Source organism: Arachis hypogaea, chromosome 17, assembly GCF_003086295.3.
Source record: "Arachis hypogaea cultivar Tifrunner chromosome 17, arahy.Tifrunner.gnm2.J5K5, whole genome shotgun sequence".
NCBI classification, from domain to species: Eukaryota; Viridiplantae; Streptophyta; class Magnoliopsida; order Fabales; family Fabaceae; genus Arachis; species Arachis hypogaea.
In genome coordinates this window covers 128,647,009-128,719,097 of record NC_092052.1, presented here as the reverse complement: position 1 = coordinate 128,719,097, position 72,089 = coordinate 128,647,009, and the positions used below count along the sequence as shown (strand labels likewise).

The 72,089-nt window shown below is 30.9% G+C and overlaps 2 protein-coding genes across 3 annotated transcripts; one reads left to right on the top strand and one right to left on the bottom strand.

Moving 5' to 3' along the window:
• Positions 1 to 30,494: 30,494 nt before the first annotated feature.
• Positions 30,495 to 32,820, top strand: LOC112766883 (probable trehalose-phosphate phosphatase J). 2 transcript variants are annotated; one of them, XM_025812787.3, is made up of 10 exons: positions 30,496 to 30,784; positions 30,879 to 31,019; positions 31,105 to 31,176; positions 31,380 to 31,472; positions 31,572 to 31,631; positions 31,716 to 31,817; positions 31,913 to 32,060; positions 32,145 to 32,215; positions 32,311 to 32,403; positions 32,500 to 32,820. In XM_025812787.3, exons 1-10 carry the CDS (start codon positions 30,563 to 30,565, stop codon positions 32,551 to 32,553), a joined length of 1,056 nt encoding a protein of 351 aa, XP_025668572.1. In that variant the 5' UTR covers positions 30,496 to 30,562; the 3' UTR covers positions 32,554 to 32,820. The 2 variants fall into 2 exon arrangements, with proteins under 2 accessions (XP_025668571.1, XP_025668572.1); XM_025812786.3 differs by having other exon boundaries at positions 30,495 to 30,784; positions 31,380 to 31,631; positions 32,500 to 32,737.
• Positions 32,821 to 48,187: 15,367 nt separating this feature from the next.
• LOC112763942 (uncharacterized) lies at positions 48,188 to 52,797 on the bottom strand. The gene is made up of 7 exons (XM_025809480.1): positions 52,577 to 52,797; positions 52,408 to 52,500; positions 51,568 to 52,301; positions 51,374 to 51,520; positions 49,953 to 51,257; positions 49,427 to 49,866; positions 48,188 to 49,276 (listed from the first exon to the last, which is right to left on the bottom strand). Exons 1-7 carry the CDS (start codon positions 52,795 to 52,797, stop codon positions 48,188 to 48,190), a joined length of 4,029 nt encoding a protein of 1,342 aa, XP_025665265.1.
• Positions 52,798 to 72,089: the final 19,292 nt, after the last annotated feature.

The window sequence follows — 72,089 nt, the reverse complement described above, 5'->3', positions numbered from 1 at the left end:
GCTTAACCATACGGTTAGAGATATAATCATCTATATTGTTTATTTTCATCGATTTAAATTTTTAGAATGAGTGATATTGTGATATAGTTATATCCGAAAAATTTAGAATTTAATACATAATAAATCTCAAAAATAAAAGAAATAGTATATATAGTAAATAAATAAAAAATATGTAAAATTAAACAAATCTAAAAAAAAATTTACTTAAAAAAATATTAAAAATATAATTAAATAAGAACAAATAAAATAATTAAACCCAAAAAATAAGAGATGTGTATCATAAAGCATTATTCCACATGGTGGGGTTTGCTTAAGTTTTTGCATGTATTAAGATATTTTTCCGTTTAATTATTAATTACTGTAGCATTATTATTGATAATTGATTACTGAATGGACAGTAGCAAAGTGGAAATTCGGGACGTCTAGGTAGCTAGTTAGGTTAGTTGAAGATTCTCTGGCCCCTGTTTAGTCTTTTCCATATTCCACATTCGGAGATAGATGCTGTAGCAGAGAACTAAAGTTATATATGAAGGTGTGAAATTAAAGGGGGGCTAATAATTAATTAGAGTGGGCATGTCATAATAATGGAGAGGGTAATAATGGAAAAATAAAAGGTCCCCTATCTTAGCCATCATGTATAACAGCCCCCATAGGATCATAGTTTTATGCTTTCTCAAGAAGTATATCTATATATATGTATCATCATATATATAATACTCTTCATCTTTATTATCATTTTTAGTTGTCATCTTGATATGCAGATCTTTTATATTTCTATGTATGTATCAATGCCTTTCAAGTTTCAATCATATGAATTTTGAAAATAAAGTTGGCTAGCTAGCATTGCATGCCTTTAACGTGAAACTTTGCAATATTTCAAATTAGACACATGACATTATCCGCCAGCTTCAAATTTCGGACAAGGCTGATGCCAGAGTTTTCAAAAATTTTGGACCAGAAAAAAAGTTACTATAATTCTGGGATACACGCACTTTATTGCAAACATGTCGTTACTTTTTTGAAGTTTTTGAGTTTTGACCATTTGGTATTGCGACCCAAAAAAATTATACAACGGAACAAAAGCGCTACTAGTTTTAGGGGTGTGCATGGTCCGGCCCGGCCCAAAGGTCCGGCCCGGTCCCGAACACTTTAGGGACTAATTTGGTGTGATTTCATCGGGTCTAGGACCGGGTAAGGGTCTCAAAAATAGACCCGGTTATTATTTCGGGTCGGGTCCGGGCCATAGCTCGGGTCACCCGAAATCGGCCCGGTGGCCCGGTCACTATACACAATAAATATTTTGTATTATTAGTGATGGATGATGGCTATTATTATGTAGAATTTAAGTATTCTAAACCTTAATATTTTGTGTTATTAGTCATTATATATAAGACTATAAGTTAATGTTTTATATTTAAAATGCATAAGACTTTAGACTAATGCATAATATTGTGTTATTTGTATTTATTTAAATATTTGGTGTTATTAGGCAATATTAATATTATTGATTATGGTTATGCTTTAATTTTAGAGAAGAGTTGGTTCTTGTTATATTTTTCTAAGTGAATTTTACCATGTCAAATAATGGTTGGGGTCTTGCAAATTTGGATATTTTTACATGCTAACTTACAAGAAGGTATCAAGGTAATATAATGTTACCGGCCCGATTTTCACCCGGTTTTCACCCGGTATAGTTGTGGCCTGAAAGGATATAGGTTTCATCGGGTCTAGGGTCGGGTTCGGGTCTCATAAATGGGCCCGGTACATATTTCGGGCCGGGTCTGGGTCACATCAAACCCGGTTTCACCCGGCCCATGCACACCCCTAACTAGTTTTAAAAAAATGAAGTTAATGCCGCACCTTATAGCATATATCCCTTTTTCCGAATCCAGAGATTTCAGACCATTTTTTTTATGTTGCTTAATAGGTCAAGGATTAACCGGCCAAAAGGGTAAGGATTCTTATCTCTGGGGTAAGAAAATCATGATCGGGTTAGCGGATCTAAAGCTATAGAACTTGAGTGTGGATATTTTATCGAAATGGATTGGAATGATATGATTTGCTCAGAAGGATTTTTTCTTCCCTTTTTTTCAAAACTCTATACCATATATTTGAGGAGTTCATCATCACGATTTCTAAATTGTTCACTTCAATCGCCAATCTATAATTCCAAAAAAAGTAAGATCTTTCCGGGAGTGGTTGGTTTGCTAGAAAAGGCGTAGCTTGGGTTAAAACTTCAGTTTAGATTTAAACTCTATTTAAAAAATTATTATTCATCAATAGGTTACTGCATATATAAAATAAGATTTAAATTTCTGATACTTAAATTAATGAGCTAATCAATAGACCAAACTAAGTTGGTTATTTTAGTGAAAACATTCTTCTTCTTCTTTTCTGCCCCATGGACCATGGTGCATGTTTAGTAGTTTTTATTTTTTTATTTTTTTTTGGACAGTACTTAGTAGTTTTTATTGGATCAACATGAACTTAACATGGATCCTTTTGTTTTTGAAAGTATATAAAAGAAAGTAGGACCAACAATGAAACAAATATCTTGGGCTGAGGAAGATGAGGCCCAAATTCCTAAACCTAAAAATAGAGCAAAAATAAATAACATATGGGCTTCAAGGGCTTGAAAATGAAACCACCAAACAAAACTAGTGTTGTTCTTTTGGGGCTTAACCATGATTGGTTTTCTAAAGGAAATATTGACGAGAATCAATAGAGAACGGGGAGACAACATAGAAGAGTTCCGACCAAAAAAAAAAAAAAAAAAAACAGAAGAATTTGTAAGCAAGATCGGTTCTCTAAGTTGGGAAATGTGAAAATCCAGGAATCCACATAACACCATCATCAAAGTGAATTTTGCATAATCAGAATTCACCAAATAACCTTTTTTTTTCCTAAATATCTCCCAATTCGGTATGTCCAAGATTAATCCGTCGCAAATTTAAACTTCATTAAACAATTTGTTGTTAGCTAACCACTCGACAAATCTAACTCGTTTTTTCACAAAATAACACGATCGGTCATGGTGAATATATTGGTCATGTGTTTTATTCAAGCTCATTGTTGTGTTTAGGTTTAATAATAATAATAAAATTAAGTTGATACACAAAATTATATCTTCAAAATAGTTAATAGAAAATATGGTTTGACATGTACTTTATTTTCACGCCTACCAAACCACTAGTTTTTAATAGAAGCACCCCGGACAAAGCGGGAGAACTCTACTATTAAGCTTTTCACAAAAAGGATAAGTAGATGATGAATGTTAGCTTCAATGATGAATCTTTAGACTTCAAACTACCTTCTATCATGCTAAGATGATAAATTAAAGGATAAGAGACTCTCTTATAATTTATACCTTTAAAATTGTGTCTATAATTGCCTAGGATGAGCCTTTGTGAGATGAATATATAGTGTATCAACAATGTTATTATTTGAGCTCTCTTTTCGGATATTTATATTATTTATACTTGTTAGGAATGAAGATATATAAGAGAAAATCGTATGTGTATGTGTAACTATTATGTATATCATATAATAAAAGATACAACTTATAGGTGATGATTAAAAAAAAAAGATAACGGTCCAATTTAAGTTCAAATAGTAGAATTTGGGGTTCAAAATAAAAATAAAGGATGCTCCCATAAACACGCATAAAATGTCTTTTTGTAAAGACGCTTAGGTGTCGCAGTATTATTAGACGTATTAATGAATCGGTTATTTTTGAATTTCTTAACAAATTAGAATAAAAGCGATTTTTTTTATAATAATAACAATAAATTCAATTTTTTTTAGGAATTTAATTGTATTTTTTAATTTTTAGGTATTTAAATATTCGCAAAAGAAAAAGTTAGGGATATATTTGTCTTTTTATTAAAAAATTTAAAGATATTCGGTTTAGATTGTGTAATTCGATCGGATCAAATCGAGTTTAATAATTATAATGCAGACAATTGGGTTTATTATTGTTGCTATAATAAACCGATTTTATTCTGGTTTATTAAAAAATAAATTATTAACCAGTTTAATAAAAATGTCTAATAATAATATAACACATGTAAATATTTTTGAAAAAAAAAATATTTTTAGTGTCTTTATTAAAGTGGTCTCCCAAAATAAATTGCAAAAATTTTCAAGCAAACCAAACTTCTAAAACTCGAAATGATAAAAAGTAGAGAAATAACTCAATGAGGAGACCATAATTCTAATATTATATAAGAAATAAAAAAAAATATTAGAAAAAAGATCTGTATATTTACTATCTATGTGTGTGTACTATACATATCATAAAATAAAGCATACAAAATATTTTATAGGTATCAAACAAATAAAAAAATCATCATAAATATAAGCCTAATTTAAATTCATATATAAATTTAAATTCACATACAATGCAAATTTAACTAATATTTAAATACTATTCCAAGCATACTTTTACCCAACTTTTGTACCCTATTATTTTTCTGTATTCCTTTTTACTTTCTACACCTAATTAAATGAAATTCAAAAATAATAATTTGTTATATTCATGCATGTTAGCAGAGCAACATTATTTCACTTGGGGAACCAAACAAAAAATATATCTATATCACTTTCACTTTCACTTGAAGGGACCAGCTTATATAAGACTTTTAATTTTCTTTAAAAAGGATTCGCATTCATATGTGAGTCACAGTTATGTGGCTATTCGATATTAACTTTCATAATATATCATGCATGAGTAGTTCTCATATTTTCTTCCTCACTAAATTCCCAAAGTTATTTTCAACCTTTTTCTTTTTTCAACAACTTTTTTATGATTGTCATTTTCCCACTTTTTCGCCTTACACAACAACTAATAGACCAAGCTAAGAATTGTGTTATATATATCATTCTTTTTAGTTTGTTTTTATATACATTTTTTAATTTTTTATATAAAAAAATAATACTAAATTAAAGGACCAATATTTTTAATGCTAAAAGGAAAAAAGTTGGTTAGTGTTAGCTCAAAGATATAATAAAATAAAGAAGTATTTATCACCTAAAATTTATTTAAAAAAATCACACAACTAATAAATTAAAAATACCTAAATATAGAATACACATTAAAATATAAAATATATATTAAAAATAAATTAAATTATATATTTACATATAAATATATAATGATTGGTTTAGTGACTGAATTATAGTGTGCAGGTAGCAATTTTTTATATTCATACCCAATTTTAGTCTTTGAAGTTTGAACATATAGAAGTAGGCTCCACAAAATTTCACCTCATCTTTTGTTTTTTCTTTATTCTCTTTTTTTTTTTTTTTTTTTGATGTCTTCTATTTAAATTGGGTTCATATAGCATCACTTGGAGGGGGGAAAAGTCTTTCTTATACCTTGTAGCTTGGTTCTTCGACTTTTTACTTGCTTAGTTATTTTTATTTTTTCTTTTTCTATCTTTTCTTTCTTTCTTTTCTTTTTTTTTAGAGAAGTGTTTGATTCATGTTAAAGTTTAATTATTCTATTAGTTCTTATAGTTTTATAAAATTTTTAATTAGGTCCTTATACTTTTGCAAAATTTTCAATTAAATATTTATATTTTTTTCTTTTTAATTGAATTCTTACACTATTTTTTTTTTCAATTAGGTCCCTATACTTTCTTATACCTTGTAACTTGGTTCTTCGACTTTTTACTTGCTTAGTTGTTTCTACTTTTTCTCTTTCTATCTTTTCTTTCTTTTTTTTTTTTTAATTTTTTTAGGGAAGCGTTTGATTCATGTTAACTCCCTGAAAATGCTTTTTTGTGTTTAGGAGAATTATTTGGTTCACTTTGATATAGACATCTTGTTTGATTAACTTATTATATGAGGTTTCCTTTATCATATATCTTTAGAATAATTTATTAAACAGCTTATTTTAATTATTACAACAAAACAGAAAATGAAAAGGATAAAAGCTTATTTTCAAGGGTACCGATATCCAAATAAAGAAAACTATTAAAGAAATCATCTCAAAATTGCCGGCTTTAATTATTTTTTGTCCTAATTTGTGACCAATATTAGCTTCATCATTAGTAATGGAAATTTGTTGTCGTTGATTACTCTTATAGTAGTTTACTCTCATCATTATGAGCGTTATTATAAGAAATGATGAAATATATTATACACGTATATATCCAAAAATAATATTTCATTCAATATATATAACCTTTTTTGAAATAAAAAATTTCATACATAAATTACATTGTCATCAACCCCTATTAGAGTGATCATGATAATAATAACTCACAAATAAACTTGATATTTAGATATTGTGAGAATATCTTGTTGGATTTGAAAATTAAAAAATTAAATATTCCCCTAAGAGAGTTTGGGATAAGGGAAAAATTTAAAGAGTTGATCATTCATGATAATAATTCTAAAATAAATCTTATATTCAAATATTGTGAAAATGTACAGGGACAAATGTCTATTTGCAGATTGAATTTAACTGAGATATATTTTTAGATTACATGATAAAATTATTATTAATTTTTTTTAATAAATACAAAATAAATATATTAAAAATTTAAATTTTTTATATTTTTAATAAAAAAAATTAATTTATAATCTTAACGTATATACTTAAGATACAAAGAAGCTAAATCCTTTCAGATTAATTAATGGTACAATATAATCTAATCATATTATAAAATCAAACTAATATATCAAATTAAATAAACATAACTTCAATATGAAATATGCTTAAATATTAGACTAATATTTAAAAAAAAAAAAAAGTAGAGGACCAACAACAGTATAAACTAACTAAGTCAATCTTCTTTTATTTTTAATTTTAAAATTCGAAAATTTAGAATAATAAATTTTTTATATATATAACAGACTTATTTTTCAACTAATTGACTACCATTGGCTGCGTTCCTAGTTAACTCTTAGTAAAATTCTATATCTAATATCCTAAATATATTCTAACAAACCTATTAAAAATCAGCTATTTTACATAATCCAGCTTATGAAACCTCAACATTGAACAAAATAAATTCTGTAATGGAAAGAAATACCTAAAAATCTAAGTTCAAAACTACCAGTTTGCAATTATTAGAGCAGTGTATGTATGTCACTGTCATTGGGCTTCAAAACTGAAAAGCATTCTAGTTTGTGGCATACCATGTCACCTCTATTCATGCACCAACCAGAGCCTCTACATATTGTTGCCACTTGCCACTTCATTAATAAAAAAAAAATAAAAAAAAACTACTTTTTCATTTCACAATATTAATCTTTTAAAATTATGTTCTAAAACTAAAAAAGATTAAATATTCTAGCTTTTTTCTAAAATATTAAATATCCTTATCATATTATTTATCAATGAGTATTATAATAAATGTAAGGATAAAAATTGTATCAAAATATATATAATATTAGAATTCTTCAATATAATAACTATATAGGTGTGGTTTGGTGGCCCCTAACCAAAAGTTTTTAGTATAAATAATTAAGAGTTTATAAAAACTAACATCATATACAAGTTGTTATCCTCAATAGTGTGAAGACCATTTAATAAAAATAACGTTTTTAATTCATCAGACGCTCAAGTTAATTTCATTTTCTAATGCAATAATAATCTCAGGCAACTTGCCTATCTGCTTGATATATTGTTAAAGTGAATATGAATCATATCACCTAGAAACGTAACTTATATAGCTGCCTATTATCGTACAAATAAGACACAACCAAATGATAGCAACATCTTCCTTTCTCTTTTCCCAAAAAAAAAAAAAAAAAAAAAAAAAAAAAAAAAAAAGAGAAAAACTTCCTTTCTACATTTTCATTATTTAATCAATAATAATGATTCGAACACTACTAAGAAGTTTCTTTCCATCGAAGACATTCTTTTGTGTTCGATTTTGTTACTGTTCCTATCTTTAGAATAATTATATATTTAATGCGCCTCAAAAAATCTTTCTCATATTTAAAATGTGAATTTTGCATAAATTTATTTTTGTCTCTTATATTATTTTTTTTTTCAAAATATATATATATTGAAAATTAAATTCTATACGTTTTGATAATAAAAGTTTTAATATCTGTGTTATTGGTATTAATATTTATATTCATATGTCTCTTTCTATCAATTTAATTAACTTTTGAAAAAAATGATACATTATGATATGATATCAAAAATTTTAAGATAAAAATTTTAAAATTCAATCATTGTTATAAAAAAAAATAACATAAAACAAATAAAAAAAGAGTAACACATTTTATTTAGGATAAGTCTTTATGAGATGAATATATAGTGTATCAATAATATTATTATTCGAGCTTTATTCTTGTGTAAGAGACCGTGTTAAAAATATAACTATTTTGATTCACGTGTCTTCTTCTACCAATTTAAACATTTTAAAATAAGTATTACCATGATAAATGAAACTATTTACTCAAAAAATTTAAAAAATATATATTCTAATATGCTTACATTGATATGATAGCGCTAGCCTTTTGAAAATTCGCATGCAAGCGTGATGGGAAAAAAGTTGTGTTGCTATATATATGTTTCAAGTGTAAGTGGTTAACTAATATTAAAGTCGGTATAACATACAAAGAAAATACATGAAGTCTAGCGACCTTTTGGATCTAGAACTCTAATATCATGTCATGAAACCACTCATCCTAAAAGCGTAACCTGATAGAATAATGTAACACTAATTGTCATATCTATGATATTTTCTAAACCTCCATTGTACGCTTAGGCCATTAGGTCCCTATACTTTTATTTTATAAAATTACTTATTTCAAGTTTTTTGAGAATTTGGGAGTGTCGGCCATGCATAGGTAACAATAGAGGAGTGTTAGGGGTCATCAATTTTTGTATTTTGTAATCATCAATTGGCCATCAATAATGTTTTTAATGGTGTGAGATTATATCTAATAGTGGGAGATCACTCATTTTTCTTTTAATGATTAAATACTGGCCACAAAACACAAAAATTACTATCTCCATAGACTTTCTCGTCACGATATTGGAATATAAGGCACGTGGGGATTTGATTTGATAGTTGAAATGTTAAAGCATGATATAATCACGTGCGGAATGGGTGGGTATTGGAATCATAAGAACGTTAGGCTGTTAGCAAAAGAGAAAGAGATCCAGTGTGGTGGAACGTGTGGGTTTCATAGCCATAGCCTTAGCCTTAGAGTAAGTGTGATGTTTGGTTAAAATCAAATCAAATCACGTTGAAAAATGCAAAAAATGTGATTCAACATCATTGTGGCGTGTAGGGGATGGGTTTCAAATTCTGCAACAAGCACCATTCTTGATGATTGATATTGAGTTCGTGGAAAAAGAACTACTATGATCGTCGAATTTTTATTCTATTTTATTTTTCTTGAGGGTTCCATGGAACACTTGATTCTTGTTTCTTCATATGCAAACTGCAAAAGCAATACACCTCCTCCCCTTATTTTGTTTCTTTCTCTCTTTCTCTTCTTGCTTTTCCCATTTTTGCCTTTTTCCTTTGCCCAAAGTTTGTGTCTTCCTGATTTTAATACGACAAAAATTCACATGCACTTGTCTTTATATAAAGTTGATAGTTAAAAATTATTAAATGATTTAATAGATTTGACTAAATTATCATCTTACAATTTTTGACTATTAACTTTATATAAAACAACTGCACATAAATTTTCATCTTTTAATGCCGTTTTTACCATTCAATGTCTTTTTATTTTCAATCTTGCTGATTTTGTTGCACTTTGGATCCGTTTCAAAAAGAAAAACTAATGTAATCTAAAATATATAATTTATTGTGATTTGAAAGAATAACTTGATTTTATTTTTAAATTCAATTTAAGCTATTATGATTTGGATTGAATTGATTTATTTATTTTTAAAAATTAAAAAAATATTATTAAAAAATAAAAATAATTTTATGTTGGTGAAATAAATATATTTTATTTTATATTTAAAAATATTCATTAAATAATAATAATAATAATAATAATAATAATAATAATAATAATAATAATAATAATAATAATAATACGTGAACAAGATAAAAATATATAACAAATTAAATATATTATCTCGCACTTTGTAGTTTAAATTGAATTAATTCGATTTTAAAAAGTAGATTTGAAATTCGATTTACAGAAACTTATATTATATATTAATGTTAATAACCTTTAAAGATTTATATATCCTATTATTGAAGCTGCAGTTTAGAAGCTCCTAAAACGCTGTCGTTTCAGTGCCGTGTATCTTCCTCGTCCCTTTGACTAACATTATGTGAAGAAAAACCCACGAAAACAAACAAACTTAATTTTTCTCATATTATAAGTTTACTCCAAATAAAAATCCTCAGAAAATCAAATATTCTTTTTCTGATTTATTTTATTTTATTTTATGAAATACTTCCACTGAGGCCAGTGGGTTGAACCTAGTACGTACTTCTATTTAGTGACTGATGCACATAGGAAGGCATTGGATTCACGACTAGTCACATTGATTAATGGCTCAGAACCCCTCTAAAAAAAATGCACATGAACTACTTTTTTTTTTTATTAATTAAAGTTGGTGTATGTTACTATGAGATTGGGGTAGCACTGTGGGACAATCAATTATACTTTGGACCACTGTGGCTTAGTGCTATAGCCACTAACCTAATGATAAAAACAACCAACCCATCAAAACCCTTAGAGAGATATATTGACAAAGATTCAAACACCAATAATCGTTTTATTCATTATCTTAGCATATAGATAAACTCTATATTATAACAATGATTTTGTTCCAAGAACCTTCCTATTCTTTCACTTAGTACATTAATTAAACTCTGTTCTTTGGAATAAAAAATTTCTAACATATGGAATCAAGCTAAGATGATGATTTATCTAGTGGATTTATTTTATACAAAGTAGTAATTAACTAGAAGCATCACTACTATTAAGGCATAAAGTGCACCCTTATTATAATCCAAATCCAAATCTTCTGTGACAAACTTATTGGTGCCACTCGTTGAGGTGTTAAATCTCCTATCCGTGCCTAATAAGATTTTCTGGCACCTAATCTTTGGATATTCAATCACAAGATATGAGATGATAAAACATAAAAAAAAAAAAAAAATACTACTACTTTAAATTAGATTAAGGAGATATCGCTTGATCTATATATGGGTATTATATTAAATTGCATTCAAGTTGCTCTAAACGCACAATTTTAACATTCTAACTTTTTAGAAAAAGAATATAAAAAAAAATAAATAAATATTTACCAAGTGAATTCCATTCCAATGGCCCACAAAGCATGATAGGATATAATATAACAATAACTAATAAAGCCAAAAGAATTCCAAAAAAAAATAATAATAATAATATCTCGGTTAAAAATATAAAATAATTGTGAGTTGTAAGTGAAAAACTGCAATAAATAGTTTATTAGCATCTAATAATGGAGATTAGAAATGGAGGAGGATATAGTGGGAATTAGAGATGAGTGGGGGCGTGGTGGGCATAAGTGGGCTTAGCACTAACCCTTAAACCATGATTTGTGGGCCCAGGATGAATCATTGCCCAGGCAACGTGGGTGGCAAGTCACATCAAGAAAAGGCATCGTGGAGGCCCAAGCCCATCTGCAACTGGGTTTTGGTTACTATTTTATTATTATTTTATGTATATGCGATAAATAAAAACTGAAGGCTTTCTCTTTCAGTTTGTGAGGGAGGTGGCTGGCGGTTTTTTCGGTTAGCTGATTAGAGTGTGTTGGCTTTCTAAAATGGGAAAAATTATTATTTGTGTGTGTGAGAGAATTAATGAGTGAACCTTTTTTCAAGGCCTCAGGTACGGATTGCCCTAACTCCTAAGGGACCAACCTTGCTTCAGTTTTATGTGAATTAAATGCAATTACTACTTTTTATTAAAAATTGTATAGAATACATGGTGAAAATTCAGGTACAGTTAATTTTATATGAAATTGATAATTGAGAACTGTTAGATAAAAATTTAGTCAAATTATTTAAATTATTTAACGACTCTTAACTATCAACTTTATGTGAAGTTAACTGCACCCGAGTTTTCACCAAAAATACATTATCATTGAAATTGGGGTATTTATATTTTTTTATGATGTAATAAATGTCTTCAATTCTAAGAAAATAACCAACATTATAAAAAGGTGCAAAATGAGGCTATTTTTTTTTAACATGGGACTTTGTGAAATGTAAAAATATTAAGATTTTATGTGTTTTACTAAAATATGAAGATAATTCATAAAATAAGAAAAAATGCAGGGGTAATTTGTAATTTTTTAATTGTGCAAGTAAATTTTTTTTAAATAATATCCATAAATTGATTTATAAAGTTTTATTTTTAAATTTGAAAATATAAATCGTAGAGGGAAATTTATATTTTAAAATATATAAACAGAAATTATAGGGGCGATTTATAATTTTAAAAAAAATAATGGTTAAACAGAAATAGTAAAAAGTAATTTCACCGATTTCATTATCATACCACACTTTAGTTAAATACCAAAACGAGTTATTCTCTTGTTGATTACTTGATCTACGCTCAGGGATGGACCTAGAAGGAGGCGAGTAGTGGTCTGGGCCTCCCAAAATTTTAAGACATTATATTTATATATGAGATATGTGTTTAAAAAAATAAAAAAATATTATAAAATTTAATAATTTTATATGTATTATTTTTTACTATGTGATAGATTTATGTCTTAATTATTTAATTTACTAATACTTTTTACTTAACTAATTTAATATCATACCCTACCCTCAAGTCTTTGTATATTTTAAATTAGTTTTTATATAATAATCTCTATATTTATTTTTTTTAAAAATTATTTATTTTTATATTAATATATTTAACATTTATATTATTATATTAATAATGACTTACATAGTTATATTTTGGTAATCACATTATGTACTTTAGATATTATTTTCTTGTAAAAAATACTCATTTTTCTTTTAAATTTACGTTGTTAAAAGAAAAAATTTTATAAAGATATCTTATATCTTGTATTCTATAAAGATACTGTGTCTTTCAAATAATTAATAATTTATAATTTTTTTCAAATTTTTTAAAATTTTTGAAAGAATTAATTTTAATTAATAAGATATGTGATAATTTTTAACTAAACACGCTATAAATTATTGGTATTTTATAATTTTATAATGTATTATTGATATTGTTATATTTTTATATGTAATTATCATATTAAAAATAACATTGTAAAAAAATTATAATTATATATATTTTTTGATAAATCTTTTAAAAAACTAGTTCTAATAACTATATGTTAATTATTTTTATGGAATGAAAAAAATTATCTAAAATTCAGCCCCTCCATATTGAAATTTCTGAATCCGTCTCTGTCTACGCCAAAATTAAAATTAAGAGTAAATGCTCTTTTCGATCCCTAACCATTTACCCGATGAACTTTTCACCCCCTAAGAAATTTAAACACCCAAATTGGTTCCTATCTACTTTGATATATGTACGTTTCAGTTCTTATCTACTTTGAGTAAATGCTCTTTCCGATTCCTAACCAAAGACTAAAACGTACACATATCAAAATAGATAGAAACCGACTTGAGTGTTTAAATTTTTTAGAGAATAAAAAATTCATCAACCAAATAATTAAGGACCGAAAATGACATTTACTCTAAAATTAATTTAGACAATGAATGAATTTTTTTAACCTTGTTTTAATCTCTCTCTCTCTCTCCAACTCTTTAATATCTAGCATGTGCTTAGCTTGACCAATAGGTTGGTTTGACTTTGAGGTGTATGTATAATTATCTTGAAGAGTACTATAATTTCTCCTTAGTAAGATTTGTCTATATTTAAAAAGCATCACTGAAAATTACCCATTTATCCAAAAGTTATTAGGTATCCATTCGAGGAAAGTTTAGACAACAGAATTATTGTTCGTCGTCTAATATTTTTAAAGATAAACGATTCAGAACAATAATGTAATTAAAAAAGTACCCTTTTAATATTAAGTTAGAGTGTTTAATTAACATGTGTTTTTAGAACACATAATAAATTAATTATTAGTAAAAAATTTTAATTTTTTTAATAAATATAAAATAAAAAAATATTACTTATCTTTTAAATTTTTAGTCTTTAATCAATTTTTTAATTTAAATAATATTATTTAATTAATTTAAATATCTACTTTTATAAATAATTACTTATTTTTTATGAGAAGTTACTTGTTATTTAGTTTTTTTCTCTTCTAAAAATTGAATAATAAATAATTTTTAAAGAATACCTAATTACACTAAAAAATAAATACATTAAAAATTATTTATTTTATATTTTATATTTATAATCTTAATATAAATAAATCTTAAGTTAAAACATATATAGTCGGTTGATGAAATAATAATGCAGACGACTGAAACATTCATTATTTCTGTTAATTGAATAAGAACAAAGTGACATCCCCATTGGGGGTCCTTTGAATTCTTCCGTACACGTAGAAAATATTGAATTATTTAGAGTTTTGGGGTAAAATTATGTGAACCATAGCTGTTGTTATATTTCGTCATCAGGATGAGGAAACAGCCCTTGCCGTGGGGCAAAGTTTTCTACAAGGGAAAATAGTAAAGAAATATTTGATTAAGAAAGAAACAAATAAATAAAATAAAAAGTACCATATGGAATTAAACTTTTAACTTAAACCAAGGAAAGAAAGAAAAACGGAGCAGCTTTAATTTATGCTCGAATTTATTAAAGGACGACCAAGACCAAATACCCAATAATTGGATTTATTCTATCAATTATATTGATAGATTAATCAATAATCAAGGTACCTCTCTGTGGTTAATTTGAAAGATATACTGCATAATATTCTTCAATTATTCACCCACACTGGTGGATATTTTGAAACGCATTGGATTCTATTTTTGACCCAATTAGAGGTTCATGCATTATAGAATCTCAGTATAAAAATCAAGGCACTACACGGTAGCCTATGGATTCCACCCTTTTTGTTAGAGTGGCAGCCAATAAAGAAAAAGAACTAGTGTTCATGATCAAGGGCTAGAACATACATTTGACCCAAAGAAACTTAAATGACAGGCCTTGGATTTAGAGAAAAGGATAAATAGGTTCTTGATCTTTTGTCTCGCGGATATTTTTGTCTCTGACAATTGAAAAATACTTTTAAGTCCTTGACCTTCACAAAACTTAGACAGATTAGTCCCTGACGAAGACATTTGGACGGATCAGTCCATGACGGAAGCATTTGGACGGAGGGACTGATCCGTCCAAGTTTTATGAAGGTCAGAGACTTAAAAGTATTTTTTAATGATCAAAAACGAAAATATCTGCGGGACAAAAGTACAGGAATCTATTTGTCCTTTTCTCTTGGATTTATGTAAATGATAATACAAATTACACATTTATTTACTTTTCGTTTCTTTCTTTAATTGGAAAAATGTTCAAAATACTTTATGATACAAAAGTTTCTTCGAATATTAAATACGTCGAACTTCATTTTCGGAAATATTTGGTAACAAAAAAAATCAGCCAAAAATAGCCATAACTTGTCTTATTTAGCATTTATTAATTGTTGTGATAATTAATTAATGCTAAATAAGGCAAGTTCTGACTGTTTTTTTTTGTCTACCTAACATTAAACATTCAAAATATCATTTTTGTCATGAAACTATTTCTTTAAAAACATCAAATCAATAGTAAAAAATATATAAATTATTATATTTTTAATACATTTCTTTTTTTATTTACGTAAATTATTGCATAGGCTAATATTTTTTTTATTTGTTTTATATTATTTTTTTGAGAAATAACAATGATTAAATTCTAAATATTTTGATTATAAAACTATATTATAAAATTACTCTCAAAAACATAAATTAATAAGAAGAGTCGCATAAACAGCTATATTTAGAATAATATTTATTTAATTGAATAAAATCTGCTAACAACATAAAATTAGATAGGCAAAATTATTCTGTTGGTCTCTATAGTTTCATAAAATTTTTAATTAGGTCCCTATATTTTTTTTCCTTTTAATTGAGTCCTTGCACTAATTTTTTTTAATTGGGTCCCTACACTTTTTTTCCTTTTATTTAGGTCGCTATATCAATTCTTTTTTTTAGTTGGGTCCCTATAAAATTAAGCCAATTATTACTAAGAGGGACTTAATTGAAAAAAAAATTAGTGCAGGGACCATTAAAAAGAAAAAAATATAGAGACAATTGAAAATTTCACAAAACTATAGGGATTAATAGAATAATTAAACTAATTAGATATTTGTGGATGATTTATTAATAATTATAAAATAATATTTATAATATTATAAACATTAATTAGCCTACAAACAAAGAATTGTCCAACCATTTATTAAGACAATACAAAGAAGCTAGGTCTCTTAATAAAAAAAAAACCCATAAAATATTGACAATATAACGAGGTTAGGATATAGAGAAGCACGATCACATGAGCTCCAATGATAAAGTAATTAAAACAAATTCCACTTGTGATTTTATTTTGTATAAATATTTCTTCGAAAAATAAAGGAAGTATGTTCTCATCCCATTATTCTATCATACTAAAATTAAAGCAAGAAGAGTGTAAGAGATGTCTTTGACAACTTGTCAAGTGGCAATAAACCTTAAACGTTTAAATTAGCAGTGGCTATGAACCTTAACCAATTGAAAGAGTTCTTCGATCATAAAATGTCAAGTGGCTAACCTTAATTAATTATAGGAGGAGTTCTTTCCTTTTCATAACTCTTATATATATAATATATATATATATAATGCATAATTGCACTTGCCTCATATTCTAAATTAAAACTTCCTACACAAACTCCTAAGGGCTTAAAATACAACCCACTGTTTGAAATTTAAGATAAGATCATCATATATAGTAATTTGTTCAAACTTAAATGTGTAATGATGTACTTTTGTAAGTAACTCTTTTTTTTTTATATATTACTATATTAGCCTTTTAATGTAAGTATATTAGAAGTATAATTATTTATATATATTTTTTTATTAATTTAAGTTTTTGAAAAAAATAATATTATAATATGATATAAAATTTGATTTTTATTATCTTTTGAAAGATAAAAAAATAACATAAAATAAATTAAAAAAGATAGAAAATTAAAGATGATTTATGTAAAATTTTAAATAAACTCAAAAAAAAAAAACTATTCGTCTAAGAAGATGAGTCAAAAAAATTTATTATATATTATCAATTTATAACTAAAATATATTATATGTCATTCTCAAATTATAATTGAAATTAAATATTTATTTTTTTAAATTAAAGAGTTCTCTCATCTTCTCTTTTTTTTTTCTATTTCTCTCATTTTTTCACCGATCGACTCTATATTTTTCATAAATTATTATCAATGACTATTTATAGATTTGACAATCAAAATATATAACATAACATTTTCTAATTACAATTAAATTAAAATTAAAATATAACTATATTATATTACTAATTTAGTAACCAAAATGTGTCACATAATACTCTCCCATTAAAATTGAAATAAAATATTTTTTTCCAAAATTAATAAACTTCCTTTCTCCATCCTATTATCTACCTCTCTCTCGTTCTTTGTTTCTCTCTATCATTTTCACTCTATATATAATTTATATTTTATATTATTAATTTGACAAACCAAAATGTATCACGATAAATTAATCTTTATTATAATTAAAATAAAATATTTTTCAAAATTAAAAAACTCTCTCGCTTCTTCTTCTTTATCTTTCTCTCTCTTTTCTCTCTCATTCTCTATCTTTTTCTATATCTTTCTTTTCTACAAAAATAAAACTAATAAAATAATATAATTTAAATAAATTCATAAAATTATAAAAAATATATTAAATTTATAATTAAATATAATTGAAAAATAATCTTGTAATATTATGTACATAATTTTTTATTTTTAAATTTTTACCATTTATCTTTCTAATTTATATTTTGACTTCTATTCTTTCAAATATTTATTACATATAATTTAGAGAGAATATTAATGTTGCGATTAATAATTAAAATCAAGGTTCAGTTGTTTGAAAAAAAATCAATCTTGAGTTAATTCTTATTTAACTATCAATATAAAATTTTTATACTAATATCTAATTATATATATAATAGAAAAAAAATATTATTTTTAAATAACAAACATAAAAATTAATTATTTTTATTTGTGCAACAAATTTAACACCTAATTAAATATAAAAGTATACACATTAAATTCTTTCAAGTTTTAGATAATAAATATTAAAATTAGTTATTAGTAAAAAATTAACTTTCACATGAAAATAATAATTAAAAAGTTTATTATTTAATTTTTTTTATCAACGGAGATTCTGGTATTTTTAGTCGATAAAGACTTTTGTCGTCTATAATATTTTGTAAAAATAGTTTAATTCTATAAATTTTTTGTATCATAATCTATAATATTAGAACAAAATTAATATAATTTTAAAAAGATCTATATTCTTATAATATTATTACAAAAAAATACTAATAATTATTTAGATATCTTCTCCTATCAATTTAAATTTTTAAAAGAAGTGTTAATATAACAAAGTAAGATAAAAGTCACCAACGTATTTATTTAACTTTAAAATAATTTGAGGGGAATTAAAATGTATCATTTTCAATCCAACTTAAATATCCAGTGGTGCACCAAGAAAAGAGACATAGAAGATCTGGTCGTGTTTATGGTTAATGTTAAAGAGATCTCAAACCTAGTTCCAACCCAATAGAATAAGTTTAACTAAAAGCAGCATAGTTGAATTATGGACACGATGGACACACGTGGCCGCATCAATAATTAATATCTATGTCCTTTAATTTAAGAAAATGATTGACCATAACAATCTTATATCATAGTATAACATTAATTTTTTAAAAAATTTAATCCGATATAAAAAGAAAAAAAAAGTGATTATAAATAATACCATACTTGTAAACTCAATTATGATAAATAAGATTAAGATCTAAAATACAATGAAAAAAAATTGAAGGGAGACAGCTGGAAAAAAGGACACGTAAGAAAGGAGAAAAGTAGAAAGGAAAAAAGCAAGGTAGTGGCTAAAATGAAAATGGGTTTGTCGTTTTATGGGACCCCTGAGAGGAAAATTTCGAACCCATTGGTTCCGTTCGGAGAATCATAGAGTGATAGAGAAACTTTGCTTACTCGGATTATTTGACTTTTTCTAAAACTTCAATAACTGCGACAAACATTTGATTCAAAAGAACCTCCAAAGTCCTCTACTGTTATATCACTTTGGTCCACTTTTTTTTTGAGTAAGAACACTTGACTTCTGACAATTATTTCGAAAGGATAACAAAATCTTTAAAAAAAAAATTTAATTCGACATCTGATATTTTTTTTGACTAATTAGTCTCTGTGCCTCAAAAAAAATAACATTAATTTTTTTTGACACAGAAATCTCGTTGTCATTTCGAAGTAATTGTCAAAGGTCAAATTTAGTTTTTTTATTAAAAACTTTATTGTCTTTCGAAATAATTGTCAGGGTTATTTTGGGTTTTATTATTATTATTATTATTATTATTATTATTATTATTATTATTATTTTGCTTTTATATTCACTCCTATATGTCCTTAACTTAATGCAAATTGGACACCACTAATGAAACCGCATTTCATCAACACTTACTAATCACCAATAATTAACTTAACTACACTACTTCTATCTTAAACTAATCAACTACATTAGATATACATTAAAACCAATAGTTTATTAATAGAGTAATGTATAAAATTAGTCCCACATTAAATAAATTAAAAAAGAATGATGAGTTTATAAGATAAGAGACTCATTATCTTATTATCTTAAAATTTTGAGTTAAATATAATATATTTTCATTTTATATTATCTCCCTTAATTTCTTCTTGGTGGTCGTCGAGAGCTCATTGATAATATATTAAAATTAATTAAGATGTATTTATATCTGTATTTTGATTTGCTAGTTTTTTAACTACTAATAATAATATTAACCTCTTGTACCTAGGGATCTATAATTATTGCTCTTTATTAGCATATTATTTTACTAATAATCTGAGCAGTTTGATCCAAAACAAATGTTTATTAACACCATTATTGCTGAAAGTTGAAACCATTAAATTAATTGGCCTCCTTCTTCATTCATGGCAGTTAGCTTGTAAATAAAGAATTTCCAAAGCCACCAGTTTTGAATGTAATAAGTAGTAAATTTGGAAATAAAGAAAAAGAAAGAGAAAAAGTGTATGACTTTTTATTCTTATTTTACTACGTTCGATCCCATGCGCATGCAACACCATTTGAATTTACAGAAGGAAGGGATCGGAATAGAATAAAGCTAGAATTTTTCATACACATACAACACTATTAGACATGTGAACAATTCAAATTTGACTGGTCTATGTACCAGAAAGCAAAATTCTTTAAGAACAAACAAAATATTCTTCCCAACAATATATATAATATTATAATTAAAACACTCTAAATATTTTAACCACTCATAATTTTACCAAAAAATTGTCACATTCATTGCCAACATTTTTCTAACAAGAAATTCGAGCTAATATATATAACCCTGCCCAACAAGGATTCGAGCTGTGTTTTATAATAACTTTACATGTCATTATTTGTTGGTATGAGTTAAGGCATTTAATTTCAATTCTGAGTTCTGTGGACCACTCTTTATTTTTTTATTTTTTTTTTTCATAGTCACCTCTGCACTACTTTTTTACCCTCTTTTTTTTTTTTTTTTTTAATCTTTTTTTTTTTTTTTGTATCCACCTGCGCTGCCTTCTTGCCATTGGACACCACACAGAAAGTTAATTGGTTTTTGCAGACCCAAAATTAAAGCAATACTAAATAAACATTTAAATCGTTCTTTAATAAATTTCAGATAATATATTTTAATTTTCAATTAATTTTTATTTTTTAAAAATTTTCGATAATTATTTCTATCAGACTTATTAATTCTTTCTCTACCGTTTTAAAAAGAGACTAATTTATTTAATATATTTTTGGAACTTAATTATTTTATAATAAAATTGTTAAATATTTACTAATCAAACATACATATTAAAAATTTGATTGAAATTGATAAAAAGACCAATTTGTCCTATAAAACAAATAATTGAAAATTTGTAGAAAATCAAAATATTCAATCTAAAATTTTTTAAAAACCAATTTAAATATTTATTCTAAAAAATTAAAGTATGAAAATCACATCAAAATCTAAAAGTATGTAAAAGAATATCATAGTGATATATACACAAAGATTTTATGACCACATGATAAACATTTTATAAAGTTGGGAGATCTATTATGTTTCTATCTCGGTCAAGAAACTAATGGTTCAAACCCCCTTCTACAAAGTCCACTTAATTAATAGTTAATCGCTCTCTTTCATTTATAAGGGTAATGTTAGGGAGACAAAAAAAACAGTCAGAACTTGTCTTATTTAACATTCATTAATTATCGCAACAATTAATAAATGTTAAATAAGGCAAGTTATGACTGTTTTTGTCTGATTTTTTTTTGTTACCAAATATTTCTGCATCTATAAATAGCCTCAGATAACTTTTTATTTCAAATTACACTCACTTGATTACTTATTTACTTACTGCTGACTTTGGAATCAGAGTTGAAGAACAAGAAGCATTGCATGGACCACCCCTTGCACTTGGTCGAATTGCCCTCATCAATTCGAGAAGTCCACCTAACACATTGTTATACCATTTCGTCAATTATTGTCACACTTTTTATTTAATCATTCCAAATACTGTTGCCATTATAATGTTATTCAAATAAAGTTATTAATATTAATATTTTTACCCACATTTTTTTTCCAGAAAAGGACATATCGATTTTTGGCTTTTTGGTTTGCAAACATTTAAGTATACGAGGATTTAAAAATATATTTAAGTCCTTAATCTCTTCAAAATTTGGATCGGACATATCGATTCCTGAATCTAATTTGTTCTATTTTAAAAATTCTCTCATGTGTGCATCATTCGTATCAACGAGATCAATACAACGGGAGTCACGTTTAAATTTTTTGTTGGGTCAGACAGATCCAAGTGAACATGAGAGATCGATATATCTAAATTTTAAAAAAGTCGGAGACTTAAATGTATTTTTAAATCTTTGAAAACTTAAATGTCTACAGATCAAAAGATTAAGGACCTGTTTATTTTTTTTTCTTTTTATTATTACTTTTTCTTATCACATAACTATGTCTCCGAAATTATTATTGATTCTTCTACTTTTATTCATGCATAATATAAAATTTTTTCCCACCGAAAAACTTTTCTTTTGAAGCATATTAACATGTATTTTCATGAATTAAAAAATCTCAAAGAATAGTTTTCAAGTGATGAAATTATTTTTGTTATTATATAATCATTCATGTGCTTCTTCCTATTGGTTTAAATTTTTGGAATAAGCGATTTCTTGACATAATAGTAGAGTTCTCTGTTTAAAAAGTTTATAGTTTGATTTTTAACGAACCTAAAAAAAATATAAGGCAAATAAAAAAAAGTCTATATAAAAAAATCAAACAAACCCAAAAGTCTATATATATATATATATATGACTTGTAATTTAATTTGATCTTCCCTCAACAATTATATAATTACCAACAAACATTTTTTTAATGACTATAAAATATATATAATTACTATTATAACGTATAATAATAACAGTAAATATAAAATTGTTGTAAAACATAAATTAAATAAGATATATAATGGTCATTATGTTATTATCGCTAAAAATTCATCATTAAAAATAATTTTTATTAACAATTATTTTGAATAATACCGGAGTAATATTAAATTCAAATGGTAACATACTCATGAAAGAAATGTAAAAATATTTTAGAACAATAAAAACAAAAGCCTTTCTACATAAAATTATGTGATTTTTTTTTTCAATCGTGAGATTATTGCTAAATAATGGCATTGGCATGAAACTAAAAAAGGGAAAATCTTGAGATCATTGATAACTCAATATTTCAATTACTTGCCATTAACATATAATTGGCAAATAATAGAGTTAAAAAGAAAATAAAGAAATGGTAGTATATATATACATACATGCCCCTGGTTTTGCACTTGCCATATTTAGAAATGTTAGGTTTTGTGCTGCTTGTTTTTGTTTCCATGAATCCATACAAGGGGCGACTAGGGTTTCATCCATCATTTGGTTTATATATATATTTCACACATTGATTGCCCAGGCTATAGTTCTTTTTTTTAATACCTATACCCAGATGTTCTCATATAATTATTGTAGACTTAATTTAATAAACGGAGAATCATATATGAATATACACATGGGTTTAGTTTAATCATCTTATTTTATTTATGAAAAATCATTTGTCAAGAGAATGCATTTAGACATTGGTTCCGAGATACAAAAATAGAGATATTATTAGGAGACACAAAAATTTATTTGGTTGTAGAGATAGAAATATAAATTAAAAAGTGAATTTATTTTTTTAGTTTAATTTTAATGTATTGATAGTGTAAAATATTTTACATAGCCGTGTAATCATAATTGTTTTTTTGGATGATTATTTATATAGTTAATGTAAAAGATAGTTGTTTTTGTTAATATAACGTTATGTGATTGGATACACGAGTAAAATGAGGTGGAAACTCAGGTGCAGTCGACTTCATGTGAAGTTGATACCTGAGAGCCGTTAGATGATTTGACTAAATTTTTATTTAACGGCTCTCAAATATCAACTTCACATGAAGTCGACTTCACTTGAGTTTTTACCGTAAAATAATTTTATATGAGAACAACTAGGGAACCAAAAGCATATCAGCCAAATATCAGCCAAAATGTGTTTGAGTTCCATGAAAAATCGGATTTTGATTTGTGCTCCGTGATCTCAAGAACGGTTTTTAAACATATTATTCAAAAAGTGATTTTAATTAAACGGTTTTGTTTATTTATTGGTTGGTCACATTTTGGTTCCATATACTTTTTCATTTTATATTGATAGTGTATCAAAATTAAAATATTATTTTTTTAGTATTTTTAAAATTGAAGATATAAAATATCTGTTTTGGTTTCTTTGTTTATAATATGTAAGAGAGGGTAAAAGCCATTGAAGAAAGGAATATGTTACATTAATTAGCTAATGGCACACATTAATGTTGATTATGGTACGATGAGGATGGATGTTCATTAGCTATATATATAAGTTCTTGAATCAAGTGATGGACCCATGATGTATGATTGATTATTATATGCGATATTTATAAATAAGATTTCTTCTGATACTCATGATGATGGACATTTGTATCAATGTGAAAGTTTAATCATTTTTAAAGTGACAAGATATTCGTTAAGGTAAAGATTTTGCAAGAAAAAGTTCACTCGTGTATATGTCCTTAAATTTAATTTAGTAATATTTCAAATATTGAAATATAAATTAATTTAAGCTCACGCTTGAGATAGAGACCAAGCAAATTAAAGCAGAAAAGGACAGATAAATAGGTGCTTCAAGCTAAGATTATGACATTTTCTGTTTTTGGAAAGAGTGGCAAATATATAAGAAGTAATATAAATCAATTTAGATTAAAAAAATAATCAGTTTATTTGACTACTTAAATAAGTATCGATCGTTTGAATATCGTCTTATATTTACACAAATTGATTATTTCACATTATATTTTTGGTGTAAACATAGAACTAAATTAATCATTATGTATGAAAATTATTTATGTCATCAATCAATGGAGAAAGTAAGATTCATATATATGAATATTATTTTTAGGATTTTTATTTTTTGACAGTCTTATGAATATTGTTTGTTTACCGTGAGGCCTAATAGTAATAACAATTTTCACTTTTAAAATTGCACATAATTGACTATATAAATATATACTATAAGATGTTTATATATAATAAATATAAGTTTTGCACATTATTATTTTAGAAATTTATTTATTTATTTATTTATAAAAATCGTATCAACTTGTATGTGTGTGATATTAAAAAGAAATACACTAACATGTTAAACTTGAGGTTATTTTTCATAAATTATTGGTGTGGTAAATTTATATGGTCCATATTCTTTGCTTAATAGGCTAGTAAGTGGAGCATAGTGCGATATTAAAAAGCTCACTTTATTTTTCTGTTTTAAATTACCACAAAACTATTTCTCATTTACATTATATTCACTACTGCAGAGCATTATAAATCAATTAATGGAATTATGAATAATAATAATAAAAGATAATAGTAAAATTTCTGTTAGAGAAATGTTAAGATCATCAAAATTTATTGATTTTAGTTATTATTTAATTATTAATTTAATTATTTTAATTTAATAATTTAATAATATATTTTATTCTATATTTTTAAATATTAATAGTTAATTGACAATAAAAAATAATAAATTTTGATAAGCTTAATTGTAGGGGTGTTTAAAATTGATCTAGACCGAACAAAATCGAGAACAGAAAATAAAAAAAAAACCCGAAAAAAATCATATCTTACTGTTTTTATTGCGATTTGGTTCGATTTTTGGTTTTGTAATCGAAAATCCTAACCGAACTGAACAAGTTCACAAAAAATTCTAACAAAACCAACCTTCGACCCAAACGTGATCTAAACCTAGATGCCGCTCAAAACACTCACTTGGCACTCTCTACTCTCAAAACCCACTCCCAGCACCTCCCAGCCTGCGCGAACCCACTTTCTTCCAGCACCTCCCGACGCCGGCAAACCCCTTCCTCCCACCACCTCCTAGCACCGCCGAACCCTTCTTCCCAGGACCTCCTTGCGGACAGTACCACTTGGCACTAGCCGGCACTACCGTCCCAGACATTGCGTCACCTAGCAGCCAGCACCATCCCTGCTGCCATTTCTATCCTCATGGAGACAGCACCACTCAGCCACCCACAACATCGTTTTTGGTCTTGTAGACAGCACAGTCACTAAGTTAAGTCAGATATAGAGCCTTTGAGTCAGGTATTCAATTTCTGTTCAATAATTATTGATTCATTATTGTTGCTTGTTGTTCATTGTTGTTCAATTTTCGTTTCAGTGTATATTTGATATTGATTGTTGTTTATTGTTTAATTTATTTGTTGTTTATTTACTGAAATTGCTTTTGATTGTTGTTCATTGTTTAATTTATTTGGTGTTGATTTACTGAAATTACTTTTGATTGTTGTTCACTGTTCATTGTTCAAGGTATTGTTCAATGTTCAATGTATTTGTTGTTGTGTTTTTGCCTCTGATTTTTTAATTATTTGTTGTGGTTTTTTATTTTTTATTGTTGTTCATTTGTGGTTGTGCCTTTGCTTTTAATTTTTTAATTATTTGTTTTTTTTTTTACTTTTGAAATTACTAGTAAATTTATTTTGTTGTTGAATTTATTGGTTTATGCAATTTGATATCAGTTCAACTGAGAATATAGGCGACACTGGATTGCTTGATGCGTCAAATTTCTCTTCCAAATGAATCTACAAGTATCAGATCTCCAACTGCATTGCCTGCTGCCCCAGCTCCTCGTAGAAACACAAGGAAGCTTGCTAGTAGAGACCGAGGGAAGAGACGGGCTGTTGAAGAAGCTCCTATAAATGACACCATTGAAATTGAGACCGGCGACGATAAGAGAAAGTCTTGTTGACCTAGGTCTTGGACATGGGATCACTTTACTAAAGATGAAACTAGTAATTCACAGTACCATAGAACTAACTGTAATTGATGTGGGGATAGTTATGCCTGTGATGCACATAAAAATGGCACTAGTAACATGAAAAATCACTTGTTGTCGCAATACAAAAAATTTTCAAAGAAGACGTTAGATCTTACTCAAGATTCTTTGGTTTCAAGATGTGTTAAAAGATCATATGAAACAGATAAGTAGTTCACTTTCTGCCGTGTCATTTGATGTTGATCTTTGTAGACAAGCACTTGCTAGAATGATTATTGTGGATGAATTGCCTTTTTCGCATATTGTGAGGGAGGATTTTCGTTATTATATGAGTTGTTTGCAACTCAAGTTTCCAATTTCTAGAAGGCTCGCCGTTGCTAGAAATTGTTGGAAGCTTTATTTGAATGAAAAAATTAAGTTAAAGTTTGTTTTTGATCAACCAAATCAAAATGTTTATTTGACAATTGATTGCTGCTCATCTATGCAAAATTTGAACTATCTTTGCCTTACTGTTTATTACATTGATGCTAATTGAAAACTGCAAAAAAGAATCTTGAATTTTTGTGCTAACAAGAATCACAAGGAAAAATAATTGGTAGGAAAGCTGAGAGATGTTTGTTGGGATGAGGGATATTGCGAATTTTTTCTATAACTGTTGATAATGTTAGTTCAAATGATGTTTTACTTTCTTACTTGAAAAGTAAAATGGAAGATTGGAACTCACATCCATTAAAGGGTTTTTGCATGTTAGATGTTATGCTCATATTTTAAATCTTGTTTTGAATGATGGGTTGAAGAAATACATGATTCAATTTTAAAGATTAGGAATGCAATTAGGCATGTGCGTGCATCACCAGGTCGTACTGAGAGGTTTAAGACTATGATTAAAGAAGTTAGAGTTCTGAAAAAAGGCACTGTATATTTAGATGTTCCTATCAGGTAGAACTCTATATTTTTAATACTTGAAAGTGCTCTGAAGTTTCAAAAGGTATTTAAACTATTGGAGGAGAGAGATTCAGAATATGCTATGATAGCTGGTGGGATCCCTAAGTCTAAAGATTGGAAGAATGCAAGACATTTTATCAAGTTTTTAAAAATATTTTATGATATAACTAACAAAGTTTTTGGTTCAACATTTGTGACATCTTCTTAACATTTTAATGACTTTTGTAAAATATTATCTACACTTAAGCATTGGATAGAAAGCTTAGATCTGCTACTTTTAGGCATGGATGAAAAAATAAAATCCAAGTATAATAAGTATCGGAGAAATACAAAAAACACAAACATAATGATTTTCATTGTAGTGGTTCTTAATCCTAGGTATAAGTTTCAGTTGATTAAGTGGAGTTTTGAGAAGTTATATGAAAAAGAAAATGCTGAATTCTTGACTTCAAAGGTGAAAGAGACGCTTTTCAAGGTGTTTAATAGCTATAGACTGTTTGGTGAGATTGATAACTATCAAAGATCTATTCGTCAAGATCCTCTTAAAATTGGCATACAAGAGTTTGATGCACATGAAACTTTTTTTGCTATAGAATTTGAGAAAGAAATGCAATTCAATAAGAATGTTAAAATGAGGTGGATTTATATCTTATGGAGACTTCAAAGAAGAGTGGCGTACAATTTGACATTTTAAACCGGTGAAAAGTGAATTCTACTAAATATATCATTCTTGAGCAGATCGCAAGAGACGTCTTAGCCATGCCAGTTTCTACAGTAGCTTTAGAATTAGCATTTAGTACTGGAAAAAATGTGTTGAATAATTATAAGAGTTATCTAGTTCAAATTACAGCTGAAGCATTAATTTGTATACGAAATTGACTCTGAAACTTTCCAAAACTTGTTCTTGAGGAGTTCAACGAAAAATTGGAGAAGCTAAAAATTAGGTATGATTAAGATTCGATTGATAATTTTTTTATTTTTAATTTAATTTTTATTTATATATTATTTGTTATGATTATTTTCTGTTTTATATATTTTTTAGAAGTTGCACCCACTTCTGATCTTAATAAAAAAAATTTTGGTGTTGAATCTAATTGAACATATTTTATTATAGTATAAATTATTTTCTTTATTATTAGAATGTATAACAAGATTGGAATATTTTTTTACTGGTGCTATATTATTATTATTATTATTATTATTATTATTATTATTATTATTATTATTATTATTATTATATGTCTTTTAATTTTAGATTGGCCTAATTTATTTAAAGAAGTTAGCTATTTTGTTGGAGAGGACACTAAAATATGGCTATTTTTTGCTAAAAAATTATATTTATTTTTTGTTGCGTTAATTATTGAACTTTTAAACTTTTTAATTGTCGTATTTTAATTTTTTTATTGTTGAATTTCATTAGATTAAGACTTTGTTAGTTATTATGTATCTGTATTTGTTGATTTTAATGTTATAACATTGTAAAATAGTATCACGGATTTTTTTTTGTGTGAACTTGTTAAAAGAATAAAAAAAATTGAACTACAATTTAATTAAACAATTAAATCGGATTTTTTTTATAAATTGAACCAAATTGTACAGCAAATATCCCTATTTAGGTGGGTTATTGAGCTGATTTAATTTAACAGAGAGGAAGAAAAGGGAATGTGCGTCTAACGGTGTGATTTAGTTTGTGTTTAGATTTCAGTTTGTAAACAGGAGTTTGCATAAAATTGATTTTGTAAACTTGATTTTGATAAAAAATAAGTTTGTGTTAAAGTGATTTATGTTTGGTAATCTTTATATCAAAATAGATTATAGTAAAATAAATATTGTTTGGATTATTACACTACTCAAAATTACTTTTAGATAAAAAATTACTAAAATAGACATCAACTTAAATAATTTTTTTTATATTATTCTATCATTTTAATTTAGATATTTAAATAGATATTATTAATTAATTTTATAATAAAATTAATATTTACTTACTAAAATAAAAATAATATATAAAAATTGGCAAAATATATTTTTATATCAAAAGCAAAAATAATATATAAAAAATATATCAAAATATACTTTATTAAATTATATTACTTATAATTTTATTAGTACTCTCGGTACTCTTTTATTTAATACTATTTTAAACTATAAATTTTAATTATTTATGAATTTATTTTTAGTTATAATTAATTTTTTATTTACTTTGTTCTTTTTAATGGACACAATAATTTATATTATAACAAAATTATAATAATAAATTAATATACAAAAATTATACTTACAAATTTTAACAAAGCCAATCAAAAATATTTTTTATACAAAATCAAAAGTAAAAATTTAATAAAAATATATAATTATATATTTGAAATATTTGAATACTAAAAAGACTGCAAACAAAGAAGTAAATAGTAAAATTGATAAGAAAAAAATAAATTCAATCTTAACGTTCTAAACGCAGAATCTACAATTTCTAATTTTTTATAAACTAAAGAAGAAACGTTCAATGGACTTAAACGTACTTTTCTTCTTTCTAACGTTAAACCAAACACACCTAATAATGATAAAATGCGAGAAGATGAGAGAACAAGAATAGAAGAAAATAAGCATAGGCGATGTGGGCCTAGTGAATTAGCATATTTAGTATAGTTGTGGAAAAGTACAAAGTTCCACGAAAAGAAGTGGTTGTTTCGTCGCTTTGTGCCGTATTAGCCAAGTTTATAAATTGACCAGCCAGTCCCAGTGAGACATACCAATACCAATTATTATTAATTTTATTATTAATTTTTTTCGTATTTTATTATTATTATTATTATTTAGGGGCAACTTTTTCTTTTATATAAAGAGTTACCGGCCATAGCCAGAAGGCATCACGTACCACAATCTGTTGTTTCTTTCTCTTCTTTCTTCTTAACTTCTTGGAAATATGAAGAATCATGAGAGTAATGTGGTAGGTCCTGATGTGATGTTAATTGCATTAGCAGCATCCATTCCAAATGCAGCAGTTCTTGGGGGCTTTCTCAATCTCTCTTCTTCACAGATCAAAGACACTAACAACTGGATTGATTCAATCAGAGCTTCTTCTCCAACTCGCACTAGATCATCTTCTTCTTCTTCCGATAACCAAGACAAAATTAATTCTTGGATGGTATATAACTAACACAACATCATCGATCATCTCTATCTGTTGTATATATACATATTCACTCAATTACATACTCTGTATTGATTGGTGCGTGCAGCTGTATCATCCTTCAGCGCTGAACATGTTTGATCAGATAGCATATAACATGAAAGGGAAGAAGATTGTAACCTTTCTTGACTACGATGGAACTCTGTCCCCTATTGTTGCCGATCCTGATAAAGCTTTCATGACAAAAAAGGTTCCTTCTTCTCATTACTTCCTTTTTCTTCTCATTCAATCCATTCACTTACTCACTCACTCTATCCGATTGGTTCTTGCTTCAGATGAGAGCCACGCTGAAGGACATAGCAAGGCATTTTCCCACCGCAATCGTCACCGGAAGGTGCAGAGACAAGGTACATTTTGTTTCTCAAAACTCAAAATAAGTTAATTTCATATGAAGTTGATAGCTGAGAGTCGTTAGATGACAATTTAGTCAAATTTGTAACGACTTTCAGCTATCAACATCACATAAAGTTAACTGCACATGAGTTTCCACCTATATATATATATATACACTTGTGTTGTTTGTTGATGGTTTCTGATATTCTACTTTCAGGTGTATAGCTTTGTGAAATTGGCACAACTTTACTACGCAGGAAGCCATGGAATGGACATAAAGGGTCCAACAAAAAGCCGAACTCCAAATAAAGTCAGTCATAACTTCTCTATCTATCTATCTATCGAGCCAATTAATTTACTGCTTCTTTTTTCTTACCTTGCTTGCTGTGATTTCATTCATTTGTTGCAGGGAAATGATAAAGCACTGCTTTGCCAACCTGCTAGTAAATTCCTGCCTATGATAGAAGAGGTTTCATTTGTTTCATTCTCCTTCCTTTTGTTTTCTAATTTTGATTTTCAATTTGAGTAAGTAAGTTAAGTGTGTCATTATCAGGTGTACAAGATCTTATTAGAAAAAACAAAGAGTGTCCCAGGGGCTAAGGTAGAGAACAACAAGTTTTGTTTGTCCGTTCACTTTCGTTGTGTTGACGAAAAGGTACTATAATTACAGTGACTCAACCTTATCAATTTTCATTTTTTAATTCTCCTAAACTATTTATTGATTGGTTACACCCTCTGTTTTTTCATCAGTGTTGGGCTGCATTGGCGGAACAAGTTAGATTGGTGCTCAATGAGTACCCAAAATTGAAGCTAACCCAAGGAAGAAAAGTGCTTGAGATCCGTCCAACCATTAAATGGGACAAGGGAAAAGCTCTTGAATTCTTGTTAGAATCACTTGGTCAGTACTCAGTACTAATAATTAATATTTCTTACATAATATGCATAATGCATCTATTCCAATTAACCATCACTTTCGTTATAGGATATGACAATTCCAATGACGTTTTCCCAATTTATATTGGCGATGATCGTACAGACGAGGATGCTTTTAAGGTAAAAATAAATAATCAAACTTATTATATTTGATTAATTAAACTACTTGTATTACATATCTAACTGACTTGTGTATATACCATAATCATCATCAGGTTTTGCGCAACAGAGGTCAAGGGATTGGGATTCTTGTTTCTAGAGTTCCAAAAGACACAGAAGCTTCATACACCTTGAAAGATCCAGCAGAGGCAAGTTCCAACAAATAATTATTATTTTATAAATCTAGTATTTTTTTTTTTGTATTATTGTGAATCTGATCATCATTGCCCAACCAATATCTTCAGGTTGAGCAATTTTTGCGGCGTCTAGTGCAATGGAAAAGATCTAGTACACAGTGACATACACCAACAAGTGCATAGAGAGAGATTTATTCCATGAGTATTATTATTATTATTATTGTAGATTACCTATTGAAGGAATATGATAATGATAGACAGCACCTCAAAATTTAATGAAGGTGGTGTATGAAATTGTATGTGTTAAAATCCAAATGAATGGATATATATGATGAGCATATTGTAATCCTTGTTGGCACGTTTGCATGCGCATGCGGATAGTGAAAGACAGATGTTTTATGGCGCAGTATGTAGTAGTAGTTGTTGCAATTTGGGGGCTGGGGGTCTCAATTGTACTTCTTACCCACTTATCGTATATCCCCATTTATATACTCAATTAAAAACCTCATTTACACTATCATCAATCACATAATATATAGTAATCCTTTTTATAATAATCATTCCATCTGTTAACATTATAACTTACAAATGTAACGAGCGCATAAAATTAGTTTTACATTCAAAAATTTAAAAAAACGTAAAAAATTTATAAAATAAGAGATTTATTAATTTGATATGCATAAAGTTAGTCATAAAAATTATGTAGTATTCTAAAACTATTTTCTTCTAAGAGTTAAATTGTTAAAATAAAACCATATAAGTATTTATTGATATATCTAATGTTATGGTAATGACAAATGTTGAGTGGTGTTCTAAATTATTAATTTGGAGGTGAATTGTGGCACAGGTTGGGGTTTGTTGGTACGAGACAGTAATCAAATGTAAAGAAAATAAAGTTATTGATATGAGTGAGGTTCTTTGGGAGTGTGGCTTATTCAGTTAGGTAACCAATGAAGTGAATGCTAGAGAAAATTGAAGATACCAAAGCCACGTGAAATCTAGAATTTGATGTATCTTACCCTCACTTCCACAAGCAGAGCCACATGTTAGAGTGAACACGTAACAGTTGTCAAGATTCTTATGGGCACTAGTTAAAATTAGGAAAAAAAAAAATATAGGAGACAACATTACTCCGCTAATATTGCAATTAATATTTATGTTTTGTTTGGCTGTGAAAAAAAATGGAAAGAAAAAAGGTTTTTTTTTTTTTTTATGTGTTTGGATCAAGAGAAAAAAAAGAGAGAAATTGAGAAGAGAAAAAATTTAAAATATGTAAAGTTACGTATATAACTTTATTCTTTATAGAAATATATAAAGACAAATTAGTAATTTCTCATTTCAACACTCTTTCTCCAAGTTTTCTTGCCTCTACTAAGCAAAAAATAATTTTTTTTGTGGGACTGGGACCTAGGGTGAATTTTCTCTTCTCTGCTATTATTATTTGTGTCATCCAAATAAAGTAAAAATCTATTTTCTTGCCATTTTCTCTCCCTACAATTTTTTTCTTTCTATTTTCTTTTGTTCCAAATATAACATTAACAATGAAAAGAATTGAAACTCGTACAAATAAAAATATTAAAAACTCAATTAGAAAATTCAATTAGAAAAAACATTGAAAATTTAAACTCAATAAAAGTATAAAAATTTATTTTTAATGGATTTTATACTGAATTTATTTATCAACATACTATATCATTAACTGAAATTGACTATTATAATATTGATTTCTTAGTATTATTTTTAAAAATATCCTAATACTAAAAAAAAATACTCTTATGAACTATATATATAAATATAAGAACGGATGCATATATATTATTGTGGAGGCAAATGTCTTCACAAATATTTTCAAAATATACGAAAATATATATATGTGTCCCATTATAAAATTATGTTTGTTTCTATATCAAAATAAAAATTAATTTATTAAATTTTGTGTCAAAAAATTATTTTGTTAAATGGATTTAACTATTTTGTATACTAAAAACACCTTTTAAAAGTATAATCATATTTTTTTAAAGTTTTTAATATATTCAATGTTTTAAAAATATAAAAAGTTTATCTTTCAATTACTTTTAATAAAATATTCTTCTATAATATTATTAAAATGTGTTTTTAAGGCATACATTAGCAAAATCTATATATTAAATCTATTTAATAAAAAATAGAAGATTGTTATACTATTCACTTGGTAAACTTATTTAGTTGAAGTTTATATTTTTGAGTTTTTTTTTTCTACTCAACTTTAATATTTATTTATTAATAATAAACTACATATGTATTTTGATTATTAATTCTCAAACATAGATTGAATTAAAAATTAAAAATTATAAATTATTTATAATTGAGCTGAAATAATAAAATATTTTGTACTCCTATCAATCTATCTAACTTTACTATGACTATTATTATTATTATTTGAAATCAGTTTTGGTCTTTGTTTTATTAAATAATTTAATAATTTTATGTAATTTATAAAATACATAATGAAAATATGAAGAATTTGGCATATTTTTTTTTACAATAACTTTCATCATACATAATTCACAAAAAAAATTATGTTTCACTATTCTAAAGACTCGAATAAAATACTTTTTAGTTAGAAGATATTTCATTTACTATCTTAATTAACCTCATATATACTATTATTACATGTGTTTAATTTATAAAAATGTTGGATTAATAGTGACCTTAACACTTATTAATATGCTGATATTGATAATTAAAGATTTTTCAATAATTTTTATTTTCGTATTATTTAATGTATATACTTTGATATGTTAATACAAAAACGTTGTATTATTTTTATGTAGTATATATTTGTTCCTACTACTCAAAATTTTTAGATTCCTCACTGTATGGTTTATATCTTCTAGTAATGATTTAAGTATATATTATGATAAATTGTTAATAATTTTTTATATTTAAATTGGACAAAAAACTTTAGAAAAAGTGAAAAGAAAATCAGTTTTTGTTTTCCTAATAATTAAAAAATACTAATAAATAAACAAGTAGTACTCTTATAACCAAATTTCAATTAAGTCTCTAAATAGTTATTGGGTTATTTTAATAACAAAAATGCAGAAATTCTATGAAATAAATACATAAATTTCTTATAAAAAGCACACTTTTTTCTTTTGGAAAAATCACATTTTTTTAAATAGAATAATTTTTAACTAAAACACTGAATTATTATGTACAAATAACATAATACGAAGAAAAAAAGAAGAAACGAGTTTAAAGATGAAAAAAAAAAGAGAAAAAGAAGAAGGAAAAGAAAAATGTAAGAACAAGTAAAAGAGAAAAAAAAAAAAGACTTTTTTATAAATATGTGTGTGTCCTTGGTTTTGATATTTTTGTATTAAGCTTTTGTTTTGGATTTATCCATAAGAAGCTAGCTAGTGTAGAAACTTGATGATTTGTTATCCATATTTTCAACTCGTACGGAAGATGAATGACTAATGAACTTTGTTGACACTTTAAACTTTGGAATCATTATTATTAATCCAAACTTACTGTTTAATTTATTAAATATTGGGGCAATTCCTACCTTAGTTAGCACTAGTACAGTTAGTTGGATTGCTCAATAATAGCAAAAATAAAAGGTCTATAGTTTTACACGCATATCATCCCTATATATAATCATGACTCAGGTGTCGTATATATTATTGTAATATATATAGCTAGCCTAATAAATCCAACTAAACCCAAAAAGATAAAAGAAAAAGAAAGAAGGTACAAGTGTATGTGACAATGCAAACAAATTAATTTCACATAATTGATTGTCTACACAGAAAGCTTTGTAATTTATGCTTTTATGTTAATCTTTCTTGATCAAAATGTAATAATTGTTGTTCAAGGGACTTATAAATTCAAGCTTTTAGGTAGCGTTTGGTGGAGAAACAAAGAAAAAATTAAGATTGAGAGACAGAGATTAAGAAACAGAAATTGAAATAAATCTCAGTATTCTGTTTGGTGCAAAGTGAGAGACAGAAATTGAAACAAGAATGAAACTCTAATTTAATTTGCACAGAGGATAAAATTAGAATTAATTAATTGAAAATTTCAGTCTCCATCTCTAAAAATTTTAGTCTTCTGTGTCCTTATTTTTTGGAGGTACTGAAATATTAAAATTTTGGAGATAGAAATAGAAAATTTAGTACTAATCTCTAAACTAATAAATATGATATTGAATTTCAGTCTCTCAATCTCCATTTCAGTACCTCAAAATAAACGTTACCCTAATTACTAGAGCAATTAAAGGTACCATGTGTCAAGCTGGGAAACTGTGATTATGGCGTGTATTATTTATCATTATGCATGCATGTTTCTCTCTTTGGATAGAAAACCCTTTTCCCTTTACCCTTAATTATTCACTGCATTACCAAACTAGCTAATAAGACAATAAAAATGTTAAAGGGGTAATGATAATAACCCTATATATTTATGCTACTATATGCTATATGCTATATGCTATGCTCATCATTCATTCATAAAGCTGTTAAAGATGCTTATTCCATTATTGCGCCCCCCACAAGTACAATCCTAATCCATATATGGTCATGGTGCTATGAACATAGACACAGGGAATTAGAAGTGAATGGAGGAGATATACTCTTAACTCTTGATTATATTGTTAAAAAGATATAATTATTTATTTGTAATTTTTTATTAATTTAATAAATTTTTAAAAATAATGTTATTATCATATAGCATTAGAATTTTTATGATCGAAAAATTTAGAATTCAATCTTTATTAAATTATAAAAAAAAAATTTAACATAAGATAAATTAAAAATAAAAATAAAACATATGCATAAATTCAAACAAATTTAAAAATTTTTGTTTACAAAAAATATATTAAAAATATAATTATTATTGCTAGCCATCTCTGCTTAGTGCTTATCTTCAATCTTTTGTAAGATGAAAACTTAGAAAACTAAAGGAAATATTAATATACATATATAAGCATAAGGATAACTAAGAAAAATCTTTAGTATATGTGATCCTAAGAGTACATTTTTTATTTATATATAGTATATTTAAATATGTGTTAATAAGAATAGTATTCAAGTACCTTAATTTCTTAATTTTTAATATATATGCATGCATGCATGGATGGATGGGAACCATCACAGGGAGCCAGAAACTCTAAATCTGAAGCATGTATAAGACACAGGTCATAAAGCTAAAGAGAATTGAAGATCTGATGTGATAATAAAATAATTATTATTAATAAGTGAAGCATATGTTACGGCAGAGGATTGGTGTTGTTTTAATTTCTAATTACCAATGCAATAACTTACAAATATATAGTAATAATTAACAATAATTTAAAGTCCGATCTATCCTTGTCTAGTTATTAGGATATTAATTAATTAAAACTAGATATAGATTCTTAAATTGCTCATAGAAAATCATTGGGCAGCAAGATATGAGAGAGCCCACCTCAAATGAAATATCACCAAAGTGGGTATATCAAGATATATAGCAATATTTTTATGTTACATATAACTAATAAGGGATCTGATCTATAGTTTAATTAATGGGTTCATTATTATTAATTTTTCAAAGGGTTAGGTGTGTGAAAGGGAAGCCCACTACTTTTGTGAATCTCTTATGGATGGTTGAAAGAGGAGTTGGAATCCACTCAAAGTGCTTTGATTTGAAGAAGACATTGGGATTCTTAATGGGGACACCAAACATGGTTCCAAGAACACCCCATCCTCCATGCCTTCAAATAATATTTAATATCATACGTGTAAAGATAGGATGCACTTAGATTCAGTTTCCATCATTGGTGCCTTAAACTCAAATTAAGTTAAGTCTTAGAAGCTCAATTATTGGTACAAAACCACCACTACTTCGACTCATGAATAATTCATCCCACTACTACTCTCATTATATATATACCCTAAAGTTTATCAGCTTTAACTTATGTCTCTACCATATTTATGTATAAAGTACCAAAAGTCTTATTCTAATATCTCCATAACTTGCTCTAGTTTTATTCACGCTCTTCGAGATTTCGGAGTTATATTCAGAGATTCATATTTGAGGTCAAATTTAAGAGAGAGAGAAACCGTTGAGAGCCATCATGTCATAGTTTACATTAGAATTAATATCAATGTAAGGGAAAAAAAATTTTAAAATTCTTAAATATAAGAATATTTAAAATTTAATTAAAAAATATTTATATCTAAACTTAACAAAAGTTCATTTTTGGTGAGTTTGATACTGGATTTGTTTGATAATCTACTAATAGTAAATTCGTTGAAATTGGCTGTTATAATATTAATTTTCTAGCGTTACTCATGAATTAATATATTAAATATAACATTGTAATATAATTTAAAATATAAAAATATCTAATTTAATAGAAATTTTAAAAATTAATTGACTTGTTCAAAAATCATAATTTATGAATCTTTTAAAAGTTAAACTAAAATTGTAACTACATTGATCGAGGGTAAAAGATAAAAATATAGATATGAGAGATTATTAAGAAATAACAAAAATACTATTTATATATTAAAATTAATTATTATGTAATTATGTTTAGGATAAAATATTAAATTGATTCTCCTACATTTAGGTCTAATTTTATTTTGATTCTTAAGGTTTAAAGTGTTCTATTTAAATTCAAAAAAAAAAAAAATTATTTAGCTTCAATATAATCCTGCTATGAAGTCAATGTTAAATAATTAACGTTACCGTTCCACCAAATCTTAATATGCTCTCCTGAAGAAGAGGTAAATTCGAGAGCCACAAGATCAGCAGCGGATCTGTGTGCCACTGGCATTAGTTCAAGCATATAGAGAACATCGTCGCGAATTCGCTTTCCATGGGAAAGTTTGTCGGTGGCGACGACTACAAGGCCATCGTCACTTCTACCGTGGAGAACTCTCCTCGTTAATTATTTAACATTGACTTCACAGCAGGACTATATTAAAACTAAATGAATTTTTTTTGGATTCAAATAAAATATTTTAAACTTTATGAATCAAAATAGAATTAGATTCAAACGTAAAATACCAATTTAATACTTTATCTTTATTTATAAATATATGTATAATTTAACTTTTTTTAATATGTAGCTAATATGATTGAAAAAATAAACCCTAGTCATCTAATTTTGTATTATACATACACACATACATGCAGTGGAGGGATATTTACACTTATATATATATACACGCCCTTGTGTTATTAGTTGGAGTTGGAGTATAATCTTTTTATTATGCGCGCAATAAAGCACACCTGAAGAGAAAGTTTTAATTTAATGCAAGCTCTAGAACACACTCGGCGCCTCCATAAGTTGACAAATCAAACCCATACTTAAAAAAATATGCCCTTATATATTAGGTTCCTGTGACCTAAACACTTAGCTGCTCTTAATTAATTGTTTACTCCTATGATTTGCTCTAATAATTAATAAGTTAATTAGCCATGTCCACGTGGTTCTCTGTAAACCAATACAAGTATATATATACATAATTACATACTTTGATCTACTCCATAATAATGAATCCCCATTGTTGTGTATGTGTCTGCTTCTAGCGTAGGATACCATTGGTCCCCGCCTAGAGGGTCGAGCATAATATATATGTGTTTGATTCCATAGATTATAATAATAGTAAGAAGCATCGTACGGTGTTATAAGGTGGGAATTGAATAATTGAATTAATTAAAGTATGATTATGATCGAACAGTTGCTGTTGTTGGAGGGAGCAAAATGGTTAGTGTTTTTGATAATGCATAATTGCATATTTGGAAGGGTTATTGCTGGGATCTAGCCCATCATCAATGTTGGTTAGAAGGACAGGTGTGAAACAGAATTTTAGTTAGCTATAAACAAATTTCATCCATTAAAATATATTCTAATAAAGTCATATTAATTAGCTATTTAAAACAAATATGTATGTATTGCATGTGAGTTAGAATCTAAAGGTGAATACTTTTTTTTTAATCAACTTGTGTTAGTCGAGTGGTCAGGTCACTCGTCCGTTTAAGTAAGTGTCGAGGGTTCGAATCCCACTTTGTGCATGCAGCAACCCATTAGCCAGCGACAGACCCTTAAATAGAGCTCCGATCCGCGACGGATTAGGAAATACCGTGGACAACAAAAAAAAGGCGAATACTTTTTAACTTTTTATTTTGTTTAAAATTTTTACTTTTGAATGTCCAAACTCAATGTACGCATGTTGTCCATGCTGTATATTAACTTTGATGGAAAGATTTATAAGACCTGAACTTGATTTCTTTTAGATATTTTATTGGAAATTTTCAGGTAAAATCTAGAACTCTAGAAGACTCCTTTCTTTTAAGGGATTTCTCAGCAAATTCATGTGAAAGGGAATATAACAATAATATTGTTTGGCATTCACTTTTCACTATGTCTTAGAAATTGGGTGGATCTATTGGAGCCTAAATTTTATAAGAGAATATTAGAATTTATCCGATTCAATTTAATTGGGCCATTTACAGATGTTTATGCTTACAATCAAATTTCATGTTTTTAAGTGTTTATTTCTAAGTGTAAAGTGAGTATATTATAATTTTTATATCTCTAAAAGGTATAATTTTTAAAATATTTGTAAGAATGAAATATTTTTCACTTTCTTAAGTTAAGTTTTGAAATAAGTAAAGTCTACTCAATATTTTTTTATGCCATGCATTATGTTCTCTGTCTTTCGTTTCCGAAGTTTAAGGTGTGAGTAGTAAAAAAAAAATAATAATAAAATGAATAACATTCTCTTATATTTTTGTAATTTTGTTAATAGTCTAATAACTAACTAATTACTATTAACTTATAGGACTGAGTCATAGCATATGTTGATGTGAAGCCTTTTTTTTTTGTTGGTTATCTTGATTTTGAGCCACTACCTGATGTGATTTCAGTTTTCTTTTTTTTTTTTTTGAAAAATCTCTTAACCTTTTTTTTTTGTGAGAAAATGGGACTAACATCCAAAAAGATTAAATACAAACTAAATGGGGTAAAGAAGCTCCTATAATATTATCAAAAAGAAGATTTACTATCTCTCTCAAAGGAGTATCCTAAAAGTGTAATCCTGGTTCTAGAGTTAAATATTTTTGCGCTAGACAATCTGCACATCTATTGTCTTCTCTATAAATATTTACAAAATAAATTTCCCAATCTTTTTTCCTACATTATTGGATACTTCTAAGAAAAGCGTTGGGATGATTGGCTAAAATTTTGTTTCCATTCAAACTTGTGATCACTACTCTAGAATCACACTTAACAATTATTCTTCTTAATCCCAAAGTCCAAACTATTTTGAGTCTCTAATAAATTCCTCAAAGTTCTGCCTTGTATGTTGTACAGTCCCCAATATAATAGAAAAATTTTCTTATCTATATGCATTCATGGTTCCCAATGAGTCCCCCATATCCAGCTTTCTTTGATTCATTGTGTCTTGAACCATCAGTGTTTAGTGTCACCCAATTTTAGATAGGAGGGTTCTACTTTATATGTTTTTTCACCTTTTTGTTTGAAAATGCTCTGTTTGCTTCTCTTTTCAAACGCTTCATTTATCTCCTGTATTTTTTTCAATATCTCGCAGTGAGGTTGGGGTGGTCTTTCATAACCATGTTCATGTATTTTTCTGTTCCTCCAATTCCACATTTTTCAGATTGCTGTGTTGAAAGTTGTAACACCCTATTACCCTAAGTCTTACCTCTAGCCGTAAAGCGAATGACAACAAAGCGTCACAACAGTTTTAAAGCTCATGCAGTAGTAAATATAGAAGGAAATACTAATACTAGAAGCCTGATGAAGAAATATAGCCCAGAGACATAGAAACAGAGATACAATGCAGAAACGTTCCTCACGATAACAAAACACGTAAGGGCACAAGATACAACACAAGACATGATATAATAATAATGATCAAGATAGATATATATAAGTATGATAGTCACAAAAACTCTAGTCGTAGCCGCAGAGTTTAGGCTGACTAGTTACAAACAGACAATACATAGTTTTTAAGTTAAAGCACCTTATACCACTTATCTCTCAAGTAAGCCTCTAAGGCAATAAAGTATAAAATACAAAAGGTTAGAGAATAACTACAACAAAATTAAAGTAAAATAAAGCATAAGAAAGGTCATCATCCGCTCTGTCACCATATCCACAAACTCACCGAGGTGGGTTGCGACCTGCATATGAAAAATAACAACAACATATGGTATGAGAATTAGAGGTTCTTAGTATGGTAACAGTGCCCATTATATAAGATATAAATTTCCGGGACGCCAAAGGCAATCCTAAAACTTCCCTTTGATATACATATTCAAGATTAATAAAATAAATAACTTAAACCATAAACGATAAACAGGGTTATCTAAACTTAGAGGATTTCTAATTAATACCAATCGCACCGCTGTATCCCACAGCCTTCGCCAACCTAACCTCTGTGCGATCCCATCGCCATCGCCTTCTGATCCTCCTCAATGCCAGTAAAACACATTTAATGCAAACAAGTAAAGCACAAATAGTATACATATATATCAGGTAAATCAACTAACATTTAGACATGTTATTCAAATAGGCATAACTCAAATAATCAAAGAAAGCAAACATGTAAAAGATGCATATGATGAATGACTATCCTATTTGGCTCGTGATATCACTTGTTGGTTCAAAATGCCAACCCGACACATCCCCGGGATGTCGCCTTTCTGCCATGACCAGGAATATAGTGTCCTGCTCACTCTTTCTTTATCTTGCGCCCCGCGAGTTATAGTGCCCGACACACTCTTTCGGGTTATAGTGTCCGAGTTCACTCTGGCGGCAGAAAGGTTATGTGAGCGGGAGACTGCCACAGCCCTCACATCTCAACGTAGGCGGGCGACTGCCTCGACCCCTACGCCGGCACCGCTACCTAGACAAGCGGGAGACTGCCCAGCCCTTACATCCGAAAATAGGCGGGAGACTGCCACAGCCCCTATGACAGAGAACAATGCGTCTCACACTCATATAAACAATCTCATCATCCAGCCTCAATATCACAAGTTCATCATCAACCCGACTCCCCATCAATTCACATGACAACTCTATCCAACTGACATACCAAGCTTAAGTCATCGTCTTCTAAACTCATGCATAAATTACCAATTTAAGTCACCAACCCACCGCTATTAGTCTTAGGACCTAATTACTAGGTAGTAATCTTAAACAGCAGTTTAAAAAAGTTTAGAAAGTTAGATAACCCTTAAAAAATGAAGAAAAATCATTTTTTCAGCAAAACAGGGGCTGTGCGTACACACCCCCTGCCGTGCGTATGCACGCGTTAAAAAAGTGAGGGTTGCGTACACGACTCCTCTCTCGCATACGCGAGACTCCTAACCCAAGAGGAATTCCCGCGTCGCATGTTAAAACTCGCATATGCAATAGCCAAAATTCACATGCTCGCGTACGCAACATAGTACCCACGTACGCGAGACTCCCATGCAGTGGAGAATGCCTGCGTCGCGTGTACATGTTCGCGTACGCATGCTGCATCAAACTCAGAAAGATTTTAATGCTGTAGAATTTTAGTTTTAAACACCAAACATTAAACGCTCATAACTTCCTCTACAAAACTCCATTTTCCTCAAACTTTATACCATTTTAAAGCTCTTTAAACCATCTTCAATTTAAAACAATATCAAACCAATTTCAAAAATTGAGGCTCAAGTTATGATCCACTAAAGTTTACTAAAAACAGATTTTTACCAAAAGAGACAATTCTCTAGTTTTCCAAAACTTCAAAACCAACCCAACTCAAAACATACTCAAAACAACCCAAAATCCACAATAGACACTTCCCAATCATTTATCAATTACCTAACTATCAAAACCATTTAATACTCACCTCATCCAACTTAAAGTTCAACCTAGATTCACACCAAAGTTCCTCAATACCACTATTTAATATTTCCAACAATCATGAATGTTACATATATCAAATCTTTCATCCAATTAGCCCCATTATCATCAATCAATTCATTCAATTCATCAAATCTCCTCAATAATTTGTTTTCAACATGAACCACAATAATATATAATCAATATTATCATCAACATTCGTCTTCAAACATCAACACGCACCACCACAACTCATCAAAGTCATCATAATCATCAATAATCATTATCTACCAACATATATATATAAAACCCTATATCATGAAAAACAACAAGAATTAAAGCTAGGATTTATGAACTCAATGGTTTAGTGATATCTTACCTTGTCCAATGAGTTTTGGAGTAAAACCCACTACTCACCCAAGCTAGATTACACCTAAACAATAAGAACACAAAGAAACTCAACAACCCAAATTCAAAAATGACATAGGGTAGAGAAATTAAGCTTGAAAATTAGTTTTTTTTTAACTTTGATTAGTTAGAAAAAAAGAGCTCGGCGAGAGCTTCGCGTGGCGGTAAATCGTTCGTCAATCTGCACACCGTAACTCAAGATATGGCCAAAAGAAGGAGATGATGAATAATGTCAATGGTGGACACTCCTCTCTCTCAATCTCACGTTCCTCTCTCCCTCTTGTGCTGAAAATAAGCTTTCTTGGCTCATTTATGACTTTATATATGTTGAGTTTGGGCCCGAATTGAGCCTGGTTCAACCGCCTAGCGTTTTTGGTCCGTTTAGCCCAACTTTGGACCAAAATATTTAGAATTAGCGTCCGGTTTGCTATTCCAAATATTTTTCTAAGATTTCTATTGTTTTATTCTCTCTCACGTAGTACCGTACAGACTTAAGCCAGTACTATCGGCTAATCTACCGGTATGCACTTTTACGCAAATTCTTTTTTTAGAAGAAAACATTTTCTCACTCAGAAAAATTCACTAAATGCAAATCTCACCTTCGTATTTAAAAAAAGACATTTTTATACTTTCGAACCTATTCCGGGCAAATAAATTATTCTATTCTATTAAGTAGTTTTACGTAAAAACTCCGGTTCTTAAAAAAGGTCCATCCAATTGTTACATTCGTCTCTACCGAGTTGTTCTTTTAAATTCATCTCAACCTATATTTTAAGATTGGCTTCAAAAAAATGTTGCATGCATCTCGGATTAATGAGATTAATCCAAATTGGGGCTATTTTACAGCAATCCCTCAAAGCATGCAAAATATCATTTTCCTAGTTTGGGCAAAATGCACAATCTCCTCGTCCACCAAACAGCTTCCCCTTCTTCTAATTTGTGAAGATGCGGCCGTGCATAAACCTCCACATAAAAGTCTTAGCTTTTTTGAGCCTTCTACTTTCACATGGTGGTCTAGGTAATGGTTGTGAGTTGATTCCATTTTACTAGGGCTTTGAAGGTGGCGGTTATGGAGAATGTTCCATTATCTGAATGGGTCCAACCTTGTCGATCATCTCTGCTGCTACTTCTCGGAGGAAGGAGGGCAACGATTTTCAGGCAGGTATGTTTTAAGTTTCATCATGTTCCAATCTTCTCTTTTATCGCTCCAATCTCTCACTGTGCTTTCCCATCAACATCAATTTGGATGGCAAAATTTTACAGGATTTCAGCCCCTTCAACCCAATTGTCATGCCAAAAATTCTTTGTTGCTCTATTTTCAACAAAAGAGATGGTATGGTATGAAATTTTGGCCAAAATTTGACGAGTTTCTTCCACAGGTTAAAAATTGATTTTCTAGTTGAAGGTGTAGCTGTGAATGTGTTTCCATTATTATATTTTTTACTGAAATTTTGAGTCCATAAGGCATTTGGGTCTTCTTTTAATTACCAAATGAACTTGTATAAAAAAGTCTCATTCATTGACTCCAAATTCTTGAGTTCTAAGCCTCCATCATGTTTTGGTAAATATAGGGTTTTCCAACTGATTGCATGCAGTCTTCTTTTATCTTCTGTGTCTGTCCATATGAAATTTTTCTGTGCCTTCTCTATCTCTTTGCAAATAGCTTTGGAAACTCTATCGTGTTGCATGTCAAAATTAATGCTGGACTTATGATGGCCTAGGCTAGCATGACTCTGCTAACAAAAGATAATACTTTACTCTTCCAACCTTTCAACTTGCCATTATTTCTTTCCGATACCATTTTGAAATTGTCTTTTCCCTTTCCATTGTTGTTAAGCATTGCTCCTAGGTATCTTCCCAGGGTCTTGTTTTCCTTAAACTCAGACTTTTTCAAGATCTTTAATCTGGTCGATGTTGGAATATTCTTAGAGAATACAGTAGATGATTTATTGCTGTTAATCCGCAACCCAGCTGCTCTACAAAATAGCCCTAAAGTCCTGTTGATGTTTTCCATTTGTTGCGTTGTTGCTTCCGCAAAAAGGAGCAAATCATCAGTAACATTAGATGGGAAAGTTGCGTCCCATTTTTTCCAATTTCAAATGGTCTCTATTTACTATCAATCACATCCTTTTAATTAGCTGGGATAGTTTATCCATGCAAATGACAAATAGGTAAGGAGTTAAAGGGTCTCCTAACTTAATGCCTCTTGTAGGCATAAAATTATATGTTTTACCTTCGTTCTACAACATATTGTAGTTAACCGTAGTGACCCCTTTCATAATGATGTTCACCAACCATTGGAGAAATCTGAATTTTTTAAGTCTATGATTCATGAAACTCTACCTAACTCTGTCGTAGGCCTTTTTTAAATCAATTTTTATTGCCATATAGCATTTTCTACCTCTAATCTTTTTCGTTGAATGCATGACTTCTTTCGCAATAAGAATATTGTCATGAATTTTCATCCCAGTATGAAGCTTGATTGATGGGGAGAGATTCTATCACAAAGAAAAGGTTTTATCCGTTGAACAAGGATTTTGGTGATAATTTTATACTTCGCGTTGCACAAAGCATTGGGTCTGAATTGATCAATGAACTCTAGGTGTTGTACTTTTAGAATGAATGCTAGCAAAGTAGTGTTTGTATCCTTGATAAGGGTGGGATCAATTTGACTAATTTCTTAATTATTCTCGAAGAAGGCTACCGAAAATCTGTCTTCTCCCGGAGCTTCTAGAGACCTAATGCTAAACAAAGCTTTCTTTATTTCTATGTCTGTCGGCATGGCTTCTAGGTACCTGCAATTCGAACAATCAAAATTAGATATATCATGAGTGTCTAAATTTGTGGGACTAGTAATAACCTCCTATTTGTAGAGCTTTTGGTAGAAGCTAGAGATGTGATTCTTTAGTTCTTCTTCTATCCAAGTCCCTCCTTGATTTCTAAGTTTTAGAACCTTATTTTTTCTTCTTATAATAATGGTCTTAGTGTGATAGAAATTTGTATTCCGGTCTTCATCCACTATCCATTATTTTCTTGATTTTTGAAGCCAAAAGGCCTCTTCTTTGTCAAGGATCTCTGATAAATCCACATTTTATGGTATTTACTAGTTTTATCTCCCGTGCCAAGCACGGGCATTAAAATTATAATTGTAAATAAATATTATTCAATAAGAAAATGAATTAAATTATTTAAAAATAAACAATGCTTGCGGCCAGCAACGTTTATGATTGGCAGCATCAAATAATCATCAATGATGATTTAATGGTGGTGGATTGGTGTGAGATTTCATTAAATGACTCAACGTTCTCTACGGATTACATGCTAGCTAAAGTTAAATAAAATTACTAGCCCCCTAGACTTTTCCTTTAAAAATAATTGTTTGTATAGAGATGTATTATATAAATAATAATATTTAATATGTAATTAAGTAAGAGAAAAATGTTCTTTATTTATTCTTTAAGAGTTAGAAGAACTACGTACCGAAAAGATTACAGAAGGAGCACATGAGAGGTAAATCGATCAAGGGAGAATGTTAGGTAGCATCCCGGTAAAAACTTTCCTATAGACAACATTAATAGTATGATCTGAAACTTTGCCGTTAGAATCAACAGATAAAATCTTCAGTCCAGAATGCATGCTGACCCGAGAAAGCGCAACATAAAGCTGACCATGAGTAAAAACAGGCCTCGGAAGATAGATGCCAACTGTTGACAGCGTTTGACCTTGGGACTTGTTTATGGTCATCGCAAAGCAAAGAGCAACCAGAAATTGACGTCGAGTAAACCTGATTGGAAATGTATCGTTATTGGGTGACATGTTCATCCTGGGAATAAATACAACATCACCAGTATTACGACCTGCTAAGATGACGCACTCAATGATATGGTCACCAAGACGTTTAACCTGCATGCGCGTACCATTGCATAGTCCATTGGATTGGTCAATATTGCGAAGAAGCATCACAGGAACACTGATTTTAAGAACTAACCGGTGTTGGGGAATTCCTGAACAATTTAGCGCATTCAATGACTCGGTGCTCATTGTATATAATTCAGATTCCAGGTGACCATCTTCACTAATTAGTATATCAGAGCTCAAGTATACCCTCTCGTTGCCAGGGATCAAAGACATCACATGATTGTTTACTTCAGTTACGACATCAAGTGTTGGTGCTAATATACTCCTACCCTTAAAATAATCCACGCTAGAAGAATAGAGTAAGATGTCAGGATAAACGAACAACACCAAATCATGCAGATAGGGAGACTCAACATTAAGCAGCAAGTTGTCGGGTATTCTAATCACTGATTCGCCATCGGTATTGTCTCCGATTAACCCGTCACCAACTTGAAGCAACCATGTAGCAAATTCCTTCAATTGTACACCGTGGATATCTCGTGAACCACGGGACAGTCTCATGTTTTCAGTTAACTGCAACACTTGGCAAGATTGCCACAGGTTCGAAGCATTAATACACGAATGAACGATCTCTTTCCGGGAACCACGAGGAATCACAGGCAATATCTGACGGAAATCACCTCCTAGAACAACAATTTTCCCACCAAATGGGGCATGAGGATTATATCCACGATCAAATCGAAGAACATCCTTAAGTCATTTGTCCAGCGCTTCGAAGCAAAATTTATTTAACATAGGTGCCTCATCCCATATAACTAATTTTGCAGATAAAATAAGACGGGCGAGGGGTGTGCCTTGCCTTATATTACAAATAGAGTCCTGGTTAACACTGAGCAGAACCTTAAAGCGTGAATGAGCAGTTCGCCCATTAGGCAACAACAGAGCTGCAATGCCACTGGATGCAACATTGAGGACAATATCACCCTTAGACCTTATCGAAGCAGACAGTGCATTCCATAGAAAGGTCTTACCAGTTCCACCATAACCACAGACAAAGAAAAAACCACCAGCATCATGACGAACTGCATTTGCTATTGTGTCGAACACAACGCGCTGGTCTCGATTCAACCGGGAAATCAAATCCACGGCGATACTTGCCAATTCTGTCCTGTCGAAATTCAGCTCATCAAAAAAGATTGTGTCGGAAGGTTCAGGTAAACCAGCATAATCAGGAAACGGCATGTCAGGAAATTCCTTTAGGCTCCGACCATTCGGCTGCAAGAGTTTTTCAATTTCGGCAAGCGTGATGGACTTAATCTCATGAACAGAATGCTGGAAACCTAAAAGCAAAAAAATGCAACGTAGTTACGTAAGAAATAAATTGGACACGATGACGAAGGGAAAATAAAATAAATGCATAACAAACTGCAAGAGGTGGAGACGACCGGACGTTTTTGAATGGAGTGGTCTGAATTTATTGCGAAACAGTAACCGGATAGTAAAAGCAATCCGAAAAGTTTACCTAAGTTATGTCTTCCAGAAAGAAGCGAGTTGTCCATGCAATGTTGCCAACATTTCTCCCACACCATGTCAGGACGCACAATGTTGTTCGACATCAAAAGCATTGCAAACAACCTCCTGATATAATTCGGTGATGCCCACGCACTGGCTTCATTAAGTGCATCAATAAATTCCCTATCATCCTGCAATAACCCTAGGGCATAACAGGCCTCTTTGAATGTATCGTACACAATCCCACCAATTGAACGCACATCAGCAAATCTCTGGCACCCTTTTTGATAATTCAATAACATACGAAGGTAGTACTCCTCTCCATGCGAGTGAGGAATATGTGTGAGATGACCTATGACATTCCCTTGCTTCTGTGGCCTCCACATATACCCCTGCTTGTCCCAAACAAAAAATGACAGCATCTCTGCGTAAGTCAGTGTACGGGCTAGATCAAAATTCTTGTTAGCCTTAAACCAACCAATAAACATACTAACCTTTGAGACCGCAGCGTTGATAACATTCTCAATAAGCTGGTGATCATCGTACAAAACATTCTGTTCATTTGGAAGATGGAATGGAAGGCGGATGACGTTAGGCTCTTTGTACTGAATCTCAAACCCGAATAGCCGCCAGGATGCCTCACAAGCTGATATATACTGACAATCATAGTAGTTTTGGATTTCATCTACAGTGACATCAGAACCAGCTGAATAATGTGATCGGAAGAACGAAGCTGTGACACGATCATTACCTTTGTGGACATACTTGAACAAATACTTAATAGCAGACGTCTGGCAAGTATACTCAACATTTATGTGGCAGCCATACTTAAGGAGCAATGTTGCATTGTATGGGACAACAAACCTATTGTCGAGATTAACATTCCTCTTGGTTGTTGAACGACCATTATCCGACTGTTTATACTTGGGAAAACCTGCACTGTCTATGGATGTTTTCTCACGGAAAGGCACTGGATAAAACTTGGAACACCTCCCATTAACCATACACGGGCTACTCATGTTCAAAACCCCACATGATCCGTGAATCATGAATTTTTGGACTAAGCTATACAGCTTAGGTTGTCTGTGTTCGTCGGGTATCTCAGCCGATATATGATGGTCAATATCCTCAGATGATCGAGGCTTCTCGGCTGGTCGAACAAACAATAAAATATGACAATGGGGAAGACCACGCTTTTGGAATTCAACTGTGTACACAACTGGAACAAAGAAAATGGGAAAAAGCAAAAAAATATGTTAAGGGGCAAGTCGACGTTGATGGAAAAATAACAAATGTGTTAGCGCGACATTGTAAAAAGTGAATGAGAAAACTCACTTCCTTTAGGCTTTCCAAATATGGACCCATCCTTTAAGTCTTTTAGCAAGACATCTAACTTGATCTTGAAAACCCTTGATATGATATCTGGCATGTCACTTGGCTTTAATGAATAGGCCGCAACGCAATCTTTAATCTCGGTCCAATCTGGGTTACATGTGATAGTAATGAAATAGCTAGGGTATCCGGCATACCTGCAAATAGCAAATGCATCTTTGCAATTGTTGTACATGATCGGGGACCACCGACAAATGAAGACGGCAAGATAACTCGTTTTCCAGTTCTTGCAGCCTGTGTTTCACCCTGTATTAGACACTCGTGTAGGCCTTGCAGTTTATGAGAATGAAACTTGCTCTGGTGGAACCTGTGATATTGTAATCTTTCCGCTTCTACCATAGTGTAACTATCAACCAAGAATTGTTGGAACAAACGTCTTGACTTGAGAAGCACTTGCGACTCATGCGATCTTATTTGGATTCGAAAAGACAAGAACTCCCTCATGCTAATTGTTTCTCGCTTATGTAACTGTTGCTTAGATCTTTCATCGGATATTAAGATATCACTCCGAAAACCATCTTCTCCGTACGGAAAAAGCAAGGGGTACTGTAGTGCAAGATACTGCGGATGATTAACATCAATCCGTTTCAGAAGGTTCGAATGTGTCTGAATAACAACGTCCCTCAAAAGGTTGTCGAAATCAAAATCACCTACAATAAGAGCAGCAACTTCAGACGCTGATGGCAGATTAGATCTTCTACCATCAGTATTCCTCTTCTTGATAAGACGAAGCTGCAGCGGAGTCGTTGAATCTTCAGTGAACCTTTGCCTAGCATATCGGAAGCACCTAGCGAGAGAGTTGTGGAAATCAAGCATGCTGGTTAGATCCGCTACAATGGTATGATCTATAGCTTGGTGTTGATTAAACATGCTACATTAACCCAAAAATAAAATTAACCAACATAAATCTAGGTCACACAAGAATCATATAATACAGACATTAAAATATCAACATACCATAACAACCACATACTTACCCAATTGCATTAATCCGGTTCTGGACTTCATTTTCTGTATCATAAAAGTAGAGCTGAGCAAACTTGGGCTTGCTAGACTGCTGTGGCAACAAACTTCCAATTGAATGGTAATTTTGGTCACTTATAACAAACATGGGGGAGGGGGGCGGAACCCTTGTTTAGTGTGTACTGAATTTTGCCAGCCATAGATGTGAACGAAAACATACCATTAAAGGCCCTGATATGTTTCTTGTAATGCAAAGCTCGTTGATCATCACCATTCAACAACACCCACAACAATGGTGGCGGAACCGGCAACAAAGGGAGAGTGACCTTTCCACTCATGCAACAAATAGCAAATAATATAGTGTTGTTGGCTCCACCTTTCGCAAGGCGCTCGTTCATCCACATTTTCGCCCCACAAAAAACACAACTTTGGGTGGGTTGCCCGATTGACCAAACATCTAGGGAACATTCAAAATATTAAAAAACCAAGTGTCACATGAGTGTAATAATAGGTCAAAATATATATAAACTCATAATCATGTTCATTGAGAATGACACCTGGTTCAATAGAAGATGCAGTGAAAGCTTCTAGTTGGTCATCGCTAGCCTGAGCCATATGCAAAGGTGAAGACGGGGAGAAATGCGAATAGCCAACCAGACTGTATATTTGATGAGAACAAGTTATCAAATATAAAAAATAAGTTGGAAAAATTTAGAGGATTGTGATTAAAGGGGAGGAAATTTAGGGAAAACACCCATGCCCAACGGTGCCTACAGGTGAGGCTCGGCAAAGGTGCCATGCTAAGGAGGAAAAACACCGCACCAACTTATACGGGGATATTGGTTAAGTCTTTAATTGCAGCATAATCCCCGGTTCCAGAGTTTCAAGTGAAATGGCACTTTCATGCATTACTCACGTGGTAGGTGTTACATAATGATGGTGTTTGTCACGGGACGTTTCGATGTTGCATGGTGAGGAACCTGCAAGGAAAAAAGAGGTGTTATCCATGGAGGGAGGATGCAATACCATGGTCCGGTGCAGATGTAAAGAAAGGAACAGAGTGCAAAAAACAAAACAGAGGAGCACAGGTGATCCCAAAAATAAAGAATAATAAAAAAAGTAGTTGCTGTAAGTGTGTTAACTGTGAGATATACTACCGTTATATTAGACAAAAAGTTAAAATTAACTATTTTAATATTAATTAAAAAAATATAAGATAGTAATGCCATTTTTAATATTATACGTCAAATATTTGTTAACCAGGCACTGATTTAGTTCTCAGGATTGACTATGCTTGCCTAATCCTTGCTTTATGTGCGATTCTAAAAGAAATGATGAATTTTGAAAATAATAATTTTAAATCAGCAATAATGTTTTCAAAGTTAAGAGAAGGTCACACGAAAAATAACTAAATCTAAAAAAGTTAACAATATTTAGCATGTAATACAATGATTAATCATGATAATGACCATAATATAATATATAGATTATGTAAAATTGAATATATCATACATGTCATGTTCTCTATTCTTTATAATGACTGTATGCTTCTTTATAATATACTATTCTATATATATATATATAGAATAGTATATATATTTGTAAATATAAAAATATAATCTTAAAAATAACAAAAGATATTAATAATTTAAAGTGAACTAAATTTATGAAATAAAACATTCCAAATAATAGAGAAGATAAGCGGTTTTAAATGAGAGAAAAAATAAACGATTTAATATAATTGGATAGATAAGCGTTTTTAACTCATTGACTAATAGACGACTGAGCATATTACGTAATTTAAAATTAGCCATTTACAATCAACACATTATTTTTTAACGACTTAATCTATTTAAATTAAAATTAAAAGTATAAAAAATAGTGATTAAAATAGATAAATTATTTATTTTTTAAAAAATCGCTCCCTTCATTTTTTAACAAGTTTAACTAAATGAGAAGACTAAACACGGACCATTATTACCGTACTCATTAGGAAATAATATATTGGAAAAGGCACCCAACGTATATTGAAAAGTCAGAGCTCACTTTGCCGTGTAGCAACAGCGACGGGAAATTTTTGGAGCAGGCCGATATCCTGTTGGAGGGACTCAGAAACCCGTGTGTTGGGATTAACTGCAACAACAGGAAAGCGTAGATCAAAGTTAACAAATAATGCATAATCAGACCAGCAGAGCAGCAAGGTTAAGAGCACGCAGGATTGTCAGCAGAAAATGAAATGTCTCCTATCAGGGGAAAGTATGGATAATGGCAAAAAATAAGAACTGTAACGAAAAATTGTCGCCAAGCATGCGGAGAAGTATGCAGGGTAGAACGACAAAGAAACCATTCTCGGGGCCGGATGGGCTAAGCGACACGTTGATCCGGCGCCTCTTATGACCAAGCAATTTCAACCGTCGTTGTCGTGCGAGCCTAGCTTCGTGTTCCATGGAATCCAGGCAGGCAAACCGTTTGCCAAGGGCTAGGTTTGTCGGATAAATTTGTTTCAGCTACTCAAACTATTTGCAGACAGGTTCAAAATAGGATCCCGGCAGGCAAGACAGGAAAGTCCACACGCAATGACAGAAGTCTACAAAGAATTGGGGATATGGAGGAAGAACAGAATATGTATATCATGAATAATGTCAAAGTTCGACTATGAAAGGCACATGTGTTCAATCGCTTGAATAGTCATTGACCATTAAGGAAAATAGACCACATCACAAAGGAAAATATTTAGCTAATGTTTATGAACAAGATTGTCATAATAAAATAATAAGACGAAAAGTAATTTTCACTTTATTGTATCCAATTATTGCCGAGAAGTATTTAACAGCATTATTCATTGGGAGTCCAGAAAATTAGTCAAACATAATTTGTTTTATCTGTTCTGACTATTCAAGGAATGTTAAATAAATAGGATGCTGAAGTTAATTTTTTAGATCCTGTTTTGATATAGGAAAGAAAATAGAAGAAAAGAAAATAACAGTCAAAATTTAATATTTAAAAAATAAAGATAAAAAGGTATATTCATGAATTTAATATTTAAAATTGAGAGCTAATTTTTTATTAAGAAACAAAGAAAAGATTTAATAATTTTAATGGCCTAAGAATAAAACAATAAAAATTTTGTAATTATTTTTGTTTTAGTGCATTTTATCAATATAATAAAAACTTATAATTATATAGATTATTAATCTAATACATATATAATGTTTAAATGTAGATCTTTATTATAACAATGTATTAAATCAATTAAGACTAAATATAAATCAATAATTATTAATTATTCATCATAATAGATTTAGGGGTAATATTATAAGTACACAAACATATTGTAGAAGATAAAAGAAGTCGAGCAATATGGTTTAACTTAATATCCAAAACGGGCATTGGAACTCATTCTACAGGCTCAAAAGCAATAGCGTGGAATCTGCATTGTTCGGGGAGAATACGAACTCCTGATGCATGCAGAGTTCCTTGGTGCATTTGGGTAAATATATTTTTTTATTGTTTTTTAGTGCTTAATTACAATACAATTTGTATGCTACTCCATAAATAAGAGTTGTTTATGTTGGCATAAATAGAAGTTCAAACATCTTGTTCTAGTTAACCCATGGAAGGATGAAGAATGCAAACAATCCTCCCACGTGGAGGCATACAATGTGCATAAACAATATTGGAATAAATGAGGATGCTATTCAAAGATCACCCACTTATTCAAGACAGGTGAATTTGTTGGCGTCTGGCATTCTATTTAAGGCAATCCCTTTTTTCCTAACGCAGCAGAAAGTAAAGGCAAATTACTTGGCAAACCCAGTTGAAAGACACACCCGCTCCCCCAATGGCATAATAAAGCAGTGTCAATAAGCATATCCAGCAGGTGTAATTCCATGTTTAACGACACACAATGAGCAGGTTGCAATAATAGGAGTGGACAGAAAGAGTTGGTGAGGGAAAAAGACAGAAGGCATAACATGTTAAACACACCAATAAGATTTTGATTACCAAGCAAAGTAGTGACATGAAACATGAATGGCATTACAAATCCTAATGGAATCATAAAGACAACATCCGATAAACCAAAGGAAGCGGCAAAGCGCGGCAGCAACCTTGGGACGAGGCAAGAAACCCAGCCGAGATCTGCCATTATATATAACACCATGATCGACCAAAGTAAACCACAATGATGACAATGTCATAATGGATCAGCATGTCAACGTCTGAGTCACATTGCTAGTGTGATGGTGGAAAAAAAACAAATTGGAATGCAACAGTTAGAACGTAAATTAAGTTGATATCATGTTGATATAACGAAAGAGTCAGAGCGGTTTATTAAACGCTAAGCAGTTAGGGTTTTGCTGTTTTTATTTTAGACGCTCTGGTACGGAAGGATGAGGGCCTCATATGTCCCCTGCATCAGGGTCGGTGGCATTCCTTGGGACGCAGCTCTCAAACGCAGGGAGAAGACTCTTGGAGGCAGAGGGTGTGGCATGTGATGAGAAGTCGTCACCGGATCTAATGCAAACCCGCTTAACAGGAGTATATGTAACCACGTGGCCAGCCCCGTGACCAGGAACTGCAGCAGAATTCGGACTCGGAGTGGTGGTTGAACCAGGGATACCGAGTATGCTCCCAGACCCAACCAAGTCACCGCTTCGAACAACCGCACCCTTGGTCAAATTCTGCAGTGCATCCTGGAACAGATGATGTTTTGATTGTAAAGTGTTAAGGAATACAAAAAGCAACAACATTTGAATAAGCAATGGTAATTGAAAGTCCTCTGTGGAGCACTCAACGACACATACCAATTTAATGTTCTTGTCTAAAGCAAGTGAGGAGATAATCTCTGGGTCAGAACATATTCTTGAAACGGTAATCACGCACAGCTGAAATTTATTTAAGCTATCATGCCTAACAGTAAGCTTGAATAGAAGTGTCCTCCCAATCAGTGCATTAAGCTCATCTGGGAAATGCTCTCTTCCATATCCCTGGTTGTTGAAGAGAAAAAGCCAGTAAGTTGGCAGCAAAAAATATCACAAAATCTCAGAGCAAGAGCAAAGGAAGTAAGAATAAATAACCCTAGCAAGCAATCTGGTGCGGATCTCAGCGGCAGTTAGGCCTAAGAACTTTGATGCACAATTCTCAAATAGAACAAAAGTTGCGGTATCTGAGTCATCACCAACACGAACCTGAATGCAGAACCTTTATCCGCATATACAAAGCAACAAAAAAAGGGGGGCATGTTAATGCGCCAACAAATACTCAGTCCATATTCAACAACAAACATAGAAGTGCAACATGGCTGTTTGATGGAACCAACCCCAAATTTAAGAAACACATCCAATCGACAAGAAAAAGAAAGGCTAATGTTTGTGAGTCTAATGAATTAACATAAGAATAAACCAACCTCACATGAGGGGATACAAACCTGGGGGCAAAAACTGTAGAGTAAACATCACATTTTGCACAATAAAATTGGTCAGTAAGTGCCTCCAGTCCCTGTGTGCATTGCCTGCAAGCCTTGTACCACCATGCATGATCCCTGTCAATGTCAATGACCGTTCCAAATGTCACAAAGGTTGATTTCTGGGAGCAGAAATTAGTCACAATGAAATGAGCGGTGTATCACACGAAAAAAAGGAGTCATGTATTTATTTGTTTCATGATGGTAACCAGAATGAATGTATTTAAATTGGTGTTGCGAAAAAGCCATTGAATTCAAAGCACCCAAAGAACACACCTTAAGAGTTTCCTTTATTTGATGTATGGTAGCATAAGGGGTAAGGCTGAGAAAATCTTCAGATGGAGAATGCCTCACTACCCGGCTTATAACTTCAACGCTGGTGCTGTGCTTGCTACCAAGTCGAATCAGCCTAGCATCAATCAAATTAACAACATTACCATATCACAAACAATACAGGAACGGTAAAAGTTGATTGGAAAAAAAATGGTGAACAAATAAATAAAGCCTTTGTTAAAGAAACGAACTTTTGACGGAATTTCTTAACCACTTCAAGGTCAGCATTAACCATGAGCCTTGTGGTGTAGTTTGTGTTGGTTATAGTCATAACATCTGAAATAAAATGAAATCTGATTAGAGAAATAGTTGGTTAGATATAAAGAGGTTCGTATATAGTGGGGCACTGTTAAATATACCATTGTAGAACTTCATCTTGGCAAATTGGAGCACAATTATAAATTCAGTGGCCTTGTTGGCATCAAGAAGAGTTACCAATTCAGACGCATAATTTTCCTACAAGGCGCATGAAAGCTTCTCACTGCCACTTTTGGGTCCACACGCATTTTTTTATCGGGTTTTACATAGCACAATTATGATCATTAGAGAACACAATTAGAGGAAAGTTTCAAATGCGACGTGGGTAAGGTATATAAGTGTCTATGCATAATGAGATGAAAATAACTTACCTTAGATCATCAAGCTCGATTTTCATGTAATGTGACTTCCGATTTCTATTTTCAAAAGGAATCAACTCACTCTTTGCGGATAGTAGACCAACAAAATCTGCACCAGATAACCACAAGATAAGCAGGATTAAGCAGACAGTTAGCAAGGGCAAATAGATCTTATGCTAGGTAAATGACGTAGATGTTAGTGGCACAATGACAACATCAAAGTGCATACCAATAAGATATAAGTCATCCTTAACGGATGATAAGATTTCCTTGGTTGCCACGAAATCAAATGACTCAATTGGAATATCCATGCCATCAGCACCGGAGACCAATGTGTCCCTCTTAAATATGATCTGCATGCTATGCTTGGTGGGTCTGTATTTCTGTGTGTTTGAGTCCATTGTGAAGTTGCCCACAACAAACACCTTTCCCTCCTCAAGGATAGGTTCAAAAAGCCGGTAATGGATAGACCGGATGAAACAATGGATCCGAGTTCCCTGACAATGGTGCAATTAAAAAATAATGAGATGACTGATATCAGGGAGATGACAAACTTTTGAAAGGAATACCATACATGACTCAACAAAAGGCAGGAATGTACATCTTTGTCAATTACAACCAACTCCATTGAAGGTTGCGAGTAACTCTTTTCATATGACGGAACCTTCCACATCCTCAAAATTCTTACTTTAATGCACCAGTTCTTCTCTGAAATGAGAGAAAGGTCTTTCACAGAATCAAATTTCTGATCCATTTGGTGGATTGGATTTGGGTCTCGAAGAAGCACAAGAAGAAAATATGAGTTCAGCAGCTGAGTAACTGCAGAGAATTGTAGATATTGATTAAAAAATTATACATGAGAAACAAATACAAAGGAAAAAATCACCATCAACTAAGATGGAAGTACAAAAAGCAAAAATAAATTTAAATATAAAACCAATAAAGTGTATTAAGTATATAATATACACTAATGTTTTTAACATTAATGAGTGGGGGTTCCACCGAAGACACCAATGAAAATCTATTAAACACGTGTTGTGCCATAGCAAAGGAAATGTAGAGATCACAACACCATGTCCATAACCCAACAATAACAACAGTGTAGACCTTGTTTCTAACTATCACATGCCAAAAAAGGAAATAGTCGATGTAGAAATTGGGAATAAACACATAGACACTCAAGAGATGTCACCGAGTGTGCATTACTTGGGTATTGCAAAAAGATCAACTTGCAAAGAATGTGGCACGAGGAAAGTCAAAGCAATAGAAACCAATATAGTGAAAAAGGCGGCAGAATGGCATGAAAAACAAAAAAAAAATAGATCGCAGTGCAAAGAATGAATGAAATAAATATGTGATATGTGATGCATGTATGATTAAATCTAAGGAAGTAAAGGAAAAACTTGAACGCATGTGCATGTAGCAGTAGCAATAACAATATCAATCACAATAAACATATGTCACATGAGATAAGGACGTCTTAGAATGAACCAGTATTAAAAATGCAGATAAAGTCAGTGTGCAAGGATGTTGGAAAGAAGAGAAGGCTTTATAGAGCACCAGGTCCCAGCATTGACCAAGTGTAATTTAGCAAACTGGAAACGGGACTGCAGTCGGTATCGTCTAACGCTGGTTAGACAACCGTTTACTTTAAATTGAGAAAAAAATGAATAAATAATAAATAAATTTACAAAGACCACGAAAAAGACCATTATTGTAAAAACTGGAACCCTTACTCGATATACAACTTAAAAGGTAGCAGACTAATTCGGCCGAGCAATTAAACTGTTTTTGAATTTATTCTTAAGATTTAAAGATTATAGATCTAAATATTAAAAGATTTAAAGAATTTAAAGAAAGTAAAAAATAAATATTATTTAGTATGTGTCAAATATAATATTATTGTACAATTATAGAATTATAGAATTATACTATACTATTATAGTAAAGTATTATAGTATATAGTATATACAATTATACAAATATATAATAATAGTATAATATAATAGTATAGTATAATATAGTGTTATAGTATTATAGTATTATACAACGTGAAATCTGGAACCATTATACAATCTTAACTCATTAAATCATATTTACTATATTTCATATTTTATATTATATTAGACGGTTGTTATTATAATATTATAATATGAGTGTTATTAGACGGTTGTTATTATAATATTCGTGTTATTAGAACTATGACCACAAGTATTAGTATAACAATAACAAATATAACTAATAACTAATTACTAATTAAATGCCAAATGAAGATTCACTTAAGTGTTAAATCCAGGAAAAAAAGATAATTAAATATTAGAGTAAAAACCAATTAATTAAGAAACGAACTAAATAAAAAGCTAAATAATTGACGAATAATAAATACTATATAACAAATAACCTATAAATAAGTTTGGGGCTGAATAGCTTGCGGAAAAGGCGTTACCCAACCGAATAATCAAAGCTCGTGTTTGATGCTTTTAATTGAACTGAGCATGCCACAGAGGAAAAGAATTGATCCATAGACAACAAAGGTCACAAGTTAAAAGGATTTGACCGTTTTAGGTTAAAGGGAGGAATGGATGAAAACTTATTGAGTTAGTCAAAAATGGCTGCTCATGTGCCAATAGGGGAAGTTAATAGCAATGACAATAACAACGTGTGGATAGATTCATACGAAAAAAAAATATTGGATAAATTGCAACATAGCGAAGATGTGGGGGTATTTTTTTTAACCATTATACAACTCATTCGATAATATCCATAAACGTCATTATAACACTGCATTAAAGAGATCTGACCCCTGATAATGTGTAGAAGAATTAATGTATAGGCATTGTTATGGGAAGAAAGAAGCATGAAGGCTTTTTTATGTCATGTAACAATAATGCATACAGACCACCCAAAAAAACATTATTGAAAAAACAAAAAATTTTCTAGGTATAAACTAAATAATAGACATATTAGTAAAAGGTTTTGTAATATGAAAATACAACAACAACTATTTAATGGTGTAAAATAATGGAACCAAATGAATTAAAAACTAATTGGTTAAATGGTTTTTTGAAGGCAAAGTTTAATATAAAAAGACTAAACCTTTGGTTAATGGGTGATTTAAAAAGGGAAAATAATTCTTTAATGCAAGATGGATATAACATTACTTAAAAGGAATCTAAAGTTGTCAGTAGTATCAGAGAACTAATTTTTCCCAAACCATCATGGGGAGTCATCTCTGATAAACCCAATGGGTGCGGCAGTGCGATCCTAAATCCTATAATAAAGTATAACATAGTGGCTATTATATGAATGGGGATAAAAAAAATAAAATTTTGTCATGAGTAACGCAGCAGAATCCTATTCAATTATATAGACAGCATTGTCCAAGAGTTTGTATTAAAGAACGAAAGAACTTCTGACTGAATATGATTAAATTTATCTTAGCAATATCCGGATAGTAAATCTAAAGTTTGCTAATTTAATGGGTTAACCCACAGCACATAATAAAATGCATATTGCACATTGATGAAACACCAAGTTCGATATTTGATGGTGGGAGCACAGTTTTCGGCTTCAGGGAACAAGGCATCAAATACATAGGACATGACAATGCACACGCCAGTTCTTAAAGGAATAAACCATTAGCCTAATGGCACTTCCGGTACGCAGCATGTGGTGCTGACTAAAAGGCCTCCACCGCTTAGCGAAATAGCACTCTCGAGGCCAACTTGGCTTCGAGCGAATGTGGACCTTGTAACACACACCAGCATCATCGACAACGTCGACTTGATCAGGTTTAATCCCAAAGGCCCTTTGAACAAAACTGATTGGGAGGGTCTACAAAACAAATGAGAGAAAATGGTCTTAGAGTGACTTAGATGCTGTTACTACGTACATGTAGACATTAAGGACGAAAAACCCACATCAACCAAACACGGATGCATCGAAGGGCTGAATAAATCCTTACCAAAATATACTCGGCAGCTTGGTATTTTGAAATCAGTTTGTCGACAACAACAGCCTCACGGTTTGGGAGCAAGCTGTGAAGTGCTCCGGGGCAGAAATTTGAGTAATGGCCAAGCATTGAAGCAAAGGCGCGATAGTCAAGGGGTTTGGCATCATAATCAGTAGCAAAAGTGAAATAAATATCCAGAAGCAACGAAAGCATGGGCAGATTTTGTATGGTCGAGGCGAACTGGATGGTGTATGTATCACCCATGGGATATATTACTGATGGCAAATTAGAGTGGATTGAATGTGGTAGCAAGAAATCCTCGTCCTGAGACAAAGCGGGCACAAAATAAGCAGCAAGATTGCTACAAGCATTCCCTAATAGTTCATGTACGGCTAAAGGATACACGGGTGAAACTCCGGCATCTGGGAGGCGCGCATTCACCTCTAGCACATGGAACATAAGGAACTCAGCATCACCCACGTAGGCCATAAAGAACCAGCATCTTCCCTTAATGGTAAAGGCTAATTAATTGTGGAAACCCTGCCACTATCAGGCAAAGAGCAGGAGTCTTGTGGAGCAGCATGGTAAACCGACGGCCAGAGGAATCGACAAACCTAACCTCATCTAGCAGTTCAGAACGAAATTCACGGTAAAAAGCTGGGGGAAGAGCAACCGTGGCCTGGAAGCAAAATTTATGGTTACTACAATGATTTTTTAATTCAATCACATATCATAAAATCTGAATCATACGCTTATGGGACGGAAGAAAGTGACGCACCAAGCAGAAGTCCAAACAGAAAAAAATGCATCTGCGTGCAACTACTGAGAGGAATAAGTTAGACATGTTCCTTATGCATATAACGGGCAGAGCAAAAGGAGAAGTCACCCCATTAGCCAGGAAAATAGTGGCAGTCACGAACAACACAGGAAATGAACGATTGAGTTCTTGAAAAGCAAAGGTCAGGTTTCCAACGTACCCAGTATGAAACAGGCAATCAAGAGTGACCCAGCAAGACGGAGACGACGCTTGTGGGAGGGTGCAGAAGAAAACTAACCGAAAGGAGCACCAATCTCGTGGGCAAATGAATGGATAACCACCGGGAAGAAAATCAAAATTAGCTTTTTTGGCCGATGATAACCATTAACCACGAAAAAGATATTGAAAATGCAGAAGAAAAGATTAGCAACTCACCTTTTGTTAGAAGGAAACCACCATGCGAGCAAATGAGGTTGAACGGCAAAAGATGAATAAGCAAAATTGAAGCGAGAAGGAATTGGATAATGCTCTTTTTTTATTAAAGGGAATAGGAGAGAACAACGGCAAAGTCAAAGAAGTAGATGGAATTATTGAATGGAAGCAGCTGTTAGGGTTTGTAGCTATAACAAAATTAATTAAAGGGCCGAACAGACCAGAACCGTGCATCGATTGTATTGTTAAATATGCATATATACAAATAACACACAAATAATATATATGTGTGTGTGTGTGTGTGTGTGTGTGTGTAAATATATTATAAATTATATAGATTATAGACATATATATTACATGATTATATATATATATATATATATATATATATATATATATATTCTATATTCTATATAGTATATAATATTACTAATACTAATAGTAATACTATACTAATAGTAATATACTCAACTATTAGTAATAGTTATTTAGAAATAAAGTATACAGTGTACATTATATGTATATACGCAGGCATTTACATGAACATGTGATCAAAATAGGGAATAGTTTATATATATATGTATGTATGTAGAGATATAGAATATAGAATAGTATATAAGAAGAAGGTATTAGAAAATGTATAATGATTATAAAGCATAGACAATAAGACATATAAGATATATATGACTTGATAATATAGTAATAATATAATACTAATAGAATAATGTAGAATGTAGATGTGTTGATTCTATTATAAGGTATAAATTATGAAATTTTGATTTATGAATTTATCAATTAACAATCCAGATATCAATGATCAATGAATATCAATCAATGTATCTCACGTACATAGAATTAACAACGAAATCAGGAGGGTACATTGTTTGCATTATTAAACAGATATCTACAATTGCTATGATTTATACAATGATGTATATTACAATTCTTATCCATGCATATAAATGGATATTTATCAGCATGGAGATGGTCGAGGAAAAAATGGTGGGGACGAAACTAATACGCAACAAATTCATGTGGCATAGTGCATGATGATAACAAATAATATAATATTATAGCATTATCGTATAATATATATTAGGTCGGTAAGATACATATATATATATATATATATATATATAAGAAATTATAAAACACCAAGCATAGTTACATATGAGCCTTTCTGAAACTACTAAGGTTTAAAAACACAGTGGCACACACGCCCAATAGTAAATTAACAAAGGAAAAGAAACAAAAGACGCTGGAGGAACTCCCAAACCACAACTGAAGAAAAGGCGAGGAGTCGAGACTAAACTTGAAACATGCATTAGATATGGTAGGAGAATCATGGGTCAGAAGGAAAGGTCGAGAACAAATCTAACGACGAATCCACTCGGAGAAACTGGCAACATCTGCAACTAAAAACATGGTCAGAGAATTCTAATGCTTAGATACCCATTGAACTGACTGAGGAAAAAAAATATTTGTGGGAGTGAGAGAATATCCCTAACACGATTGGTTAATATTAAAATAAGTTGGCTGTTACCTCCTGCATGGGTCGGACTAAGTGATCGGATCTGCGAACCAAGATCAACATGGCCCACGGGACTCGCGTGTGACGTAGTCGAGGCAACATACACAGGACAGCCGAGGCTATTGGTTGAGATCAATGGGCTGCCGAAGGCGTTGCTACAAACAGGAGAAGTCAGAGGAGTGTATTCAATGGAAAATGGAAGTATAACGTCGCCGGTATGCATCACATCACGAGAAACGACGCGGGTTCGATGATGATTAACACCACTGCTTGCTGGAGCAGCAAAGCTGCTCCGAGAACGTGGCCTTGGGTACACAATGCGGGATCCATCAAGGTTCCTTATAGAGGTGCATAGAGTACTGTCACCTTCATAGTAGGCGCGCAACCAAGCCCCATGTCTTATGTTGTACGCGGCAACCATGGAACGAGAGCCCTCGAAAAAAAAAAATATTGTTACCAACCTTGTCTAACATGACGCGAAACTCATTACCATGGTTGTCCCTAAACATCATGAAATCACCAAGTTCATGACGAAAAGCGCGATAAAAAGGACCGGGGACCGGAACTCGTCTCTGAAAAACATATGGAGAGAGCATAGACAAACTCAAAAAAAGTCGGTGTGTGTGTGTGTGTATATATATATATATATTGTTATCAAACACACACCTCGTCATCATCAGGAAATTAAAATAGCTAAGTAAACGTACGTGCATGAAGAACTCTTTGGACTCTGGCAATATCTCCATATATAAATAACTATTTAAATATACAAAAACATGGAAATAATAAAAATAATAAAACATAAACATTTATTTAACTATAAAATAAAAATTAAATTTTTAATCCTAGTAGTCAGAACTTCTCAAGTCATGGATATGGACACAATATAATAAACATATGAGAAAAATTTTGATATGTACCGTATTTTTTCAAGTCATGTATATATATATATATATATATATATATATATATATATAAAATATCATGTAAATAATGTGCTACATACATTGATAAATTTCAGATTGGGGAAAAATATGGCATGCGGCCATTCAGCCAAAGAAAAAAAAGGCTGGGGATTTGACAACCACAAAAGATCACGCTTTAGATGATTATCTTCATATTACAGATAGAGTATATGAAATAGATATCAAAAAACGAATATATGATTTATGAAGATATGAATAACAGAGGTATTGAGGCAAAAAGAAACGTACGGCCACGGGATCCAATGCAAGGAAGAGAAGCCTATAAAAATCAGGGTTGGAATCACCATTTTCACCCGAGTCAGCCGATGGCCAAAGGCACATACTTCACAAAAAATAGCAACAGTGTCAGATGCTATGTACGGACAGGAAGATCTCATTTTGCCTTAGCTTGTAAACAGAAATCGCTATAAAAGGAACGCATAGGCTTGTGTGTGTGAACATAAATAGAAAGCAACATATATATTGGTGACTCAGCCTTGGTCTACCAAGCCGTAAATAAAATTTTGGAACATTTCAGAGAATGACCGCATGGCTAAAAACAAAAACAACGTTGGGGGAAACAGCGGAATCCTGTGGAGTGGGGGGGGTGTGGAATGTGGTGCGTTGAGTAAGTGATGTAAGGTAGACCGGGAATATATATATATATATATATATATATATATATATATATATATATATATATATATATATATATATATTTAAAATAACATATGTATGTGTGTGTGAGAGATACGCTCATGCATATAAGTGGGGTTATGAATGGCCTATTCAAATATTTGTATTAAGTTAGTCATATTTCTTATTTATGTATCTATATGTATCTATATCTATTTATCTATTTATCTATCTATTCTTGTATTTACAAATTAAGTAACATATAGTAAGCGGTGCCTAGAAAGGTGTGAGGGTTACAAAAAAAAAATACTAATAATATAAAAAATAGTAATAATAATCGTTGATGTAATTGATCAAAGATCGAGAGATAAAATTAAAAACTTATGAACAATAATTGAAGAATATTGTATGAAAAAGGATTATATTATGAAATCACTGAGGATATTATTGCGCCCACCGTGGGTCAGATAGAAAAAAAGAACCTGGATTAGATAGCCAAAATTGAAATTGGAATATTGAAATTTATAATAAAAAATTGTGGAATCGAAGAAAAAAATTAATGTCAGATGATAAATTATAATTATAAATGAACAAAGCAATAATAATTGTTGAAATTGTCCAAAAGATGAGAAATAAAAGAAAGAAAAATTTCTTTGAGTAAAGTGTTGGAACAATAAATAAAAAATGACAATTAAATAATTAATTAAATTATTATATCTAACAACCGAAGAAACCTATTGAGGTGAGCAGATGGTGTCATAATTTATGGGTAAGTTAAATTGCGTATCGAGGTGATCATGACAAATGTGATCACTATGAGTCTTTTCATGATAACAAATTGCGTAAGTTAAATTAAACACTTAAGCAAAAGGTAGTATGACCAATTAACCGAATAAAACGAGAGACCAAAGTTATTTAGATGTTAACAATGCTAGGAAACCATAAAATTAAGCAGCAATTGTTCAATAATCAAAGCAACCAAGCGGTGTTCATTAAAAAACTTTGGGCCCCCTGAAGCATAGTAAATAGAATCCCAGCTGATGTGATGATCAGAGGGCTTATTAAATAACCCATTAGAGATATTTAGCATGTAATACAACGATAAATAATCATGATAATGACCAGCATATAATATATATATATATATATATATATATATATATATATATATATATATATATATATATGTCGACGGTTCAGAATTAATTACGGACAATATAGGGAGAACTTTATACACAGGAATCAGACAAAGTTAAAAAATTTGAAGAAGAAAAAGTTCCCGCCTTTGGAGTATAGCGCGACAAAAATTAATAAGAAACAGGTACTCAATAAATGCAGATCATGAAATGAGATCAGTCAGCAACCAAGTAGTCTGAAGACTAAAAATAGCATTCATAATAACTTAGTTTAATTACACCTGACATAAGTATGACTAAAAGAAGATAAAGTATCATTAAATGTAATTCACAGTAAGTGTTGAATCAAGTATGGAAAATGAAGTTCATTAACTCCAGGTAGGAATCTATCTTGTCACGAGAGATTCATAGGGTTGAACAGGATGGATAGGAAAGAATAGAACAGACCTAAACTAATTAATTGCGTTGAATCACCAAGCATATTGAAATGGAAGCAAGATTAGATGAATGGGGAAGTCGGATGGATGTATCATACATGGAGAGATGCATAGGAACCAAGCAAAAAAGGTACGGGAACGTCATAGTCAAAAATGAGCGTTGTGACAGATTTCAAAAGCGTTGATGTATATGTAAATGTATTTGCAATGAAAATGCTGGGCTAACAGATAAGCATAGAAGTAAATAACAAATGAATAAATTTGGGAAACAAAAATTATTAGGAGCAAAAGAATATACTTGTCAGCCAAAAATAAATCAGAGGACGCGTAGAGGCATTGGTTGATTTCATCTACTCGGTTGTTAACCAGTTTAATGATCAGCACCAAATCTGAATAGCAAAAGTTACGCTGCCAATGTTAGCTTAGCGGGGGAATTCAGCAAATAGGAAGTCATGGCCTAATAAGCTAAATGTATTCAAGCTAAATCAGATCGTTAAATAGGTAAAGATATGCAACCTAAATCAGATTAGTAGGGATCATCAACAGTGCAACTTGATTTTGCCATGCATAAAGGAACATTTAGTTATATAAAAGCATGATTGTATAAAATATCGACTGATCAGAACACAATCTCAGGAAGAATAAAACTGACATGTTGCAATAGGCAAGATTATGACGTGCACAAAAGTGAATAGATTGGTAGACTGGTACCTCATATGCCTCAGAAGCTTGGCGACAATAAACAGTTCTGCCACCTTCGAGCGAGTACAACTGATCCAGGAGTTCAAACACTTCACTGCATGGTTGATGAATAGAAGCCCAAACTGTTTTTCGATCTCTTGCCAAAGCACACATTGCCTTAGTCCCAATTAAAAACGACGCACTGCAACAACAAGACATGTAAAACTTTATCTGGGCTAAGAAGATCTTTAAAAACTTAGAAGAGAAAATCAAAACAGAGAACACATGAATTCACCACATACAGCTCTTTTTCTTTTAGCGCATGCTATCATGTCTATAATAACCGTCCCTATGCAAGTTTGATTAGCATTTAAAAAATATTGCCAAAATTCATATTGGGTTTGTAAAAAATCTGTTAAAATTTTTTAATTTTAAAAACGAATCAGGTTTTTTTTTTAAAAAACTATGTTGTATATCTAAAATCTAAATCTTAAATCTTAATTTTTAATAGACAATAAAAAAGTGATAAATAAAAAAAATGGATCTTAATTTATATTGGCTCAATAATTAGTGGTTTTTTATGTTTTTCCCCCGGAATGAAAGTCACCTTGGATTTGTAGTTGTAAAATAAAGATATAATAACTATATACAGAGACTGAACTAATAAATCCATAGAAATCATTGTTGTGTTACATGAGTTAGTTGACAAATGTCAATTTAACGATTCTTTAATATGTCATATGGCATATGTGGCTATTTAATCGTCATTTCATTTGTATAATATATATAATGCGTGATACGATGATGAAGAAAAGATAAAAATAAGTCTTTAATTATTAATTGCATCACCCTAATCTTTACTGCAAGAAAAGGATATCCTGTGTTTAACTATTAGTGAGGATGAATAATATTTGATGGTATTATTATAACTATGATCATTATAGGCAAAAAGCATAGTTGACTAATAACCTGCGCAGTGAGAAGGCCACAGTCAAGGAAAGCAGCGCCAGGAAAGCGTATATCCTCGAAGTTCATTAACTAAGCATTGCCGCACAAAAGCCAGAGCTGCAGCGCGGAAGAGGTAGCTCAAAAGTGAATGGTATTAACAGATGCGGTCAACGAAATTAGTCGGAATCAACAAACGGGATAGTCCAGCATTAGTTGAAACAAAAGATTTTTCCATGCATGATGTTGGAAAATGAGATTTCTTGAACAACACAAACCGAGCATAGCATCAAAACCGTCGGAGGGGGTTAAATTTGTGAGAACAATGAAAAAAATAAAAAAATAAAAAAGAAAACAACAATAGAAGGGATGAATCAGGAATTACCGAGGTAAAATGCAAAATAAAAGTGTCCTGGCCACGGTGAGGAGCAATAGCCACGATAACGGCGAAAAGAAGGACCGGCGGTACGATCACAGAGAGGCATTGTTGTGCCAACCTGTTAGCCGCGAGCGATGGCCGAGGCAAGGGTTTCAAGCGGATACGAAATGAGGGGGGGTCGTTGCAGTAGGATTAGGTCATATCTTAAGTGTGGGCCAATGCTAATCCAAACCACAGTTACAAATGCAATAGATTGGGCCCATGTGAGGAGAAAAGGCCGGTTATGCCTGAAAGAATCATGATGCATCTATTGATGCATTTGGATTGAAATGGCGGGTTGAAAACGGCAGCCCAACGGAGCAGGCAGGCTGTGAGTAAGTTACGATATGTTTCAAAGAGAGGAAAAGTAACCGCAACACAAGGTACTTGGCCAAACCAACCATTATCATAACCACCAAATCCAGGTCTAGTATCACCAATAAACAATACCCAACACGTTACATGATAACCAGGGAATAAAAAGCGGGATTTATAAAAGATAAATAAAACATGAAACATTCATAGATCAAGAGACATGGAGACAAAAGTTCTAAATCATATCAAACCCATCAGCCCCCGGAAAATGATGCATTAAACTCGGGGGCCAAACCTAAATACTACAATTGGAAAACCACCAACTTGTTCAGCAAGTGCATACAAAAAACTAACTGGATCAAAGAGGAAAACACATCGCGTAAAAGAACAACACGATAATCAGCAATAGTCAGACTTATATAGAAAACCCCATGCACCCCCTGATGAAAACAACTCCAGGCCATGTAATGCTTCCAATAAACTTCACAACTCCGTCGTTCAGACCAATGGAGCGGAACTGGGCAACCGAAACAACCTCATCAAGCGACGCCGCAGCATCGTCAAACCCGCAGACACAGTGGCTGATCCCGAGGAGATCGCGGCCTATCTTCAAAGAGGGTGTTTCCATCATGTTAGCGACACCAATAAAGAGATGTCGAACCCACGCCATTGCGCCAATATGTCTAAGGTTGATGATCATGACATGCACTCCAAATCTCAAAGCAGACCGCTCATACGTTACTAAATCCACATAATCATCGTGGCCAATCAAGGTGGGATGATCCACACATGCGCCTGCGCCTATCTCTATCTCATCCCACGCGGAGTCCATAGTTGCAAATCGAACCATGGAGACCGGTGTCTTCGTGAATCTACCTTCACAATTGACCCAAAAAATCCAGCTGCTGACCACGGCATACCCACTGCTCAGTCTATCGATCATTGGCAGGGTCCGGACAGCGCTACTCCACCGACCCGTAGTCGAGAGATACATCTGCACGTCGTATCCAGGACTTGCCAGATTACGCTTCGTCAGACTGAGAATCTTATAAGCATCACAACCCACCATGCTGAGAA

Excerpts from the sequence above, each read along its gene's own strand:
- LOC112766883 (XM_025812786.3), top strand. The coding sequence starts at position 30,563 with ATGAAGAATCATGAGAGTAATGTGGTAGGTCCTGATGTGATGTTAATT. Across the intron at positions 31,020-31,104 it reads AAGCTTTCATGACAAAAAAG|ATGAGAGCCACGCTGAAGGA; the intron begins GTTCCTTCTTCT and ends TTCTTGCTTCAG. Across the intron at positions 32,061-32,144 it reads ATTCTTGTTAGAATCACTTG|GATATGACAATTCCAATGAC; the intron begins GTCAGTACTCAG and ends CTTTCGTTATAG.
- LOC112763942 (XM_025809480.1), bottom strand. The coding sequence starts at position 52,797 with ATGTGGATGAACGAGCGCCTTGCGAAAGGTGGAGCCAACAACACTATA. Across the intron at positions 51,521-51,567 it reads GATGCATTTGCTATTTGCAG|ATTGGACCGAGATTAAAGAT; the intron begins GTATGCCGGATA and ends CATGTAACCCAG. Across the intron at positions 51,258-51,373 it reads ATTTGGAAAGCCTAAAGGAA|TTGTGTACACAGTTGAATTC; the intron begins GTGAGTTTTCTC and ends TCTTTGTTCCAG.